At 41.9% G+C, this 72089-nt stretch overlaps 1 protein-coding gene across 1 annotated transcript; it reads right to left on the bottom strand.

Moving 5' to 3' along the window:
* Positions 1-16554: 16554 nt before the first annotated feature.
* On the bottom strand, positions 16555-55286 carry LOC109866290 (patched domain-containing protein 1). Its single transcript, XM_031800997.1, has 3 exons — positions 54462-55286; positions 51549-52029; positions 16555-27075 (listed from the first exon to the last, which is right to left on the bottom strand). The coding sequence occupies exons 1-3, from the start codon at positions 55059-55061 to the stop codon at positions 25394-25396; spliced, it is 2763 nt and encodes a 920-aa protein (XP_031656857.1). The 5' UTR covers positions 55062-55286; the 3' UTR covers positions 16555-25393.
* Between the last annotated feature and the right edge of the window lie 16803 nt (positions 55287-72089).

Below are 72089 nucleotides of genomic sequence, written 5' to 3'. Positions count from 1 at the left end.
GCCTGTTTAGCGCAGCCAGAGACTTTCTCCTCTCCTGCGCTGCCGGAGCCTCCTGTCTGCATGAAGCAGCCAGAGCTGTCAGTCTGCAAAGAGCTGCCAGTCTGCAGGGAGCTGTCAGTCTGCAGGGAGCTGTCAGCCTGCATGGAGCAGTCAGAGCTGCCAGTCTGCAAAGAGCTGCCAGTCTGCAGGGAGCTGTCAGTCTGCAAGGAGCTGTCAGTCTGCAAGGAACTGCCAGTCTGCAGGGTGCTGTCAGCCTGCATGGAGCAGTCAGAGCTGTCAGTCTGCAAAGAGCTTCCAGTCTGCAGGGAGCTGTCAGTCTGCAAGGAGCTGTCAGTCTGCAAGGAACTGCCAGTCTGCAGGGTGCTGTCAGCCTGCATGGAGCAGTCAGAGCTGTCAGTCTGCATGAAGCAGCCAGAGCTGTCAGTCTGCAAAGAACTGCCAGTCTGCAGGGAGCTGTCAGTCTGCAAGGAGCTGTCAGCCTGCATGGAGCAGTCAGAGCTGTCAGTCTGCAAGGAGCTGCCAGTCTGCAGGGTGCTGTCAGCCTGCATGGAGCAGTCAGAGTTGTCAGTCTGCATGAAGCAGCCACAGCTGCCAGTCTGCAAAGAGCTGCCAGTCTGCAAGGAGCTGCCAGCCTGCATGGAGCAGTCAGAGCTGTCAGTCTGCATAGAGCAGCTAGATCCGCCAGTCAGCCATGATCTTCTAGATCTTGCCAGTCAACCAGATTCTTCCAGATCAGCCTGTCAACCAGAATCTTCCAGATCTGCTAGTCAACCAGAATCTTCCAGATCTGCTAGTCAACCTGAATCTTCCAGATCCGCCAGCCAGCCAGGATCTACCGGAGCCTACTACCTACCTGAGCTTCATCTCAGTACTGGGCTTCCTCTCAGTACTGGGCTTCCTCTCAGTACTGGGCTTCCCCTCATTTCCGGGCTGTCCCTCAGTTCCGGGCTGCCCCTCAGTCCCGGGCTGCCCCTCAGTCCCGAGCTGCCCCTCAGTCCCGAGCTGCCCCTCAGTCCCGAGCTGCCCCTCAGTCCCGAGCTGCCTCAGTCCCGAGCTGCCCCTCAGTCCCGAGCTGCCCCTCAGTCCCGAGCTGCCCCTCAGTCCCGAGATGCCCCTTAGTCACGAGCTGCTCCTCAGTTCTGTGGGGTTCTGGGTGAGGACTATTAGGCCATGGTCGGCGGCGAGGGTGGATTATCCCAGGACGCGAAGGGGAGGAACTAGGACATTAATGAAGTGGGGTCCACGTCCCGAGCCGGAGCCGCCACCAATGACAGACGCCCACCCGGACCCTCCCTATGGTTTTGAGGTGCGTCCGGGAGTCCGCACCTTGGGGGGGGGGTTCTGTCACCCCTTGGTCTTAGTGTTTTGTGTTTTCGTTATATATTTTGGTCAGGCCAGGGTGTGACATGGGTTTACGTGTGGTGTTTCGCATTGGGGTTTTATAGGATTGGGATTGCTATGATTAGGGGTGTGTCTAGTTAGGTTTGGGCTGCCTGAGGCGGTTCTCGATCAGAGTCAGGTGTTTCTTGTTGTCTCTGATTGGGAACCGTATTTAGGTAGCCTGAGTTTCGCTTTGTATTTCGTGGGTGATTGTTCCTGTCTCTGTGTAGTTTCACCAGATAGGCTGTAATTAGGTTTCACGTTCCATTTGTTGTTTCTGTATTTATTAAGTTATTTCATGTATCGCCGTTTTCTTCATTAAAGATCATGAGTAACCACCACGCTGCATTTCGGTCCGACTCTCTTTCGAAAAACGAAGAACGCCGTTACAGTTCTGCCCACACATTTTCTATAGGATTGAGGTCAGGGCGTTATGATGGCCACTCCAATACCTTTACTTTCTTGTCCTTAAGCCATTTTGCCACAACTTTCGAAGTATGCTTGGGGTCATTGTCCATTTGGAAGATCATTTTGCGACCAAGCTTTAACTTCCTGACTGATATCTTGAGGGTTTTGCTTCAATATATCCACATAATTTTACTCCCTCATGATGCCATCTATTTTGTGAAGTGCACCAGTCCCTCCTGCAGCAAAGCACCCCCACAACATGATGCTGACACCCCTGTGTTTCATGGTTGGGATGGTGTTCTTCGGCTTGCAAGAGTCCCCCTTTTTCCTCCAAACATAACAATGGTCATTATGGCCAAACAGTTCTATTTTTGTTTCATCAGACCAGAGTACATTTCTCCAAAATTACAATCTCTGTCCCCATGTGCAGTTGCAAACCATAGTCTGGCTTTTTTTATGACGGTTTTGGAGCAGTGGCTTCTTTTTATGGATCAGCTTAATATGGCGGAAAGAATGTTGCTTCCATCAATGTAATTGTCTACATAATTTCCAATCCCCCATATATTTTGTGGGTAAATATATATATCCATACACGCATGCATACATATACACATATATACATACACATACCTATATAGATATACATACTTTTTAAAGAATATACCTTTATTATTCCCCTCAAACCCTACCATCCTTCCCCCAATTGGAGTAAACTAATAAACACTTTGGCTTTTACCTTCAATTTATACATCTTATATACATTTTACACACAGTCTACTTTACAATAGTTATTTTTTGTTTGTTCTTAGTCCTTCCTCTATTTCTGATGTCCATCCAGTTTGATTTCTATGTGTAACTGTGCTGTTTCACAGAAGTTCTGAACCTATATACATTTTACAGACCCCGTATGTTTTACATTGTTTATCTTGTTATTAGTCCCACCCTTCAGCTCCATTCAACCCCTCCCATCTGTCTCTCAACATCATCCATTTTGGATTTCTATTTGCCATATATTTTTCAACTGTGCTGTGATGCTTCACAAAAGTACTGAACCTTTCTATTCTCATAGCTTCTACAGATTGTAAATAAAAAATATAAACTTTTGCTAAAATAATTATTATATTATTGATTGATTGACTATGGCTTTTCAAATCACCCAGTATTGATATCTGCAGCGTTAGTTTTAGGCAAATGTTGCAATTCTTCAGCCATTCCTGGACCTGTGACCAAAAACGAGCTACATATGGACAATACCAAAATAAATGATCTAATGACTCTGCCTCCTCACAGTAGAATATGCAGAGCTGGGAAGATTGTATCCCCCATATATATAACATTATATTTATTAGTTGCAAGAATTTTGTATAATAATTTAAATTGAAACATTCAAAGTTTTGAATCCGGCTTTGTTTTGCGTATCAATTCATAAACCATGTGCCATGGAATGGGTACATCGAAAATCTCTTCCCAACTATTTTGCAATTTATATGGCACAGCTGTCAGTTTTTGGTCCTTAAATGAAATTGGTATATATTTTTATTTATCACACTTTTCTTTAACCATTTATGTTCTTTAATACATGGCCGACATACAAGTTCTTTACTTTTTCCCCTTCTACTTGCCTCTTCCATTTTTGTGGTAATGCTGCAATTAATTGGTTGTAATTTTGGGTAGAGCAGACATTTCCATATGTCTGTGTTAGCTGCATGTGTGACATAACTCCACCAGTCCTATTTATGATATCATTCACAAAAATTATACCTTTTATAAAAATGTATTTGAAAAAAATATTTTTTTATATCAATTAGTATTTTTGAATTTAACCACAATATTTGTTGTATTATTTGTTCTGTATTTTCAGGTGGATTAAACTGAAATTGAAACCAACTTTCTAAGGCTTGTTTAGAATATATATATTTTTGAGATTATTTCCTTTTCAAACAATCGAAAGTGGGCAGGTGTAATCTGAATAAAGGGAAAAGGGCCCTTCTTGAACATAGGATGAGACATTCATACCAATTTACTAGAGAACCAGTTTGGATTTAAGTATAACTTTTGTATGACTGATGCCTTTAGTGAGAGGTCTAATGCTTTAATATTTAATCATTTCTGCCCTCCGAATTCATATTCATTATATAAATAGGCCCTTTAAATTTTTATCTGGATTGCCGTTCCAAATAAAATTGAAGATTTTATGTTCTTTATAATTTATAAAGCAGATCATTAGGTGTAGGCAAAACCATAAGCAAATAGGTAAACTGTGTTATGAGTAAAGAGTTAATCAGGGTGATTTTTCCACAAATAGACAGGTATTGTCCTTTCCATGGGAGCAATATCTTATCTATTTTTGCTAACTTTCTATAAAAATGTATTGGAGTGAGAACATTTCTTTATTTTGGGATATGTATACCGAGTATGTCCACATCTCCGTCAGACCATTTCATTGGTAAACTACATGGTCATGTAAAATGTGATTTTTTTTTGTGATCCAATACGTAATATAATACATTTGGTTTTTGGTTTTAATCCAGAGAGGATAGCAAAAGTATCTAGATCCTCTATGAGGCCGTTTTAAAAGAAAACATGAATCATCATGACACCTTAGTTTTTAAGCCACAGATTTCTAATCCCTTAATATTATTGTTTGATCTAATCTTAACAACTAACATTTCGATGGCAATAATAAATAGATATGCCGATAGTGGACAACCTTGTTTTACTCCTCTAGATAGTTTAAAACTTTCTGAGATGTAGCCATTATTTACTATTTTACACCTAGGGTTACTATACATAACTTTAACCCATTTTATAAGAGATTCCCCAAAATTGAAATATTCTAGGCATTTATATATAAACTCCAGTTGTACTTTATCAAAAGACCTTTCAAAATCAGCTATGAAAACCAGGCCTGGTGTCCCCGATATTTCATAATATTCTATTGTTTCCAGTACTTGTCTTATATTATCTCCAATGTATCGTCCATGTAAAGAAAACTGTCTGATTAGGATGAATAATATCTGACAATACTTTTTTAATTCTATGCGCCAAGCATTTTGCTAGGATTTTTGCATCACAACACTGAAGTGTAAGAGGTCTCCAATTTTTTAAATGGACTGGACCAAATATCACTTGGGTCCTGTTTCAGTAATAATGATATCAGACCTTCTTGTTGTGTGTCTGATAATCTACCATTTATATAGGAGTAGTTAAAACATGCTTATAATGGTCCTTTGAGTATATAAAAAAAATGTGAATACTTCCACTGGTATATCATCCAGCCCTGGAGTTTTCCCATCCTTAAAGGCCAATTCCCTCAAGCAGTTCCTCCTCTGTAATTTGGCCTTCGCATTAGTCTTTCTGTACAGATGTTGATTTTACATTATTATTAGGAAAACATTCCATATAATTAGTTTCAGTTAGTGGAGATGGAGGAGACTGAAACGAAAACATTTTCTTAAAGTACTTTACTTCCTCTTTCAAAATATCATTTGGTGAATCATGTGACTCCATCATTCATTTGGTGAATCATGTGACTCCATCATTCATTTGGTGAATCATGTGACTCCATCATTCATTTGGTGAATCATGTGACTCCATCATTCATTTGGTGAATCATGTGACTCCATCATTCATTAGGTGAATCATGTGATTCCATCATTCATTAGGTGAATCATGTGACTCCATCATTCATTTGGTGAATCATGTGACTCCATCATTCATTTGGTGAATCATGTGACTCCATCGTTCATTTGGTGAATCATGTGACTCCATCATTCATTTGGTGAATCATGTGACTCCATCATTCATTTGGTGAATCATGTGACTCCATCATTCATTTGGTGAATCATGTGACTCCATCATTCATTAGGTGAATCATGTGACTCCATCATTCATTAGGTGAATCATGTGACTCCATCATTCATTTGGTGAATCATGTGACTCCATCATTCATTTGGTGAATCATGTGACTCCATCATTCATTTGGTGAATCATGTGACTCCATCATTCATTTGGTGAATCATGTGACTCCATCATTTATAACAAGTTTTAATACATTTTTTTTGTAACATTTCTATATTGAAGATTGAAAAAGAATTTGTTGCATTTTTCCCCATATTCCATCCAGTTCACTTTATTTTTATATTACACTGGATCTTTCTTGAATAAGTTCCTCCATTTCTTTTAGTTTTTCCTTTAACTTATTCTGTGCCTCTATAGTACCGTTTTTATTGCTATCTAACTGTACTGTTAGTCCTTCAATTTCCTTTGTTAATATGGACTATTTTGATCTAAATTGCTTTTGTTTTATAGATGAGTACTGAATTGCATGGCCTCTAAAGGCATACTTAAAAGTGTCCCATACAATATGGGGATCTGCTGTACCTATGTTATGTCTGAAAAAGGTCAGTTATAAATTCTTCCATCCTAGTTCTAAACAATTTATCATCTAGTAGGCTTTGATTAAATTTCCAATATCCTCGCCCACGTGGAAATTCTGTAGGAGTAATATATATGCCAATTATGTGATGATCCGACCGCATTCTGTCCCTTATCAACACTTTTTAAACTTTTGGTGCCAGAGAGAATGGCATAAAAAAGTAGTCAAGACGACTAGCTTGATTAAGCCTCCGCCATGTACTGTATATCTCACTAGGTCATGGTATTTAAGTCTCCATATATCCACTAATTCAAAATATATCCATGACATTCATGATTTCCTTAAGTGCCTGAGGGTGATAGTTTGTAGTGTGATTTCCTTCCCGGTCCATAGAGGTATTTAAGACCGTATTAAAATCTCCCACCATAATAATAGAGTCTAGTGTTGCTTGTAGAGTTGACAAATTCTTATATATATTTCTTATATATATTTTCAAAGAAGCTTGGATCATCATTATTCGGACCGTATAGGTTAATAAGCTATATCTGTTTATTGCAGTGGCTTCTTCATTGCTGAGCGGCCTTTCAGGTTATGTCGATATAGGACTCGTTTTACTGTGGATATAGATACTTTTGTACCTGTTTCCTCCAGCATCTTCACAAGGTCGTTTGCTATTGTTCTGGGATTGATTTGCACTTTTCGCACCAAAGTATGTTAATCTCTAGGAGACAGAATGCGTCTTCTTCCTGGGCGGTATGACGGCTGCATGGTCACATGGTGTTTGTACAGATGAACGTGGTACCTTCAGGCGTTTGGAAATTGCTCCCAAGGATGAACCAGACTTGCGGAGGTCTATAATTTTTCTTCTGAGGTCTTGGCTGATTTATTTAGATTTTCCCATGATGTCAAGCAAAGAGGCACTGAGTTTGAAGGTAGGCCTTGAAATACATCCACAGGTACACCTCCAATTGACTCAAATTATGTCAATTAGCCTATCAGAAGCTTCTAAAGCCATGATATCATTTTCTGGAATGTTCCAAGCTGTTTAAAGGCACAGTCAGCTTAGTGTATGTAAACTTCTGACCCACTGGAATTGTGATACAGTGAATTATAAGTGAAATAATATGTCTGTAAACAATTGTTGGAAAAATTACTTGTGTCATGCACAAAGTAGATGTCCTAACTGACCAGAACTATAGTTTGTTAACAAGAAATGTGTTGAGTGGTAGAAAAACAGGTTTTAATGACTCCAACCTAAGTGTAAGTAAACTTCCGACTTCAACTGTAAGCCACTCTTGCTTTGTCTTGACTGTGTGCTTAGGGCTGAATTACTGTTGGAAGGTGAACCTTCGCCCCAGTCTGAGGTCCTGAGTACTCTGGAGCAGGATTTCATCAAGGATCTTTCTGTACTTTGCTCTGTTCATCTTTCCCTCAATCCTGATTAGTCTCCCAGTCCCTGCAACTGAAAAACATTGCCACAGCATGATTCTGCCACCACCATGCTTCACCATAGGGATGGTGCCAGGTTTCCTCCAGACCCTTAACATTCAGGCCAAAGAGTTCAGTCTTGGTTTCATCAGACCAGAGAATCTCTTTTCCCATGGTCTGAGAGTCCTTTAGGTGCCTCCAAGCAGGCTGTCATGTGCCTTTTGCTGAGGAATCTGGCCACTCTACCATAAAGGCCTGATTGGTGGAGTGCTGCAGAGATGGTTTTCCTTCTGGAAGGTTCTCCTATCTCCACAGAGGAACTCTGGAGCTCTGTCAGAGTGACCATCGGGTTCTTGGTCAACTCCCTGACCAAGACCCTGCTCCCCGATTGCTCAGTTTGGCCGAGCGGCCATCTCTAGGAAGTATCTTGGTGGTTCCAAACTTCTTTCATTTAAGAATGATGAGGCTACTGTGTTCTTGGGGACCTTCAATGCTGCAGACATTTTTTGGTACCCTTCCCCAGATCTGTGCCTCGACACAATCCTGTCTCGGAGCTCTACGGACAATTTCTTTGACCTCATGGCTTGGTTTTTGCTCTGACATGCACTGTCAACTGTGGGACCTTATATAGACAGGTGTGTGCTTTTCCAAATCATGTCCAATCAATTGAATTTACCACAGGTGGATTCCAATGAAGTTGTAGAAACATCTCAAGGATGATTAATGGAAACAAGATGCACTTGAGCTCAATTTTGAGTGTCATAGCAAAGGGTCTGAATACTTATGTCAATAAGATATTTTTTGTTTTTTAATACATTTGCAAAAATATCTAAAAAGATGTTTTCACTTTGTCATTATGGGGTATTTAATCTGTTTTCGAATAAGACTGTAACGTAACAAAATTTGGAAAAAGGGAAGGGGTCTGAATACTTTCCTAATGCACTGTACATCTACTTTGCCCTATAATCAGATGGTCAACACAATCAATAGGGAGAAGATGAAATATTTTAATTTCATAATTTGCAAGGAAATCCAAGGAGACATAGTTTTTTGCATCATGCCCTTTAAATGCCATGCTTAAATGATATCTGATCATCTGAGGAGATTGTGGCATTAAAAGATAGGGTCTCCCCAAATTAAAACTCCTATAAGACAATTGTAATACTTGGCCTGCCACGGATGGAGACTGGGTCACTGTGCGTCCATTGGATATATTCTATCCACTCTCCTTTACTGCCACCAGCTGGTAACTGAGATGAACTACACCATATAAGTGGTTGGTGATGCAAGGTACGTTATTTTGTGTAGACATTCTACACATTTGAATTATATAGAAGGCAGTAGCTAGTATTAACTCCTAGTAGGGCTGTATGGTTGCTGTTTTTTAGATCCTTTTGTTTTGCAAAGCGTATTCCCTGAGGCTCACTGGTGATTTTATTCAGACATTTACCAAATGTTTCCCTTCGTACATCTGCCCTACTCTTCTGTGAACCTTGATGTGATAATCCTGTAAAAATATATATATATATTGTAAAAAAGTACACATTTAAATGATGAATCCTACTGTCTACATTGTCACCCATCATCAACAATCAAATACACTGCTCAAAAAAATAAAGGGAACACTTAAACAACACAATGTAACTCCAAGTCAATCACACTTCTGTGAAATCAAACTGTCCACTTAGCAAGCAACACTGATTGACAATAAATTCCACATGCTGTTGTGCAAATGGAATAGACAACAGGTGGAAATTATAGGCAATTAGCAAGACACTCCAATAAAGGAGTGGTTCTGCAGGTGGTGACCACAGACCACTTCTCAGTTCCTATGCTTCCTGGCTGAGGTTTTGGTCACTTTTGAATGCTGGCGGTGCTTTCACTCTAGTGGTAGCATGAGACGGAGTCTACAACCCACACAGTGGCTCAGGTAGTGCAGCTCATCCAGGATGGCACATCAATGCGAGCTGTGACAAGAAGGTTTGCTGTGTCTGTCAGCGTAGTGTCCAGAGCATGGAGGCGCTACCAGGAGACAGGCCAGTACATCAGGAGACGTGGAGGAGGCCGTAGGAGGGCAACAACCCAGCAGCAGGACCGCTACCTCCACCTTTGTGCAAGGAGGAGCAGGAGGAGCACTGCCAGAGCCCTGCAAAATGACCTCCAGCAGGCCACAAATGTGCATGTGTCTGCTCAAACGGTCAGAAACAGACTCCATGAAGGTGGTATGAGGGCCCGACGTCTACAGGGAGGGGTTGTGCTTACAGCCCAACACCGTGCAGGACGTTTGGCATTTGCCAGAGAACACCAAGATTGGCAAATTCGCCACTGGTGCCCGGTTCACACTGAGCACATGTGACAGACGTGACAGAGTCTGGAGACGCCGTGGAGAACGTTCTGCTGCCTGCAACATCCTCCAGCATGAGGATGGGTCAGTCATGGTGTGGGGTGGCATTTCTTTGGGGGGCCGCACAGCCCTCCAGGTGCTCGCCTGAGGTAGCCTGACTGCCATTAGGTACCGAGATGAGATCCTCAGACCCCTTGTGAGACCATATGCTGGTGCGGTTGGCCCTGGATTCTGCCTAATGCAAGGCAATGCTAGACCTCATGTGGCTGGAGTGTGTCAGCAGTTCCTGCAAGAGGAAGGCATTGATGCTATGGACTGGCCCGCCCGTTCCCCAGACCTGAATCCAATTGAGCACATCTGGGACATCATCTCTCGCTCCATCCACCAAAGCCACGTTGCACCACAGACTGTCCAGAAGTTGGCGGATGCTTTAGTCCAGGTTTGGGAGGAGATCCCTCAGGAGACCATCCGCCACCTCATCAGGAGCATGCCCAGGCGTTGTATGGAGGTCATACAGCCACGTGGAGGCCACACACACTACTGAGCCTCATTTTGACTTGTTTTAAGGACATTACATCAAAGTTGGATAAGCCTGTAGTGTGGTTTTCCACTTTAATTTTGAGTGTGTCTCCAAATCCAGACCTCCATGGGTTGCTAAATTTGATTTCCATTGATAATTTGTGTGTGATTTTGTTGTCAGCACATTCAACTATGTAAAGAAAAAAGTATTTAATAAGAATATTTCATTCATTCAGATCTAGGATGTGTTATTTCAGTTTTCCCTTTATTTGTTTGAGCAGTGTACATTTAACTTGTAAAGCTTTTACAAAGTAATTAGTCACAAATCAATTTAAACCCCAAAAACAAAGATTGCTTTGAGAGACTGACGATTAAATACGCTTTAAAGCCCTGTAGAGGGAGCCATCTTCCAAGGCTTTAAAAACAAAACAACCACTGTTTTTCACTCTGTCTGGATGAGATGCATTGCTCTTCCACCACAGGAGGTTAGAATGGAATCAAATACATCAAACACATGGTTTCCGTGTGTTTGATGCCATTCCATTTACTCCGTATTCCAGCTATTATTATGAGCTGTCCTCCCCTCAGCAGCCTTTACTGCATTCCATTTATTCTAAACTTTTTGATTGGATCATTAAATTCCGCATGGGGGTGTGGAAAAAAATATGTGTTAAATAAAAAAAAATCTATTGTGTTGTAGAAACAGTCCTAGTAGCAAGTGATTTCTACTAGGAATGGCTAGCTCCACCTTGGCAGCAGATACCTGCATCTGGAGATGGATTCATTCATTATCCATTTCCGTGAAAGGAGTTTGCATTTATTTTAGTGGAAGTAGGATGGATAGAGGTTACCCTTGCCTGGGCCCCGCTCTTATAATAAACTGTGTGAACTCAGTAGGGGACGGCTGTATGATAGGCAGCAGATAAAATCCAGGTCTTCCATCAATATTTAATTCCTTGAGAGACAGTGGAGCAGAAAGAGCGAGAGAGAGAGAGAGAGAGAGAGGGAGATGGTAAGTGAGAGAGGGGGTGAGAGAGAGAGAGAAGGGGCATAGCTTGACATAGCAACAGCACAAACACGAACAGCTGATGAGAGATACTAAATCTCCAGGCCACAGCACTCCCTGTCTCCCTCTGCCTCCCTTTGCCTTCGCCAAGCCAAATGGACTGTTTTCATAATCTGATGGGGTTTTATAATTAGTATAGATGAGATTCCCTCTAACGTAATAAATTTTGAATCAGACATGAGATTGTCATTGTTCTTTGCATGGCTAGACACGCCAGGGAGATATTTCCAGTTAGTCAGTTTCATTGGTGTAGCAGGGATCTGGAGGCCTAGCTGGTTCATTGGAATACAATAGGGAAAACCTGGGCGCTGGTGTTTGTGTGGAGATACTCAAATATTGGGTCCTGTCAGATGATTAAATGAATTTGTCAAGCCGTGATCCCCATGTTAATTCAAAGTAGAGTCGAATCCCATCATGTGCTTCAGCACGGCGAGGATTGATAAATGGATTGATAATTCCTTTGATTTGCGTTTCCACTGAATTCATAGTAAGAGTGTCAGAAATAATTTTGGAAACAAAGATACTGAATAAATATGATAAATATGACTGGCAGGTTTGAATGAATTCCACTCTGTTCCTTTGGAAATATATCATAAAAAGTATAGTGCCATTAAATACAAATTAATCTATGCCCTCATTGTAGCTACACAGGAGTAAAAAACACACACACAGTGAATGGGAGGCGAACTGAACTGTAGGAGTAGTGCTATGCATTGTGAATTGATTGAGGTTATAAATATTCTCCGCCTTAGGCAGTGCTAGTCCACATAGATAATCAATGTGGCTCTAACAGATGTCTCAGCCCTGCCTAAAAAAAAACAGCATAGACAGCATACATTTCAGGCTGTTCCATGCTGATCTTTGCTGTTCGATGTTGGTCAAGCTGGTCTGACCAGCATGTCTAACTGGTTCGTCTGGCCGACCAGTATAGTCTAGCTGTTTTTTCTGTCAGATCATCCCTTGTTGTTTTTTTGTGACAAGGAAAAGCTAAAGCGAAATCAGCATCAAGTCACATTTAATTTCTAGAGTGGATCCCACAATCTGCATTTAGAATGACCACTAAGGTTTGAAAGATGAATGAATGAGACTACCTAAACCATATAAAGTGGAACAACCATTTCAGTAATGGGCGCAATAAATCAAACTAACAGATTGGATTAGTTTAGAAAAATGTATGCTATCTTTGTGTAGCATAAAACAAATGAATTGTTTAATTAATCCAACCATGAACATTCAAAAACACAGATACTGCAACAAACAGTTCAAAAAATCTAATGACAGAGTGGTTTTGCAGACCGTCAAAATTCAGATTACTTGGGCATCAATCTCACTGGGGAGTTGAGTTCACTACCTCTCGGTTGCCAGTGACCTGAATTTCCTGCTATCTGTGGGTATGATAAAGATTGTTCAAATATTAGAACCAATAGACATTAGGGACAACCCTTTTGGGTGCCACATAGCAGCCTTTGATTTGTCACTGTAGGGGAACACTTTTGAGTTCCATTTAAAACCATCTCATGAAGAAGTTCCAGGTAGAACCAATGACACGTTCTAAAGTTAGACTTCCAGGATACTACTGCTTTTGGCACACACTGTTAAAAAGTACCTAGAATTTGACAGTACGTTACTGGCTACCGAGTTGTAGTAAAAATACAGTATTTTTACAGTTGACTTAAGGAGTTATTGTTGTAAAATAACTTGTTGTTTACCTTACTGCACTTTGAAACGTAGGTGGGCGGGGGAAATATGCTGGCAGGGGCTATTTAACATATTTGGGGGTATGGTTTAAACTATGATGTATTTGTGCCGACCGTTAGTGGAAGTGTTGTACCAGTTTAAGTGGTTCATTATTGTTCTCGAGAGGTGCACTGTTAAGTTAAGAGATTGCTGTGCATTTTCTAGTAACCTAGTGGCAGTTGGTCATTGGGAAGTTCATGTTTAATTTTCAGTAACTTACTGTCAGCTTACTGCGATTAGTTATTGATAAATTCACAGTAACTTACTGTGGCTGATCACCGTGATGTTCACTGCACTGATGGTGTGACAGGAAGGTCAGTTTGCTGCCAACCAAGAAGGTGAGGCTGGATCCCAAGTGTGCTCACCACAAAGAATACTTAGTTGTTACTTAATGTTTCAAGCTTTTCTGTAATCAGAAAACTACTGCTAGCTACTGGCAGCTAGTTGCAAGTGCATTTTACAATAACTTACTGACATCTGGTTGCCAATGCATTGCTAGCAGTTACTGTGAGTTTTACAATAACGCACTGACAGCTGGATGCCAATTAGGTAATACAAAATTCACAGCAACAACTTTTCATTAAATTACTGTGACATGCACAATAACATTTTAACAGTCCAGCTCTTTCATGTCACATGCGCTTACAACAATTGCAGAACTGCCCATGTTAAAAAAGAGGTGACAATCTTTGACAACATAATCATCAACCACTTAAACTGGTACAATACTTCCATTGACGGTTGGCACAAATACACATATATTAGATCACAACCACAAATATGCTAATGAGTCCCACAGGCAAATTGCCCCCACATACATTTCAAAGTGCAGCGATGACTGTACCTTATCTTTAAAATATTGGGTAGAAAATTTTACCATTTACCATGAAGCTTGTCATCAATTCTTACATAACCTACTTTTATTGCACATGGACTACTGCCCAGCCATATGGTAAAGTGCCACAAAGAGGGACATAGGCAAATTACAGTTGTCTCAGAACAGAGCAGCATGGCTGGCCCTTAAATGTTCATCGATTTGCTAGCATTTATAAAATGTATGTCAATCTCTCCAGGCTCAAAGTAGAGGAGAGATTGACTGCATCAGTACCTGTCTTTGTAAAAGGTATTGACATGTTGAAAGCACCGAGCTGTCTGTTGAAATGACTACCACACAGCTCAGACACCCATGCATACCCCACAAGACATGCCACCAGGGTTCTCTTCACAGTCCCCAAGTCCAGAACAGACTCTGGGAAATACCACATCAAGTAACTCAATGAAGCAGTAAAATCTGATTTAAAAAACAGATAAAACTATACCTTATGTGTCACGCCTTGGTCTTAGTATTTTGTGTTTTCTTTAATTATTTGTTCAGGCCAGGGTGTGACATGGGTTTGTGTGTTGTGTTTCGTATTGGGGTTTGTAGTATTTGGGATCGCGGCTGATTAGGGGTGTTGTATAGGCTTGGCTGCCTGAGGCGGTTCTCAATCAGCAGTCAGGTGCTTCTCGTTGCCTCTGATTGGGAACCGTATTTAGGTAGCCTGAGTTCGCTTTGTCTTTCGTGGGTGATTGTTCCTGTCTCTGTGTAGTGTTCACCAGATAGGCTGTATTAGGTTTCACGTTCCGTTTGTTGTTTTTGTATTTATTTAAGTTATTTCATGTATCGTCACTTTTTTTCATTAAAGACATGAGTAACCACCACGCTGCATTTCGGTCCGACTCTCTTTCTACAAACGAAGAACGCCATTACATTATGGACCAACGTGGACTTTGAAGACACACACACAGGCAAACACACGCACTATACACACGTACATTGTAATGTTGTAATATTGTGGTATTATAAATGTTGTATTGTAGTAATGTAGAGGTAGTGTCACGAAGTTGGCTCCTCTCCTTGTTCGAGCGGCGTTCGGCGGTCGACGTCGCCGGCTTTCTAGCCATCGCTGCTCCATTTTCCCATTGTTCCATTTGTTTTGTCTTGTTCCCTGCACACCTGGTTTTCATTCCCTAATCACACTGCATGTATTTTTTCCAGCCTCTGCCTTAATAAAGTCTGTTTTATTGGCCTCTGCCTTAATAAAGTCTGTTTTATTGGCCTCTGCCTTAATAAAGTCTGTATTATTGGCCTCTGCCTTAATAAAGTGTGCACCTGTTCACAACTCTCTGCTCTCCTGCACCTGACTTCTTCACCAGTAGCGCACACCGTGACAGGTAGAGTGGTGGATATTGATATTGTTTGAACCTCAGGAACTAATGGGGATCCTTAATAAACACAAATAAATACAAATACAAATCACATGACATCACATTCCCAGGATGGACAGACGAACGTAATGGTTTGGGCCACATATTGAAGAAACAAGGACACAGAGACTCTGGGGTTTCGTTTGAGTGTGTGTGTGCATGCTTGCTTTCGTGTGTGTGTGTGCATGAATATGTGCGTGCTTAGGTGCATGGGTGAGTTGTTCAGAAGAGCAGAGTTATTTTCTGATACAGCTCCAGTCTGAAACAGAGACTGATCTCCTAGTAAAGTGGAAATGTGTTCAGCTGAAATAATTTAAAAAATGTTTTGGGTGGCCTGTAATGTTATAAAAAGGCTGTAATTGTAATTGTGCTGAGAATCAGGGCCAATGACTTAATCCTTGTTTATACCTGGTACTAACATGGGTCCTTTGTCTTGCTCTTGTCTACATTCTGATTGTACCCATATTTCCCGAAATGTGTCTATGCATTGTATTAAAATGTGTCTGTTATCCATCTACTGTGTCTGCATTGTGACCAGATTTCCTGGTCCCTTCCTTTATGCAAATTATTTCATAGATATTCATTCAAAATATTATTTATTTATTTAATGTAAGACACATATGGATGTAATTAGTCAGCAGTGCCACCTGTCGCTGATTTTAGAGTGCAGAAAATTATGATTTAAATTGTTTCTCTGTCCAGATCTGTCTACACCTGTAAGATATAGAGACACAATGCATGTCTGACTACCTCCGGAGGTGGGCAGGTTGATCTGATCACAATCAGACCACAAAGTGTCTTTTGATTGTCTACACCTGACTAAAAATGTGGGCACAATCAGAATGTGGACAAGATCAGGACAAAGGACGCAAGTTAGAACCAGGTATAAATAGGGCTTAATGTGAGCAAGCGGGACCTTGTTGCCTGCTGTATAATATATGAAAACATAGTCGGCTAATACTAAATGAAGATTCATCAAATAATAAATGAAGATGAAACATTTTAACTTTAGTTAGGTTGAGAGTCAAGAATCACAGTCAGTTAAATAGACAAAGGTTTTAATTAAAATGTTTTGGTCATATAAAAATTTCACATATGCATTACTATTTATAGCTTCAACATAGCAGGCAGTAGAAAATAGTTTACAATGAAAATATGAATAGCATTCAAAAGCATACTTCTAATAAATTCACACTGAAACATTCCTTTACATAATCAATTCACTATGGTTTCATTTTTGTCTGGTCAATTCAATACAATTGAAATGTAAAGATGTTCCTGGAGTTGGATTACTAACATCAGCCAGACACCTGCATAGCTAAACTTTAGTCTCGAGAACGTCAGCTGAGATGTACCATACTGTCCTAGAGAACATTTATTATGGCGAATTCTGCATTTATGGAAGACTGTAGTTCATTTGGTGCTATGACCATTTGTAGTATTTTGTTTAAGTAGATATATCATTGAAGATACAACCGTACCGAATGTGGTCTTCGAGAGCAGGTGAATGAGCACGCTTGCAACAAAGGTTCAAAATCAACTCACTCTAAACACTGTCATCATCCAGCCATAGTACCAACCACAGTGAAACATAAATCAGAACATTGTCTGACCACAACAAGGCTCACTCATACTAAACAGTCAGTTCTCTGCCCAAAAACACAGTGTTCAGCTGGGTTGACATCCCCCGAGTAAAGAAAGTGGCAGAAGTGAGGGGGAAGAAATCACTGTAACTTGGTTGAAGAATTTTACCACCACTAGCATGTGATGGGAACAGTTAATTGAATTAGCCACTTGCGGGCAGCAGTAGCCACACCGGGCCCAAAGCAGCCCAAAAGACAGGCCGGTGTCGAGGGAAGGAGAGCCAGAAATGCAGCACACATAAGCGTCAGCAGAATCAAAAACAGCAGCCAAGAATATCCCTCTCAGCATACAGAACAGTAAAGACACAAACCAAATACATGACACAAAACACCCTTCATTTTACCAACTTTTCCTCTCAAGTAGTCTAAAAAAAGTATTGTGGAACTCTCCAACATGAGGAGTAAACGTTGTGGGTTGAGAGTCCTTCTGCTGTTGCAGCAATCAGACAGCTTGCAGTCATCTTCTGTAATGACTATCACAGTTTCCTTCCTGCGCTAGCTGCTAAAATCGTTTGAGATTAAAATGAGGGCTTACCTCTCCAGTTCTCTGAATCTTTTAAATATTCTCCTGCTGCCACAAGATAAGGAAGAAGAAGAGAGCGAGAGGATTGCTGTCAGCCCTGCCAGCTTGCTACCACAGCACTGGAGCCTAGAAAAGCCTATTCAGTCAGCCACTGAGGAGCTGGGTAGAGCATCAGAAATGATAGTTCTACATTTCAACACTAATGGCCTGGTCTGAGGGCTCCCTTGTCTATGCTACTGAGTGCGAAAGAACATTGTGGTAGTCACAGGGTCACTAGCCAGTATTCCTGTGGTATTGTTCACTTCACACCCCTGTGCATCCCTTCTCCCTCCATCATTCTCTCTACGCCGGGCCGAGTGTCTCTGAGCCATGGGAAGACCTAATGGGTGAATGACCACATTTGCATTTACATTACAGTACATGGATTACATTTGGGGTGATTACACATGGAGAAACGTTGTCCCTATAAACAATGGTTTAGACAAAATATGCTAAGTGATTTAGCTTAAACATGTGCACCAGTGGCGGTCAGTGCCGTTTAAAATGAGGGAGGACAATCTTTTTTAATGAGCACGGCCTTATTTCTATTACAGCATATTAGATGACTGCCATTCAAATTCCATTCATCCAGCTCATCGTAACATCAATAGGTTTAGGCTACTAAATGATACTCAAATTTTCCATATACCCATCATGAGGTTGATACTGTACAACCTAGCCTATGAATTAAAGTTTACAACGTAGGTGCACAGGTTGAGATAAATATTTGAGTATTCAAGGTGACAGACAGTGACACATTCAATGCTGCCTTGCACACTCTTGCCTGCATCTAGCTGATCTAGTGTGTAATCATTAGTCCAACAGTTGCAAACGAGAGTTTCTATTAGACAAATTCAGTTATGTTTATCCCCGTTCCCTTCCATGTGCTTCCAATTAAGAAATGTTTTCAACAGAATCGGTGGAATGAATACACTCCTGATAACCTCAAACAGTTCACTTTCACAGCAGCCACATACAAACACCATGATAATTTGCTCTTTGTACAATTCCTTCTCGTATCTACGGGCTCTCCTCATCTCACTTTTTCCCATGGCTTGTGGAATGCTAGCAGCTACACACAGCATACATTGTTGCCGCCATTTTAGCTAACGTCATAGTCAACATAGCTAGCTACTATAACTAACGCGTTAATAAACCCACTACAATAATGCAATACAATGTACAGCAAGCAGTTTAGCAGTTACACCGGCAGGCCCCAGTGGCAATAAATGTTTAAAACCTAAATCTTACCTTGATAATATATTCAATTTTATTTGGAACAGCAAGCCACACAAAACATCACACCTTCTCCTCCATGCTTCATGGTGGGAACCACACGTGGAGATCATCAGTTCACCTACTCTGCGTCTCACAAAGACATGGTGGTTGGAACAAAAAATCTCTAACTAGTACTCTTCAGACCAAAGGACAGATTTCCACTGGTCTAATGTCCATTGCTCGAGTTTCTTAGCCCAAGCAAGTCTCTTCTTATTATTGGTGTCCTTTAGTAGAGGTTTCTTTGCAGCAATTCGACCATGAAGGCCTGATTCACACACTCCTCTAAACAGTTGATGTTGAGATGTGTCTGTTACTTGAACTCTGTGAAGCTTTTATTTGGGCTGCAATTTCTGAGGCTGGTAAACTCTAGTTAACTTATCCTCTACAGCAGAGGTAACTTTGGGTCTTCATTTCCTGTGGCAGTCCCCATGACGCTTGATGGTTTTTGCGACTGCACTTGAAGAAACTTTCAAATTTCTTGAGATTTTCCGTATTGACTGACCTTCATGTCAGTCAATGATGGACTGTAATGATGGACTGTCATCTCTCATTGCTTATTTGAGCTGTTCTTGCCATAATATGGACTTGGTCTTTTACCAAATTAAATGCATTCCAGGTGACTACCTCATGAAGCTGGTTGAAGGAATGCCAAGAAGCTGTCATCAAGGCAAACGGTGGCTACTTATAAAATATAATTAGACTTGTTTAAAACCTTGTTTGGTTACTACATGATTACATATGTGTTACATTGATGTAAGCTACAATTTATCTGAAATATTAAATCTGATCTACCTTCCATTACTCTTGACTTGGAAGAGTTCCAGTGTTGGATAGCCATAGCCAGCTCTGTTCGAGTAGGCTAAACTAGCTAGCTGCATTCGCTAGCTAGGTAATTCAAAGTGAAAGAAAAATACTATGAAATGTAGCTAGCTAGACATCTCTCCCTCTCTCTCTCTCGCTTCTTCTTTATTTTTTAAGAAATTAATTTGTTCAAAACTGTTCAACTATTATCTTTCTCTCTCTTTGAGCCAAACACTCACTACATTGTATGTACTGCAGTGCTAGCTAGCTGTGGATTATGCTTTCACAACGAGATTAATTATCCGATCCTCTGATTGGGTCGACAACATGTCAGTTATTACTGCAAGAGCTCTGATGGGTTGGAGGACATCCTCTGGAAGTTAATTAGTGTGCTGTTGAGGCTACTGTAGACCTCCACTGCAAAACAGTTTATTTTAATCAATTATTTGGTGACGTGATATTATTTAGTATAGTTTTATCTAAAAGGTATAACTTTTTTAATGTTTCACAATTTATATTTTCATGAAATTCACTGAGGAGGATGGTCCTCCCCTTCCTCCTCTCAGGAGCCTACACTGATGTGCACTTAAACAACACTGTGATTACTCCTCATGCAGTGTCATCTGTTTTCACCATAAGCCTCATAGCAGCACAGGGGTTACAGTTGGTGTATGCAAAGCAAATAAAGTGTAATTTTAGGGATGAGGGGCTGTGTTAACTATAGTACACAAACACACATTGTTGTCATAACCACATCCTTACACTAGCTGCTTGATTCAGGGCCTACATTCTATGTATCCTATCAGCATATCTAACATAACATTCAACCTGGGTCACAATCAAACTCCAAATACCATGTATTGATTGATATACAGTCAGCTCAACCCACCACCAGTTTTCAACTCTGTCTGACAGGATCACAACAGCACCCACAAACCATTCACCAGAATCCAATCAGTTATTTTGCATAAAAGACACATAAAGCATTGAAAAGTAAAGCAATGCAACCAAACCATTCTGACAAATCAAAAGTAATTCCATTGTAGATGAATGGTGTGCATCTCTCCTGGACCCCACAGCCTTATGTAGAGCTTATGATGTGCACAAAGACATGTTATTTCAAGCTTATGATGACACGTACATAGCCTCAGACATTAGCATTTTCAAACCTAATCCAGACTCCAAATAAATCATCAAGTCATTCACCCAAGACTGTCTGTCTTTAACACTGAGCACTTTGTACTGTCTAAAAGATGGCTGACATAAATGTTCACTATGTTAGTAGCATTGTATTTAAACTGGCCAAGCACACACAAGTCGTTATGAGACAGTTCCCCTTTCAGTCTGTTGCTTATTCTAAGGGGAGAAATCCTACTGCAGTACTCAATTGTTGACATTGACATGTGGTGTAGAAATGCTGTATGAAATTGCAAATGTAAAAAAGGGGATGACTACCGTATTGATGAATGAGCAGAAAATACATTGGCTGGGTTCACAGGAGGTTGGTGGCACCTTAATTGGGGAGGACGAGCTTGCGGTAATGGCTAGAGCGGAATCAGTGGAATGGTATCAAATACATCAAACACATAGTTTGTTGCCATTCCATTTGCTCCATTCCAGCCAGTATTATTAACAGTCCTCCCCTCAGCAGCCTCCACTGTCAGGGTTACAACCAACCTAACAATACAGAATAAATGTGTTCTTGCTGTTATAACAGTAATGCAGCGTAGTCAACTACAGTTTATAATTGCATAATCTTATTGCACTGGGTTGTTGTATACCTGAACATGCAAACTTAACTATTCTTGTGTATGATCGAGGGGCAGACATTAGTTCACCTGCTGCTTGGGTTATTCTGACTTTCCTATGCATCTTTCAATATTCTAATTCAGTCATCAATGGTTGTTTCACACATCTTATTGCAGTGTTTTCCTGGCAAGTAGTATAAGCTAGAATCATGAGCCCAACTGCAGCAGGCTTGATGCCTATCCTTAGTATAACAAAGTGTGGTGAAATTTTAAAGTAGCCTGCGATCACCTGCTACTCAAGAACAGTGTTTGGGTTTTTATATTCACACATGGAGCATCAGACACCACAGTGATCAATACCAAACCTCAGATAATGACGTCTTCACGGATGTCCTCAATCAATGACCACGTTCTGTCCAAATACAAAACTCTAAATTACACCCTACCACACAATCAGAACCATAAGCAAGGGAGTTTGAAAATCGAGAGGATTTGGACACTGGACAGCCACGTACTGTATTTTGGATATTGAATACTTAATGATGACAAATTAAACATTGGTGGAGGTACTGACTTTCTCAGCTGAGCAGACAATGAAATTGTTAGACAAGTGATGATTGGTCGCACGTTTGAACACACAGTAGACTCAGAAAGACAGCATTAAACATAGCTTCATCAGAGATGACTTGTACACAGTAACCACAGCAAGCAGAGTATTTGAAAATATGAATCGACTATCCTGTATCATGAGAGACTTGCAAAAAAAGCAACGAAAGTTTTTGGAGGGTTAAGCATGTTCATGGATCATGTATAATCATATTGTAATCTGAATATTCATTAGAAGTTATGTACATATGGGTCATAACAGCACGGCAAGCCTTTAAGCTCAGTCTTAGACATGTTCAGCGTATAAAATGTAAATACTTTGTCGTTAATGTTTGTTATTTTGCAAATGATTCTGGTAGACTAACCAAGCCAGATAAAATTGTGGTGTAGTAAAAAGAGGCTGTAATATTTCCCTGTAATATAATGGCCAAGTAGTGAGGAATAGACAAACAAACAAACAGACAAAGAAGTCTCCCCATAGAAAACATGTAGGTCCACTGCAGTGTGCGATGGGTCGACCCATTCTGTATACTGTTGGCATCCCACAGTTTATTACTGGCCTACTGTGTTCAAACATTTTTTCCTTTATTGCTTTTTTATAATAAAACTTCAGCTTAAAAAAAATCTTATATTGTAGAGTTTTTTTCCTATTTTTCTTATAAAATCTTACAAAAAAAAAATCACATACAATTATATTACATGTCATAGTATGATTCTCTGGCTTTTGTCTTGTTGAACATAGAGGACATGTAGTTCTTTTTTTTTTGCACAAGATGTTATAGAATATGCATTGAAATAGGTTACTACAGAGTAGCAAAATGAGGATACACAGACTAAATGTACAAAAATGAAATACATGCATACCTACATTACAGTGCCATGCGTACAGTCATTTTGGGAAGTCAATGATTTCAATTGGCATTTTGTTCCCATTATATTACATGTTCATGCTTTCTTGCTATACATTCATGACATGGCTTTTACAAAATGCAGAGATACCAACAGCTGCAGGTGTTGTAGCTAGCCTATACCACTCACTAAACTATGCCTGGTTCAAAGGGACCAGATTCTCTCTGGCTATTTAGGTTTAAATGCTTATGATTAATCATCACCACAGACAAGAGATTTGAAAATGAAATTAGGGATTTACCTTGTCAACATTTTTAACATGAGAGATTCATTCTTTGCTAACTCTGAGACAAAGAATTTTGTAAGGAGGATGCTTATTTCATGATGGAGGACCCCTTTAATTGCATTTATTTCACTAACGCAGGAATGGGAAAGCCCATGTGCACTTAAAGGCTTTATCTTGATAACTAGCGAACTATCATACTGAAGTATAAACCACTCTTCTTTTCTTTACATTAATATGTACGCCTACAACATGATGCTTTCATGATGGTTAATTCTACTAACCATTTTTCTCATGGAAGCTTCTCTAACTTTTGGTCCAAACACACACAAATCTGCTTCAGCTGCCCTGCTAGCTTTATCTGTCCTTTCTGAGGAGTACCTCAACCCTTTCAAGCAACATGACTTTCAAATAAGAATAACCTAAGGACAGCCACATCCTTTTACATGAGAGGCACTCTGTCACATGCCACAAGCCACTCTAAGATAATGTGCCAGAGGTCAGTGATGACTATCTCCTGCAATCTGACCTTGAGAGTGTGCTTCTCAGCCCTTATAGAGATCTTATCCAGACGTTGCTAGTTAATGCGCTTGTTTTCCCCAGGGGGAGAGGGACTACATTTTGACCACTCTGGATCGTAGAGAGGCTACTGGAGGAGAACGTTGATATTCTCTGGAAAGTTCTAAAGTACATCAAGCATGGGACAATAAAAGCCATTGGAATATGAATACCAATGGTTGCTTAAACTAGAATAATTGTGATGTATGACATTGCTTGTGAGGTTAGATCCAATAAGACGTCTTTTACATCATGATTTAATTTGACAGAATGTCCACATTTACAAAACAAATCAAGAAGTGTTTTATCTGCAACCCAAAAGTAGTTTTTCTCTCTAATTATGTGGCACCATAGAATTTCAAGCAAAAAGAGCTAATATACAGCATCTCTGATTAAATGATGACCTAACATGTAGCCTGTCGTGTCTAACCCACCCAATCATTTATTTTGTTCATGACCCATAATCATGGGCCAATAGAACATGTGACACTGAAATGTGTTAAACACTAACCATGCCTCGTCAACCATGATGTTCAGATGACCCCATATCCGAGCCCAGTTAGTGTGGAAACACAACCTTCAACCTCTGCAGTACTCCATCCTTTGGGTTTTACTGCTTTAAAAGAGGCCCTTTCACACCTAGTTCATTCTGCTAGGATTTCTAGAACATGCATGACTCTATTAAATGACGTACCTTGCTGCAGTTCCACTGTAATTGTTGGCTAAGAACAGATGTGAAAACAGAAATAAAGCAGATATACTTGTCTTCCTGTAAAATGTACCTTGACAATTGTACTGTGCAAGATCATTTTTCATAATGGACACAGTGTATGCCATCTGCCCAGATCAGCTGTTCGCTTGGGTGTTCACCGAAAAGACAGAATGGAATGTACTGTTGGTATTCATTATCTCTGTGTACTCTCAAACCAATTCTAATGTATAGATCCTTCTGCCTGTCATTCATCAAACTAATCATACTATAAGGGTGGTCATATATGTCAGTGAATGGCCAGATTTACTATGACAAATGGTAGAAAACAATTTAGATAACTTTGACAACCATCCTGGAGGTAGACATGTCTCTCATTGTCATGCTAGCATGCTTTGCTCAAGGTACTGTAGATTTACAATTGCTAAAATAAGATGTATTATTCACATACACATAACACTGTAAGTGAATGTAGGCGTTTGTAGTTGCGTCCTGGCTGTGTGCATGTGTCTGCATGAACAGCAGAGGGAACCATGAGCAGACTGTGCAGATAATATACACTGTCCCATCCAGTTTGAAGGCGTAGCTGATCTATAGGTCTGATCTGGTCTGGTCTCTACTCTGGACAGCATGGCTGCTGGCTGTCTGGCTGGGTCATGGCTGCTAGCCTATCTCTCCCTCCTCCCTCTGAGGACCAGTCAGCTTTAACCTCTTGGGCCCTGTGAGGTGCTACACCGCATGGCCACCTTCAGTTTAGGAAAGGCTTCCAACACCTCATCCACCAATCACTGAAGACCGTCCCGCTGACGCTCAACGTTCGCCGCTCACCGCTCACAGACACACGGCCTCTCAGACGTTAGTCACATGATCAGGGTTCTCCCTGACTTCAATGCACTCTATCTCCTCCCTCTCCCTCACTCTCTCCCTCTCCATCATCTCCCGCTCCCTCTCTCTCTCTTTCCGTTTGGCCCGTTTCTTCTTCTTGTGCCTTTTTTTGGACGGGGGGAAAAACGTTAGAAACACAGGCAGGATAACAAAACAGTGCAGCACTGTGCAGCCTGCGGTGAGGAGGGAGCACTTGAACAGTGTGTAGGTCAGGTTGGAAGGCACAAACACCAACGGCAACATCCCAATGATGAAACAGCAGGCATTTTGCAAAATGGCCGCCCCGTGCTCCTCCAGCGAGATCTTAATGCACTGGGTCCTGGTGTGCTCCGTGGCCAGTACGAAGGTATACAGGTGGGGTGCACAGTGATCCATGGCAAAGTTGAGAGTATAAATAAGGCACAGTATAGAGATGCTGTCCATGTGTACATTCCAGAGGGTCATGAGGCCCAGGACCCCCAGCTCTACGGAGGTAACGGTCAGGATCAACCAGAAGTTCCCCAGAGGGTTGATGACCAGGAAGAAGGTGAGGATGAGGATGGTGAGCACACTGAAAGCCGAGGTGAGGATGGGCGACACTACGGAGGAGCTGTAACGGTCCATGAAGACGAAGGTGGGGTTGAAGACAATGAACTTGATGTTGTTGATGAGCGATAGTGGGCGGAGCCTCTCCAGCAGTTCCACCACCTCCTCCCGTGTCTTCTCCGTGGTCCGTGCCACCAGGTACATCCTGGACGCGATGATCTCCATTTCATCTCCATCTGTCTTGGACAGAATGATGTCCTCCATGAAGTGCTGATACTCCGGGCTGCGCAGGAAGGAGCCCTGCAGGATGGTGATGAAATCACTTTTGGTCGAGGCGCTCACATTCACCACCTTCAGATACTGAAAGTAGTTATCCATCCAGGAGATCTTGTTGAAGCCGTGGCTCAGCGTTGTGAGGTGCTCCTGCACCGTGGAGTTCCAGTACTCGATGGGCTCATAGATGTAGAAGCCGATCACAGGGCTGTAGTTACTGAAGTACTTCTGCTGGGTCGTGGCGTAGGACACACTGGGCGTGTTGCTGGCTAGGAGGTTGACGATGTTGGATCCATCACTGATTTGTAAACATCCCATGAAGGAGAAGGAGGCGTAGATCAGGTAGAGGATGACCACGAAGGGCTTGACGTAGGTGTTGGTGATCCACTCCGTGTAGTGCTCCCTCAGGAAGTGCTGGATGAAGTGGTTGTGGTAGGGCAAGACCTCGTGGTGAGTGACGTGGTCATGGCCGTCGCTCATCATGGTCTTGAACCAGGTGGGCTGGCGGTCCAGGTACTCCACTGAGGGGATCTTACAGCAGAACACACTGTGGTAGCGGTTCTGCTCCAGCTGACCAGCGAACACCAAGCAGGAACCATAGAAGGAGAACACGTAGAAGTAGTTGACCAGGACGGCTACGCACATGCTCTGGCAGAAGATCTTCACCGACTCAATGTTGGTGAAGGGGCTGGCACCCATGCCAAAGGTGATGATGTAGAGGGAACTGGTCATGGTATAGCACACCATCACGTCGGCGAAGGCGTCTGCCACACGCTCCTTGAAGGGAAGGCTCTCTCGAGTTCTTCTCCAGCCCGCCAGGAGCTCAAACACTCCTTTGGTTCCATGACCTGAAATGACAGGAACACATACTTTGTTAATGCCAGTGAATACACAGTATTCATGATCTGTGTATAAGTATGGTAACATTTTTTTATTAATTTAACACAACACATGCATTGTAAAAATTGTAAATGCATTGTCAAAATGAATTAATATCTGTGGGATTGTGAGCTATAAAAATAGACTTGAATAGACACACTCAGGGGCATATTCTCCATATTCACCCACACCCATATTACACACACATTACAAACACACCCAAATTACACACACACACACACACACACATATTTTGACATATTTCTGGCTGGGAGTTGCCTGCCATGAATGTGTTGGCTTTGAAACATTTGAATAAATTTAACGCTCCTCCATCTAAATATTTCAGTGGGAGTTGTGGATTTGGCTCGTCTGCATGCTGTGTCCACACTGTTTTAAAGATTTCCTGAAAAATCTGCCTGGTTGGTTCCTTGCTCTCGACGGCATCATAAATTTAGACTCATTTGACACAATGAAAAAAAGTTAATTAACTATAAAGGATTAGGCCAATATAATGAGTCAGGTGGATTTACTTGGCTTGCTTTTAGTTTTATTAAGCTGCGGTACAAGTCAATTAGTTAGTTCAGTTCATTTAGATGGTGTGTGGGAATTTCGCACTACAGTATATGCAGCAGTTTACTAACATTATTCAGTAAGGATGGTACCCATGATTTCCATTTTCTACATATCTGGCATTTCTGTGTATGATTGGAAAAGCCCTGGGTTACATTAATGTGATTTATGAGTCACAGGTGGGGAATGGATAATAACGTTGGGCCCATCTGGTAAAATATCCCCAGATAATATCTCCACTCCATTACCAAAGCCTTGGTCTGATGTCACCATCTTGATGTAAAACATAAAAACTTATTAAGGCAGACTGGGACAGGGTTTCCACTCACTTTGTGCAGACTAAGATGTATGTAAGAAAAAGGGGAATGAATTAGCCTCCACACACAGCCAATAACAAAGCTCCTGTCATTCCACGCCACCGAACCCCTGACAGGGCCATTATCATGAAACTCCACACTCGTAGAAAAAAAGGTGCTATCTAGAACCTAAAAAGGTTATTTGGCTGTCCCCATAAGACAACCCTTTGAAGAACCTTTTTTGGTTCCAGGTAGAACCCTTTTTGGTTCCAGGTAGAACCCTTTTGGTTCCAGGTAGAACCCTTTTGGGTTCCATGTAGGACCCTTTCCACAGAGATAAATACAGTATGTTATCACTCCCTTCAGATGCTGCTATAATGCTGCATTTGTTAGCTAAAGTAAGATGTGAAGCTGGCCATAAGCAGGGAGAGGATCTGGATAAAGAGGACTAGACGCCATGCGACGCAACGAGGCACTCTCGGCATGATACAGATGTGTCCCACGTGGCTTTATGAATCCCTGTTGCATATTCTAATCATGGCTGAGTGCTGGGCTGGCCAAGGTCAGCAGCACTGCTGGCTGCTTGATTCATACAAGTCTGCTGCTCTGCCTCCCTCTGACACTCCGCCTGCCTGCTCGCTGTGGAATACACAGTGGCTGCTGTGTGTGAAGGGAGCTAGCGGGAATACACTGTGGCTGCTGTGTGTGAAGGGAGCTAGCGGGAATACACTGTGGCTGCTGTGTGTGAAGGGAGCTAGCGGGAATACACTGTGGCTGCTGTGTGTGAAGGGAGCTAGCGGGAATACACTGTGGCTGCTGTGTGTGAAGGGAGCTAGCGGGAATACGCTGTGGCTGCTGTGTGTGAAGGGAGCTAGCGGGAATACACTGTGGCTGCTGTGTGTGAAGGGAGCTAGCGGGAATACGCTGTGGCTGCTGTGTGTGAAGGGAGCTAGCGGGAATACACTGTGGCTGCTGTGTATGAAGGGAGCTAGCGGGAATACACTGTGGCTGCTGTGTGTGAAGGGAGCTAGCGGGAATACACTGTGGCTGCTGTGTGTGAAGGGAGCTAGCGGGAATATGCTGTGGCTGCTGTGTGTGAAGGGAGCTAGCGGGAATACACTGTGGCTGCTGTGTGTGAAGGGAGCTAACGGGAATACTCTGTGGCTGCTGTGTGCGAAGGGAGCTAGCGGGAATACGCTGTGGCTGCTGTGTGTGAAGGGAGCTAGCGGGAATACGCTGTGGCTGCTGTGTGTGAAGGGAGCTAACGGGAATACACTGTGGCTGCTGTGTGTGAAGGGAGCTAACGGGAATACACTGTGGCTGCTGTGTGTGAAGGGAGCTAGCGGGAATACGCTGTGGATGCCTGTGATGCAGCAACACATGGGGGGGAAGCATCAGGGAGAGAGGAGGGGGAGGGAAGGAGATCCCCCCCCCCCCAGTAATGAAGATGCTTGATCTCTCTGAGGTATGGTGTTAACTGTCTTTACTGTTTGAGACAGAGAATGCAAGGCTATGGAAGCTGGTAACTCGAAAGATAATATATAATTATATAATTGAGCACATGGGCATAGCTCTTTCTTTGATCTAATCATTCTGTATAGGTAGAGTTATGAAACAAGTGAAGAACAAGACTGTAGTTTGGGGAATATGTTCAATCAATCTTTGCCTCTGGGCAAAAACTTGATCGTATTGATATAATACTGTTTAATGAATACACACTTGGAAGATTACAGTTTCACCTTGATTACTTTGAGGTCTACTTTTAAGAATTCTGCTACTTTAACAAGAAACCACTATGTAAAACAGGGAATGGAACAGAATTTAAATTAAGGGGTGAGAGCACTTTCAGAAACAACATATTCACGAGTGTGATACTCATTCAGGCAGAGCAACCTCAAACAGTTGAGGAGACACTCTCACATCCAATATGCACACAATGTCTGAAATGCAATGTCTGAAAGAATCCAAACTCCTCAATCAAACATGAGGTCTGAAAACAGGGCTGCTCAAAGCGTTCCTCTAGACAGAGAATGTTATGCTCAGAATGTTCCATTTGCAGTCCACTGGCCTTCCCAGCCATAAACCTTCATGCGCTGTAGATCCATACTGTTGGCAGCACATACACAATGGGCTGAGGTTAAGGCCTAGCATAGCTTCAACTCAAATCAATCTGCCAATAAAACAAAACCAGTGCCTCTTGATCCTTCACAATCTCATCTTAAAGATTGTCCTATCGCCATACGGACGGACAACCCTTAGCCAAACAGTCAAGACACATTGTAACCGACAGGACAGCCATGAGCAATAGGCTAGGGGGGCACACCTGCCGCACTCTCTCAGGAGGAGGGAAACGTTTTATGATGCTGTAAATTGTGTTCCTGACGGACGGAGGACAACACCTGGGGAATGATCTCAGACGCGGCATGCCATGAGGCAGTGGCCAACGGTGTCTCAAGAGGAGGCAGGCGGTGAGATGAAAGGTTGTGCTTCATGTCCACCGCAGCTCCCAGGTACAACGTTCCATTGAGCTTAAGAGGACAGTTTGTCAAAGGCCTCTGGTGGACCATTTCAGGCACAACACTGAGGAACTGAAACCCTTATTGGAAGTAGGGAGACCGCAACCCCGAGCCTGAGTCATTAAACTAAATTACAGCTCTAAAATTTCAGTGGCACACAGGCAGAAAACAGATCAATCTCAGATGAGGAAAGGGATTTATAAACCACATACATTTGTCACAGGTAATGTGACAGAGCAAATATTGGATTATTTTTTTTGTGTGTATCAAACTCGATAAAAAGACAGATGAGTAGTGTGTAATAGAGAAAGCGTCTTTGCGGAGTATAGCTTACCAATATCGAAGTAAACTAATGTCAAATGTAACATCTTGACAAAATTTCTAATAAAACTAGGTGTTTAGATAATAACCTCCTTTATAATATTATTTTTTTCATTATATTTCCCTCAGAACAACAAACTAGGCCTTGCTAGACTTTTGAGACATGTCTTTCGTTAGGCTTTCATTAGGCTACAGATTTCCCAGTCTACTCCAGAATATGCCTTTTTTCCAAACCCTGGCCTAGTTAGCAGACTTCGTTCTCTCTGTAGGTGAGCTAATCCCTCTGCAGTGGATTACAGATGCAATGAGTGAAGCCTACAGTACTGTATGAGTGATAGAAGGAAGCCATGAAGACAGACCTACAAACACAGCGGCAGCCTAGCTAGCCTACACATGGGCATCACACGTGTTGCCAGCAGCACAGTACAGCACATCCACATCCACCCACTGCCTGCCCTGAGGCATGGAGAGGGAATGCCCAGCCATCTGGAGAAACTCACCACTAACAGTCAGAAGTGGAGGGATGTGAAACACACAAACACACACACGGAGGAACTATCAGGCTACTCCTTAAACCTGCAGCATGTTGGAAAACATATGAAAGACATAAAAACCGAAAGGTTGCAAGATCAAATCCCCGAGCTGACAAGGTAACAATCCGTTGTTCTGCCCCTGAACAAGGCAGTTAACCCACTGTTCCCAGACCAGTTAACCCACTGTTCCTAGGCCAGTTAACCCACTGTTCCTAGACCAGTTAACCCACTATTCCTAGACCAGTTAACCCACTGTTCCCAGACCAGTTAACCCACTGTTCCTAGGCCAGTTAACCCACTGTTCCTAGACCAGTTAACCCACTATTCCTAGACCAGTTAACCCACTGTTCCTAGACCAGTTAACCGACTATTCCTAGACCAGTTAACCCACTATTCCTAGACCAGTTAACCCACTGTTCCTAGACCAGTTAATCCACTATTCCTAGACCAGTTAACCCACTGTTCCTAGACCAGTTAACCCACTGTTCATAGACCAGTTAACCCACTGTTCCTAGACCAGTTAACCCACTGTTCCTAGACCAGTTAACCCACTGTTCATAGACCAGTTAACCCACTGTTCCTAGACCAGTTAACCCACTGTTCCTAGACCAGTTAACCCACTGTTCCTAGACCAGTTAACCCACTATTCCTAGACCAGTTAACCCACTGTTCCTAGACCAGTTAACCCACTGTTCCTAGACCAGTTAACCCACTGTTCCTAGGCCAGTTAACCCACTGTTCCTAGGCCAGTTAACCCACTGTTCCCAGACCAGTTAACCCACTGTTCCTAGGCCGTCATTGAAAATAATAATTTGTTCTTAACTGACTTGCCTAGTAAAATAAATCAAATCTGCTGACTAACAGAGCCACCTTGGGTAAATAAAGATTTCACTGCACTTGGAACATCAATCATCTTCAAATTCCTTTTACAGATGTATGATATACTGTACAAACAGAATCAGAGACTAGTTTGTTTTGTGGCTCTTTTATTTTGATTGTGATTGTTGAGTGCACATCTAAAAACCCAAAAGTGGCAGAATTTGCTCTACTGTAAACTTCCAGTTTCAGCTGTGAATCTTGATATTTCCAACAGGAGTGTGATGTGTCTTTAGGAGTGTGTCCCTGTGTGGATGGGGAAGATAGAACTGAATGTTTGATTCTTCAGGAATTCTTGGGAAATCATAAATTACTGTTAAAGAGTTAAAATGCGGGACAAATAAAAGGAATTAATTTGAAGGATATAAATACTGTCCCCTGTACTGTATGTGTGTCTATAGTTTTGTTTAATGTTGTGTTAAAACACATTCCACATTCACAGATGTAACAGGTTTAAAAAAACACAATTAAAATATGTAATAATAATTATAATAATAAAAATACAATTAAAAAAAAAACACCAAATAAAAACATGTTTTTTTTGGTGTATATATATACAGTGGGGCAAAAAAGTATTTAGTCATCCACCAATTGTGCAAGTTCTCCCACTTAAAAAGATGAGAGAGGCCTGTAATTTTCATCATAGGTACACTTCAACTATGACAGACAAAATGAGTAAAAAAATCCAGAAAATCACATTGTAGGATTTTTAATGAATTTATTTGCAAATTATGGTGGAATATAAGTATTTGGTCAGTAACAAAAGTTTATCTCGATACTTTGTTATATACCCTTTGTTGGCAATGACAGAGGTCAAACGTTTTCTGTGAGTCTTCACAAGGTTTTCACACACTGTTGCTGGTATTTGGCCCATTTCTCCATGCATATCTCCTCTAGAGCAGTGATGTTTTGGTGCTGTTGCTGGGCAACACGGACTTTCAACTTTCAGCTCCATACATGCATATAGGTTCCACTTTTAGAGGTACATCTTCTACAGTTAGGAGACATCACTGATAGTCAACCAAGGTCCTTTTCCCAGATTATTTTCAAAGGAGTAAAGGAGGAGCCTCCTTTCTCAGAAAGGAGTCTATAGATATAAGATATTTTGCCTTTAATGGATTGTGCTGTGACAAGAAGGGTTTCAACTTCATTCAACTGAGTTCTAAACCTCCTCTTGGAAGTAAATGAGGAAATGACATGTCTAATTTGAAGATATTTTTTTTTAAGGGATCTTGGCACATTGAATTCACTGCAGAGCTCTTGAAAGGATTTCAGTATAGTGGTTTTCTGATGAAATAGGTCTGAAAAGGTCCTTATTCCTAGAGTATGCCAAAGATTAACGTTGGCATCCCTCAGGGCTTTTGGCAAGTCTGGGTTGCCTACTATAGGCGAGTGAGAACATATTTGTGAGGAAATGCCCAGGTATTTCTTACAGTCCCTCCACGCTAGTAGGGTGCTGTAAATCACAAAGGTTTTGGCTATGTTGCCCACTTCACCAAAGTTATTAATGAATATAATTTAGCTTAAGGGCAATGAACCACAGGATTGGGCTTCTATCTGAATCAATGTTGACTCTTGTCTGTTTGTGATCCATGTTAGCATGTTGCGGATTTGGGCAGACCAGTAGTACAGTTGAAGGGAAGGAAGGGCAAGACCACCCTTAGATTCAGGTTTCGATAGAGTGGAGAACTTGATCCTAGGTTTTTTATTGCCACATATAAATTTGGTGATGCTTTGGTTAGTTGTTTTGAAGAAGGAAACTGGGAGATAGCATGGGAGCATCTGAAATAAATAGTTCAGTCTAGGGAGGACGTTCATACGGATGACATTAATTCTTCCTACTAAGGTAATTGGGAGGGAGATCCAGGTTTGGAGATTGTTCTTGATTCGATCCAGGAGTGGAAGATAATTTTCCTTGAAAAGGCTATTCAGATCTGGTGTTATGAAGATCCCGAGGTATTGAAACCCCTGTGTTTTCCATTGGAAAGGACATAGTGTCTTCATAGAGCTGGTGAGTGTAATATTGAGAGGGCAGACAGTGGATTTGTTCAAATTGATCTTATAACCTGAAAACTTGCCATACTGAGCAATTGTGTCTAAAATGGGAGGGATTTCTCAGGATTGGATATGTAGAGCAAGACATCATCCGCGTAAAGCGAAATCTTGTGCTGCAGGCCGCCTGCAGAGACACCCATAATAGTTGGATTGCTCCTTATCAACACTGCCAGAGAATCCGCCCCCAACAAGTAGAGCAGGGGGGACAGCGAGCAGCCTTGTCTTGTGCCCCGTTCCAGAGGGAATCTGTCAGAGTTCAGTCCATTAGTAGCCACCATGGCATTTGGATGAGAGTATAGTGATTTAATCCATTTAATAAAATTTGGGCCCATATTGAACTTTTCTAACACTGAAAACAGAAAGCTCCACTCCATCCTGTCAAACGCCTTCTCAGCATCCAGTGAAGCCAGCAGGACAGGGGTCTTCTGTCCGTTTCCTTGATCATTAATATCAAAAAGATGGCGAATGTTATCAGAAGAGTATCTGTCTCTAATAAATCCAGTTTGGTCCGCTTTTAGAGTGTTTAGTCTTTTGGCGAGCAATTGGGTAATTATTTTGTAGTCGAAATCCAACAAGCTTATGGGCCGGAAGGACGAGCAGGATAGGGGGTCCTTGTCATTTTTGAGCAACACTGTAATGCATGTGTGTGCATTGAGTCTGGGAGAACTCAGTTTTTGCAAAACTCCTCTAGCATTGGCATGAAGATAGGGCTGAGCTGGGGCCAAAAAGCTTTGTAGAACTCTCTGGGGAATCCATCTGGGCCTGGGGACTTATTAGGTGGCATGGAGGTAATTGCCTCCAGGATCTCCTCAGGAGTGAAGGGGGAGTTGAGATCTTCTTGGTCTGTCTCTGATAGTTTAGGAAGCGAGATTCCCTCTAGGAAAGAGTGGAGTTCTGCCTCCGTGTGTTTTCTCTCAGAGGTATATAGTTTGCAGTAAAAATCATCAAAAATTAAATTGATCTTTTTTGGGTCATATGTGACCTCGTCCTCTGCTGTTCGGATAGCCATGATTGTACCCTCTGACCGCTCCTTTTTTAATTGGTAAGCAAGCAACCTACTGGGCCTATTGCTATACTCATGGTATTTCTGTTTAGTAAAGAAAACCTTCTTTTTTTATCTCCCGAGTGTAGTCCAAATTCAGTTTAGCTTTGGCTGCTTTAAGATGACTCCAGGAGGTGCTGTCTGAGGATAATTTATGTATTCTTTCACAGCATTCCATCTCCCTCTGAAGATCTAGCCTGTGTGCTTCCATTGCTTTTTTCTTAGAGGAAGCATATGCAATTAGATGACCTCTTAGTGTGGCTTTAGCAGTGTCCCACATTGTGGCCGGAGAAACAGGATAATCTTTGTTGTCTTGTGTGTAGTTGTCTATCCATGTAGTTACCAATGTATGGAACGCTTCGTTTGATAGCATGGAGGTGTTGAATTTCCAGCTCTTTGACCTCGGGATGTTTTTGCAGAGGTCCAAGCGGAGGTGGACAAAGTCGTGATCTGAAAGTGCTATGGGTTCGATTGTACATGTGGCTGAATTTATTAAACTCTTTGGATAAAAATGTAATCTATACGGGAGTAGGTGTTATGGGCATGAGAGTAGTTTGTATAGTCCATAGATGAGCTATTAGTCTCTCTCCAGATATCAGTCCCATCTCTTTAGTAAGAGAGTTCAACATCTTTGCAGATCTAGGATTTGTGGTGGGGACTTGAGATGATTTGTCTAGGGTTGGATTAAGGGTACAATTAAAATCTCCGGCCACCATGCCAAAGGAAACACAATGCTCATTAAACAGGGTTATCATTTTTGACATGAAAGCAGGAGTATCTGTGTTAGGGGCGTATATGTTTAATATAGTAATTGGTTGACCATACAGTGACCCAGTTATCAAAATAAATCTCCCCTCCGGATCAGATATGTTTTTGTCAATTATGAATGGAACATTCTTATGGATAAGTATGGCTGTGCCTCTACTGTTTGATTTGAAAGATGAGAAATACACCTGTCCCACCCAAGCTCTGCGGAGTTTGGCATGTTCGGCATCACAGAGGTGTGTCTCTTGTAATAGCGCGATGTCTGCTTTTTCCTTTTTTAGGGCACATAGTATCTTTTTCCGTTTTATTGCATGCCCTAGACCATGGCAGTTCCATGTCAATAGATTTAAGGTACTATTCATCGTCATCGAACAGTAATCGAACTTTAGTGCAAGTCATCGCTGGGTAAAAGTGGATAATAGTTACAGCTGCGTTCACATAAAAGGAAAATAAATGGTGTACATAAAATAACAACACTCCAGCCGAGTTCCCAAACAACTAGACACATCCCGTTGGATCTATTACACCCCCGCTCAATCTTAATTCTGTGTTCCGAAAAAAAGAAAAAAAAATGGGAACAGTTAGCAACGCACAACGTCTCCCTCTCCCCACCAAAGAAATGCCTCATCCTCTCCTCTCCGCCCCGCATTGAGTAAATGACAACGTAGCCACCGTCCAGACCACACTAAAAGAGGGAGAAAATAAAATCAATAGCCCAGCCTAAATATACCTCCCCCAGGGGACATAGGGAACCCAAAGTAATAATAGCAACAAAAGAAAAACAGGGAAATAAAAGTAGGCTGAAACATTAGTAGGCCTAGGTTAGGCTATAGAGCCCATCCCTCTCAGCTAAAGGAAAATAAATATAAATTGGACGGCTATAATGACATTTAGCGGGGCGGGTGGGTCTTTGGATATCGGCTATATGTTGTCTTACCTCCTTTAGTAATAGCATGAATTGCATTTAGTCTTATTGACCAGGATTGTCTTTCAAAAAACGTTTAGCCTCTTCGGGAGTTTTGAAGTGTCACAAGGCTCCTTGGTGAAGAATCCTGAGCTCGTTTGGGTATTTGAATCCCCTGAAGATGCCTCGGTCAATGGAGTGTTTCTTCACCTCGTCAAACTCTCGGCGCTTTCGGCGTATTCCAGCTGACAGGTCCTGGTGTAAAGGGAGTTCGGCGTATTCCAGCTGACAGGTCCTGGTGTAAAGGGAGTTCGGCGTATTCCAGCTGACAGGTCCTGGTGTAAAGGGAGTTTGGCGTATTCCAGCTGACAGGTCCTGGTGTAAAGGGAGTTCGGCGTATTTCAGCTGACAGGTCCTGGTGTAAAGGGAGTTCGGCGTATTCCAGCTGACAGGTCCTGGTGTAAAGGGAGTTCGGCGTATTCCAGCTGACAGGTCCTGGTGTAAAGGGAGTTCGGCGTATTCCAGCTGACAGGTCCTGGTGTAAAGGGAGTTCGGCGTATTCCAGCTGACAGGTCCTGGTGTAAAGGGAGTTCGGCGTATTCCAGCTGACAGGTCCTGGTGTAAAGGGAGTTCGGCGTATTCCAGCTGACAGGTCCTGGTGTAAAGGGAGTTCGGCGTATTCCAGCTGACAGGTCCTGGTGTAAAGGGAGTTCGGCGTATTCCAGCTGACAGGTCCTGGTGTAAAGGGAGTTCGGCGTATTCCAGCTGACAGGTCCTGGTGTAAAGGGAGTTCGGCGTATTCCAGCTGACAGATCCTGGTGTAAAGTGAGTTTGGCGTTTCCCACTGTGATGGTGTTGTTTTTCGCCGCCTGTTGGACTCGTTCCTTGTCGGTGAATCTCAGGAAACGTATGGTGATTGGGCGCGGTGGTTGTCTGGCTGCTGGTGGGGGCCTCAATGCCCGGTGAGGTAGCGGATCAGTGGCATGTTTCCCTCTTCTTTTTCGCCCAGATTTAATAGAAAACAATTATTCCCTCGCCCCCTGTTTTCCAGGTCCTCTGTTTTCTCTTCCAGATGCTCTATTTTCTTTTTAGCATATGCTATTGTTTCCATGGCATCTGTCAATAAGTTTTCCATGGATAAGATACGCCCCTCTGCCTCGTCCAGGCGCCCCGCGCTTATGGTTATCTTGTTGTTGATGTCAGGCAAAGCGTTTTCCAGGATTGTCACCTTGCCCCCCCCCCTATCGCACTGAGCTGAGAATGAATGGAATCTCATTTAGTGTTGAGTTCTGTACGTTGGGATCTCAACTCAGAAAGGATGTCTTCGACAGAGTGCGAGGTTGGCATTCGTTGGGCCTCGGGGGGGAGCGGGTCCTCTTGCTCCTGGCTAATGGCGCTAGCTTTTTCTGAAGCTAGCTGCTTCTTGGAGGCTTTTTCCGTCACTAATACTCGAGTCCGGGTAAAAATGTCACCTAGTATCGTCTTTTGTAGCCGCCGTGACCTTTTTTTTACTAAAGCTAAATGAGTTTGAACTTGGAGTGGAGGTAAGATTGGGAATTGGAAACTACTTGTGCGGAGCTCTTAGTTCATGCGGCCATCTCGTTCAAGGGTCACGTGATCCTCCGACCAGGTCTCTTTTGAAAAAGAAATGTTATCTCAATGAGAAAAACCCTGTATAAATAAAGGTTGAATAAAAAAATACATTGCCAGTAGGCTGTGCGGGTTGTCTAGTCTACACATGATGAGATTATTTGTTTTATTTTACCTTTATTTAACCAGGAAAAGCCCATTGAGACCCAGAGTCTCTTTTTCAAGGGAGACCTTGCCAAGAAGGCAGCAACCATCAACACATTACAGAATTAAAACATACAACAACATGATCCAGCCCAACAAAAGCATTTACACTCCTCTATAACAGAGTTTCCCATCAATATTTGAAATTAATTCAGTGGCACTAACATATCTAGATGAAGCATGGATTGTAGACTATTCCATGTGTCTGGGGAACAAGAAGAGAAGGCAGTCTTGCTTAATACTGTGAATGTCCTGGGGACTTGAAGTAGCAACCACCTAGCAGACCAGGTATGGTAACTGCTGGTGGTGAAGGAGACCAGACTACAGAGGTAAAGAGGGAGTTTACCCAAAAGGGCTTTGTAGATGAACACATAGCAATGTATCTTTCTGCACATATAAAGTGAGGTCCAACCTACCATTTGGTACATTGTACAATGCTGGGTGAGTGACTAGGCATTTGTAATAAAACGCAAGGATGCATGATAAACAGAGTCCATTCTCTGTAAGACAAAGGCGGTTGCATGCATATACAACACGTCAACATAATCAATTACAGAGAGAAAAGTGGCCTGAACAAGCTCCTTTCTAGCCATAAGTGGAAAGCAAGCCTTATTCCGAAAATAAAAACCAATTTTCAATTTAAGCTTCGTCACAAGATCATCCAAATGAACTTTAAAGTACAACTTGTCATCCAACCAAATACCTAGGTATTTGTAGGATGACCCTTTTTAAATGGACAAGCCACCAGATGTGACAATGCTAACCTTCTCTGGCTGAGTGCGAGGTCTGGTAAAGGTCATGAATTTAGTTTTTTGTATATTCAAGACCAGTTTGAGACCATAAAGGGAGGCCTGCAGTGACTGAAAAGCAGTCTGGAGCTCTTCAACAGCCTGAACCAGAGAAGGAGCACATGAATATATAAATGTATCATCTGCATATAGATGTTACTTTGCTGGTTGCATCCCATTTCCCAAATCATTAATAAAAATTGAGAACAACACAGGAGCTAAAATGGAACCCTGGGGCACACCTCTGTTAATCTCAAGAAAGCTAGACTTGGGATTGTCAGTATATACACATTGTGTTCTGTCAGAAAGATAGTTCCTAAACCAATTTACTGCCCCTTCACTGAGACCAATGTTTCTGAGTCTAGCTAGCAACAATTCATGGTCAACTGACTCAAAGGCCTTTGATAAATCCACAAACAGAGCAGCACAATGTTGCTTTTTATTGAGTGCTTTAAATGTCGTTTGCCACTGCCATAGCTGCAGTTGTGGTGATGTGCCCAGATCTAAAGCCAGACTGAACCCTGCTCAGTATGTTCTTTTCAATTAAGGCGTTTTTTTTAACTGTGAGCTCACTAGGGATTCATAGACTGACCAGGATAGGGAGTTTAGAGATGGGACAATAGTTATTAGCATCTGAGGGATCTCCACCCTTTAGCAGTGGGAGGGGTATGGAATTGGTCAAGAGACTCAAGTTGAAAATGTGAGCCACCACAGGTTCAGAAATAATACCAATAATACTCTTAAGAGGTAGGGGTCAAGGTTGTCTGGACCTGCAGATGTTTTTGTGTTTATTGCCTTTAGTGCTGTATAGACCTCAGTATAAGAAACAGGCTCAAAGTTAAAATGTTTCACATGAGGGCCTATATCATAGTTGACTGTAACAGCGCTTACATTAGAGGCCTGGGCCCCACCACTATCAACAACTGAACCAGCCAATATGAAGTGCCTACAATATGGGCTTTATCCTTCACTTCATTGGAATCCATCATTAAATGGTCAGGAAGGCCAGAGGAGACATTAGATCCTGACACTGATTTGATTAGCTTCCAGAACTTGGTAGGGTTGTTTAGGTTCTCTGTGACTGCATTTAAATAGTCATCTGATTGGGACTTCCTGATCAAACCTGTGCATTTGTTTCTTAGCACTCTGAAGGAGGCCCAGTCAACAGGAGCATTTGTATGTCTAACTTGAGCCCAAGAGATATTTCTCTTTCTAATTAATTCTGCCAAGTTATCTGAAAACCAGGGATTGTCCCTTCCACTGATTCTACATGGCTTCACAGGGGCATGCTTATTACAAATCGACACAAATTTTACGTAAAATAGTCCCAGGCAGTGTCAGGAATCAGGAATCAGACTTACTCTGTCATTATTATGGTACAGATCATGTAAGAACACTTGCTCATCATACTGTTTAAACTGTCTTTTAAAAATATAACGGGCTTTGGTAATTTTTGTATTTCTAACACAAGTAATTGCACAGTGATCACTGACATCATTACAGAATATCCCAGTCAATGTGTATATGTATGTGAGGGGTATTCGTTATAGTAATGTCCAATAGCGTTGATTTGTTCGGTTCTCTGGACAAGAGCGAGAATATTTTCATTTGTCAAACAGCAGTCAAGCAACAATCACCATGTCACCAGAATAAGATCCTCAACATTTATTGGAAGACAGCATCACGTTCATCACCTTGCACTTTCACCACCCTGTGAAGTTAATCATACATGATTCCATCTGTAGCCTAATTTTTTTTATACACAACATGACTTTACTCGCATAAAAACTATGGATGGAAAAAAGGTTAGTGTAATCAGTTAATTAGTTCTATGTTCATAGGAAGCAGGCTCAGTAAGATCAATAGAACTGCTTTATAACATGAAATACTGTATGGGACAGAATGGTTGGTTCTATGTCTATGCATATCTACATGTATCTGTCAAACATAGGTACATTATATATTCATTATTTCTCTGGATGGATCAAACCCATTTCATAGTTCTGTGACCCATATCCATATCACTCTAAATCAATTTCATTAAGGGTAATACATTATTATTACAAATGTGAGCTCACACAATAGCAAGTTCGCTCTGGTAAGGCCAGTTACAGTTGAAGTCGGAAGTTTATATACACCTTAGCCAAATACATTTAATCTCAGTTTTCACAATTCCTGACATTTAATCCTAGTAATAATTCCCTGTTTTAGGTCAGTTAGGATCATCACTTTATTTTAAGAATGTGAAATGTCAGAATAATAGTAGAGAGATTGATTCATTTCAGCTTTTATTTCTTTCATCACATTCCCAGTGGGTCAGAAGTTAACATTCACTCAATTAGTATTTGGTAGCATTGCCTTTAAATTGTTAAACTTGGGTCAAACATTTCGGGTAGCCTTCCACAAGCTTCCCACAATAAGTTGGGTGAATTTTGGCCCATTCCTCCTGACAGAGCTGGTGTAACTGATTCAGGTTTGTAGGCCTCGCCCAAAATATTTCAGTTCTGCTCACAAATTCTCTATAGGATTGAGGTCAGCAATATGTGATGGCCACTACAATACCTTGACTTCGTGGTCCTTAAGCCATTTCGCCACAACTTTGGATGTATGCTTGGGGTTTGTCACAACCGTCGAAAGAACTGGACCAAAGCGCAGTGTGGTGAGTGTACATATTTCTTTTATTTGAAATGACACCGACAAAACAATAAACAATACAAAACAACCGTGAAGCTTAAGGACTATGTGCCACAAACAAAGACAACTTCCCACACAGAAAGGAGGGAAAAGGGCTACCTAAGTATGGTTCCCAATCAGAGACAACGATAGACAGCTGTCCCTGATTGAGAACCATACCCGGCCAAAACAAAGAAATACAAAAACCTAGAAAATAGAACATAGAATTCCCACCCAAATCACACCCTGACCAAACCCAAAATAGAGACATAAAAACCTCTAAGGTCAGGGCGTGACAGGGTCATTGTCCATTTCGAAGACCCATTTGCTGCCAAGCTTTAACTTTCTGACTGAGGTCTTGAGATGTTGCTTCAATATATCCATATAATTGTCCTTCCTCATGATGCCATCTACCCCCACAACATGATACTGCCACACCCGTACTTCATGGTTGGGATGGTGTTCTTCGGCTTGCAAGCCACCCGCTTTTTCCTCTAAACGTAACGATGTCCATTATGCCCAAACAGTTCTATTTTTGTTTCATCAGACCATAGGATATTTCTCCAAAAAATACGATATTCATCCCCATGTTCAGTTGCAAACCGTAGTCTGGCTTTTTTATAGCGGTTTTGGAGCAGTGGCAGTTGCTGAGCGGCCTTTCAGGTTATAGGACTTGTTTTACTGTGGATATAGATACTTTTGTACCTGTTTCCTCCAGCATCTTCACAAGGTCCTTTGCTATTGTTCTGTGATTGATTTGCGCGTTTTCACCAAAGTACATTAATCTCTAGGAGACAGACCGCGTCTCCTTCCTGAGGGGTATGACGGCTGCGTGGTCCCATGGTGGTTATACTTGCGTACTATTGTTTGTACAGATGAACGTGGTACCTTCAGGCGTTTGGAAATTGCTCCCAAGGATGAACCAGACTTGTGGAGGTCTACAATTTTTTTCTGAGGTCTTGCTACACCCCCAACTGACTCAAATGATGTACATTATTCAATAGGAAGCTTCTAAAACCATGACATTATTTTCAGGAATTTTCCAAGCTGTTTAAAGGCACAGTCAACTTAGTGTATGTAAACTTCTGACCCACTGGAATTGTGATACAGTGAATTATAAGTGAAATAATCTGTCTGTAAACAATTGTTGAAAAAATGACTTGTGTCTTGTACGAAGTAGATGTCCTAACCAACTTGCCAAAACTATAGTTTGTTAACAAGAAATGTGTGGAGTGGTTGAAAAACGAGTTTTAATGACTTAAGTGTATGTAAACTTCCGACTTCAACTGTATGTTACTCCGGTAAAACTGGCAGGAGTCCCGTTGGCAGGGACAGATCCGGAAACATTCCTGGAACAGCAAATGCTTTCATTTGCATTTTGAAGGTTTATCTTCCTGGAACAAAACGAATTAGCACGAATTGCTATAACCTTCTGTTCATGATGGCTGCATTAGAAATACAAAGGAGGAGAAGAAATCCTCTTTACTCTGCAAGTCTGTATGTTTGTGTGCAGTTAGAACATATCTCAGTGTTGTGCAGGGTTATGACATTCCTGAGGCAGCACAAGGTATATTGGTTTCTAATGGATTTCATTTCAGTCATTTGATTCCAGTCATACACCAATCCAGAAAGACAGTTGATTTGTAAGAGTGAGTGAGTGTGAGTGAGAGAGTGTGTGCTTGTGCGTGCATGTGTGGCTTCCACCTGACAATTTCACAATAAAAACAAAGAAGCACCTTCAACATCCAACTATTGCCTATCAGCCCATAAAATGGCATTACAATAACCATGTCAATAGCCGGGACAATATCAGCCAAGCATCAACCCTGATTTAAAACTCTTGAGTAAAAATGTTGGTACATTGACCAATATTACACCGAAAAGATAATGCTACAAAACACTCAAAACACTTTCTCCAGTTATGGACACTTCGGTTTACTCTGTACTGCATAACAGAGTGTTTGCGTCACATAAATTCAAGAACAACTTATTGCATGCGGTTTTGCTGTAAGGTTTTATTGACACTTGCTTGCTCAGACGTCATACATGACTGCAGTTGGGGGAGAGTCTTTATGATTCCACTTCAGAAATGTTACCACATAAAGGAGCTATTCAGACATATCTGCAAGATAAAATAACCCTTGTGGGATTCAAGATGACTTGTTGGAAACATTCTCACAGTTATATCATTTTTGTTGTTGCTGATTAAATAGACTATAGACCTTACACCTTTACACAGTATTTGTCTAGACAATAATTGTATAAATTGGCGTCTAGACATAAATACATGGTGGCTGTTCTAGCTCTTATCATGAACTGGAGCGACCTGGCTTGGGAGGCCAATAGAAGGAAATACAGCCCTGGCAGGAACACATCTGTCAAGTCAAAGTACATTTCCTGCTGATTGTTCAATTAAAGATGGATTACCCTAACATACCACCACATTGATTCTCATCTATAGTGGCTTCCTCCCCAGTCGATACTCATCTGCTTATTTACCACAAGGCAGATCACTTAAAACAGCATCAAGCTAATTCTTACTGCTGTAATCTGGAGTAAATGGTAAGAAAATACAGAAAAGAGATGTTTGACAAAATGATCCTCTCTCTGAGTTCATTATGTCTTTATACAAGCATGAAACCAAAGACAAGAATGAATCTGGGCAAAACATAGGCCCAAGTATGGGCAAAAGTTCCGATATTTATTTTATTTTATTTCACCTTTATTTAACCAGGTAGGCTAGTTGAGAACACCTTTATTTAACCAGGTAGGCTAGTTGAGAACACCTTTATTTAACCAGGTAGGCTAGTTGAGAACACCTTTATTTAACCAGGTAGGCTAGTTGAGAACAAGTTCTCATTTACAACTGCGACCTGGCCAAGATAAAGCATAGCAGTGTGAACAGACAACAGAGTTACACATGGAGTAAACAATAAACAAGTCAATAACACAGTAGAAAAAAAAGAAAAAAGAAAAAAAAGAGTCTATATACATTGTGTGCAAAAGGCATGAGGAGGTAGGCGAATAATTACAATTTAGCAGATTAACACTGGAGTGATAAATGATCAGATGGTCATGTGCAGGTAGAGATATTGGTGTGCAAAAGAGAAGAAAAGTAAATAAATAAAAACAGTATGCGGATGAGGTAGGTAAATTGGGTGGGCTATTTACCGATGGACTATAGAGGAAAGTAGGCGTCATCTACCCGTCATCTACCTGTATTGAACTATTGGTTAAGGGCTTGTAAGTAAGTATTTCACGGTAAGGTCTACACATGTATTCGGCACATGTGACAAATACAGTTTCATTTGATTTGCACGGTGAGTGGTTCTTCTTTCTGCCTGGATGAACATGGAAATGCCATACTAGCTGCTGCATTGTCAAGAAATCTCCCTACGTCCTGCCCAACACGGCAATGGGATATTAAATAGTCGCTAGCTTAAAAAAACTTCTTCAGGCTAGGGCCTATTTTTTCTCAATTTCCGCCTGACTGACGTGCCCAAAGTAAACTGCCTGTTGCTCAGGCCCAGAAGCCAAGATATGCATATAATTGGTACCATTGGGAGGAAAACACTCTGAAGTTTGTATAAATGTTAAAATAATGTAGGAGATTATAACACAATAGATATGGTAGGAGAAAATCCAAAGAAAAACCAACCAAAATTTGTGTTTATTTTGAGAGCAAGGTCTTCCAATAGAACGTATAGGGAAATCATTAAATCTAGCTCCCAGTATGAAATTCCTATGGCTTCCACCAGATGTCAGTAGTCTTTGTTCAAGGTTTCAGGCTTGTTTCTTCCAAAATGAGGAAGAAATATGAGTTTTACTACAGGGATACAGACTTGGAAATGTGTGTATGCGCGCGCGACGAAGAGGACGCGCACCTGCTAATATCGCTTTCCTATTGAACATACTTGTTTCAGTATGCAATATTATAGTTTAATTACATTTTAGGGTATCCAAGCATTAAATAGAAACATATTTTGACTTGTTGAAACAAAATTTAGGGGTACATTCTCGTGTTGAACTAGTGGATTACTCAAATCAATGGCGCCAACTAAACAGACTTTTTGGGATATAAAGAAGGAATTTTATCTAGCAAAACGACACTACATGTTATAGCTGGGACCCTTTGGATGACAAATCAGAGGAAGATTTTCAAAAAGTAAGTGAATATTTAATCGCTATTTGTGAATTTATGAAACCTGTGCCAGTGGAAAAATATTTTGATGTGGGGCGCCATCCTTAATAAACAATTGCATGGCATGCTTTCGCTGTAAAGCCTACTGTAAATCAGACAGTGCAGTTCAATTAACACAAATTTGAACATTCAACTGATATAAGACACTTGTATGTACCTAAATGTTTAATATCCACCATTTGTATGATTATTTATTTGAATTGCGCATCCTCCAGCTTCACCGGAAGTTGTTCCGCTAGAGGGACCCCTAGCCTTTTGACATGTAATATGTCATGCTTGAGGACATTAGCGATAAGTATCTACATCAGAATGGCTTTAATGTCTCCCTGAATATTTTTCTCTCTCCTTGGAGCAGGAGCAGATCAATACATTTTGTTCAAAACTTACACTTTCCGATCCAATAAATTGACATCTTTCGGTCTGCTCTGCTCTGTGCATTAATTTGTGTGAATCTCTTTCTCTCTCTCTCTCTCTCTCTCTGGGTGTGGTTGTGTTTGTGAGAGAAAGAGTGAGAGAGCATGTCTGTGTGTGGTCTCTCTCACTGATTGCGGGGGACACTGTCATATGCCTTCCCGGAGCAACTTGAGCATGTTTGCCATGACCACACAGCCCCTGTCCTGTTTACAATTCTAAACAAGACAGGTGCTGCCTGCTAGTGTAATGGTGTATATTCGAGTGAGTAGTGCATACGTGAGTGTTAGTGCCAGTGTATGTGTGAGCATGTGTGCATGTGTGACAACCCACAGAAATGCTCTCTCACTCTTACTCTCCGAAATATGTCAATTTATTGGATCGGAAAGTGTATGTTTTGAACAAAATATATTGGACCACAATGGAAATAAGCTTTTAAGCTTCAGTTGTGTTATCATTGATGATTTTATTAAATCATATGTGGAGGCGTCACCGGCTGGAGCGCCCTGGAGGCAATGGGTCTACGTGCATCCATATGTGTGTGCATATAGCACACATTCCTCCCCAGTCTAAGGCCAATAACAGTAATGAGTTGGATCAATGAGCTGACGTAATGAGGAGGAGTTATCTGGACTGTCTCTGGTAGCGTGCCACACCCACCAAGTGTCTGTCTGTATCACACATACCCTATCTGGACTGTCTCTGGTAGCGTGCCATACCCACCAAGTGTCTGTCTGTATTACAAATACCCTATCTGGACTGTCTCTGGTAGCGTGCCATACCCACCAAGTGTCTGTCTGTATTACACATACCCTATCTGGACTGTCTCTGGTAGCGTGCCACACCCACCAAGTGTCTGTCTGTATCACACATACCCTATCTGGACTGTCTCTGGTAGCGTGCCATACCCACCAAGTGTCTGTCTGTATTACACATACCCTATCTGGACTGTCTCTGGTAGCGTGCCATACCCACCAAGTGTCTGTCTGTATCACACATACCCTATCTGGACTGTCTCTGGTAGCGTGCCACACCCACCAAGTGTCTGTCTGTATCACACATACGCTATCTGGACTGTCTCTGGTAGCGTGCCACACCCACCAAGTGTCTGTCTGTATCACACATACCCTATCTGAGGCCATTGACTCAAGGTTGGTGGCAGCAGCAGCACAGCACTGAATACGGATGACTTGTCTGTGACACAACAGTGGTGACAAATTGGCCCAAGAAGTGCAACAGCTGCCTGTGAACCTACATTATCATATTGCTTGGACTGCTCTTAGGAATCAATGTGTTATGTGGAATGAGTAAATGTGGTGGTTTCTTCTTCGGTGGTGTATCGACATTATCCACTCTTTCCATGGACTTTTTGATCATGAATGATAATAACCAACACACTACTAAATGAAAATCAAGCCTCAACCAGTTATACTACAGTGTTTACTTATTCCCTCTTCTCTGTAAATCCCACTTCCACTCATGCTTATTATTCAGTGTGCTCATTAGGTACCAAACACATCAGTTGTTTCACTTCCCACCACTTCCTTCTCCATTCTCATTGGTCCTGGTGGACAGGCTTTTGCCAACAAAATATATACATGTATCTTCAGTGTCGCCACTCGAAAATGTAAACGGTTCTAACTCGACCATACTGTATACTGTACATGGAACAACTGTCTCCATTGACATACACTAAAATAACATCATCCCCTCATCCTGACATTGATTCACTGTGGAGTTCTCTCAGGATGTTTCTCATATCTGCTTCAATCACTCTCTGATAGGACTGTTCCTGGACTCTAATCTGAGTACAACTCAAAGGTTCTAATCAAGCCCTAAAGAAGATTGTATTCCCTATCTGTCACGCCCTGATCTGTTTCACCTGTCCTTGTGATTGTCTCCACCCCCTCCAGGTGTCGCTTATTTTCCCCAGTGTATTTATCCCTGTTTCCTGTCTCTCTGTGCCAGTTCGTCTTGTATGTTTAGTCAAGTCAACCAGCGTGTTTTTCCCGTACTCCTTTTGCTATTCTCTTTTGATAGTCTTCCCGGTTTTGACCCTTGCCTGACTGAACTACTTTCCCGCCTGCCTGATCATCCTGCCCTGACCTTGATTCTGCCTGCCCTTCGGTACCTTTTGGACTCTGAACTGGTATTGACCCTTTTGCCTGTCCATGACCTTTCTCTTGACTTATTTGATTAAAAAATATTGTAAGACTCCAACCATCTGCCTCCTTTGTCTGCATCTGGGTCTCGCCTTGTGTCATGATACTATGGCCATAATCATAATAGCTGAGAAATTGTCACATCCATAATCATCATCATCCTACGCTCATGACAATAATATTAATGAACGTGTCATCAGCGTTCCAGTCCATCACCGGCCGGCTGGGTCTCAGAGGACCAGTGTTCGCCACATTGTGTGAAGCCTGTAACCAGCCGTGTCCAGTGTCACTATTCGTCTTAGCCTGTGGAATAAAATCAATTCCTCCAGAATTATGTTTTCCAGACAGGAAAATGCAAACTCTGTAAATCAGAAAGGACTTCCTGTAGAGCATTCACTGTGATTGATCTGACTGTGGACTAGATTTAGGAGGCATGGTTTAGATACAAGTACTAGGTGTAGGCTTTTACCAGTTCTTCAAGAGTAGTGTTCAGTAGTCACGAAACAGGAGAAATTACTTTGAAATGGAGTAAGACTCCCACAAAGGCCACCGTGCCCGCCTGCAGAACCATTCTGCTAAGCATACACACAGCGTCAACACTTTTTAATTTTGTCCTTTAAAACAATTTGTTTACAATGATTTATGTTTTAGTAGTGCGAGCTAAATCTTTCTAGGACAAAGAATAACACATGTTGTGAAACAGAGGATTCAGAAGAACTGCAGAAAGTAAGTACTTATTTTACAGCAAAGTGAATAGTGTGTGAGTTACAGTACAGTAGGTAAGGTGAATGTCCACAGCTCATTTGGTGCAGAGAGAACAACAGGCAGTGCCCTGCCAGTGGTGACATGTACGTTTCATGAGTCCTGGCACAAAGCCCTCTCTCCTCCCTCTTTTCCTCCAGTTAACAACTATCTACCCAGGGAGACGAGAACTGACAAGCTCAGCAATACAGTAATTGGCTTCACTAAGATGACATCCCAGGTAGACATAGTTGGTAAAAGACATGAAACGGTGCACTGTGTTAAGACATCTTACAGTTGTCCACTGACGTGTGGTGAGAGTCGACTGCCCTCATGGGGGTTGGCCCAGTCCAAAAAGACTATCGTTGATTGGTTATGTACGATTTGTCAGATGATTTAACATTACATAACTAAAATATCATTTGGACTTTGAGTCTGGCGATAATCACGTTGCATTCATTTCGAGGATAACGACAAAACAAATGTTGGACAAGGATGGAGTCAAGTATAGTCTTTGTTTACTTTGTGAGAAACTACAGTGTCATCCCTGGTGGTGGGTGGTGGAAATCTTCAGTCTCGGAGGACCTGTCACGTGTATTTAGTGATTTAAAGCAGCAATTAGCAGTTGAAACAATAACAAAGCGCTCTCTGTTTCCGTAAAAGCTGAGGGATGGGGCTGGAGAAATGTAACTACTCTCAAATTCATAGACTGAAATATGGATGCAAGGACTGACCATCCACGATATCAACATTAGTTTTAATCATGTTTTAAAGCTGCATAGTGTTTGTTTAAATTTACATTGTTAACTAACATTGGAGTAAAACAAGCTTATATTTTGAGTTCTGATGGGGTACAACAGGTGAACTAAGCTCATGAGACATGAATAAGTTATTTTCTTCATGAATAAATGGGGACATATCATTCATTTATAATTACAAAAAATGGCTGTAGCAACTGCAGATTGCCTCTTTAATTAAGTTCTTCCCTGGTGAGACACAACCTGCAGGTCACCCAGATGCCTCTGCCTCCTGTTCCTGCTTCTTACTTAAACTTTATTTACGTCAGAGTAGTTTAGTCTCCAGGGATTGACTGACTTCTGAACCTTTCAGACTGGGAAAATAGGTTACTGCATATGGCAGAAAACCACATATACACAGGAGATCGCCTTGTGATACTGTGGCTTAGAATGGTTTGAGTAAAAACTCTGCCGGGAAACTTGTATTACCCTCCACAGACAATGGGACAATTAAGACGGAGATGTTTGTAGATGCTGGCACTTTCATAAAGAGTTTATCGATTTAGATAATATACATGTTATAAGTAGCCTGCAATTTGTGATTGTTAAGATTATCATAACTCAGTTCAAAGTTTTCATACAAACAATAAATAGTCAGGCTTTTTTATTGCAGCCATTAGATGCTGTACAGTAGTGCTTTGTAACGTACGTAATACAATGCATTTTAATTGTGATTTCATAGTTGATTAAAACATTTATCTGATGATTATTTGGGAAATATCAAGCATTGTTGTACTGATGTTAGATACACTCACATATATGCAGGACAGGCACACACAAACACACACACATATACACACACATACACTTATACACATACACACACACACACACACACAAACACAATTCAACACACTCCCACCAAAACAAACTGAAAACAATCAGTGGAGGAAGGGGTGGCCCTCTTTGAGGAAGCCCTCAGCAGCCAATTACCCTAATCTTTTCCCCAATCAGCAACATGGCTGCCCCTGATAAGACTAAGCAGCTCCAGACTCACCCATGGAAAAGAAGGGGATCCCCAGCAGCGTGGAGTTAAACTTCCCGTCGGAGATGAAGAAGATGCCAGCTGCAGTCACGTTGGCGATGGCTATTGTGAGCACACCCAGTAGACCCAGGAAGGGCTTCCCCCTCAGGCAGTCCCTCATGGAGCTGGAGATGGTGGCTGCCAGCAGGAGGAGCACCATGCTGACCAACACCTCCCCTTTAGCCAGTACTCCCGTCTGGTGGAAGTCCCTCCACAGGCTGAAGGAGGTGAGAGACTGGATGTGCAGGTCCTCGCTGAGCGTGGACAGGCGCGTGATGAGGGCGCAGAAGGCGTTCTCCCACTTCTCTGCGATGACGTCCTGAACCACGGGGCCATGATTGCGGAGGTAGTAGGTGATCTGGACGGCACGGGCAAACTTCACCTGCTGGTCTCGGCTGTTGGGCGAGAAGGCCACTCCACCCAGCTGGTGGCCGATGAAAGAGACACGACCGTCCTGGGATATGGAGCACAGCAGACAGGATACTATCAGACACACTGACAGATGAATCTCAAGTCCCTACAGAGCATAGCTGGTGATACGCTGTTTGGTTTCTGTTACCTGAAATAACAACAGTCGGTTATGATTTTGGATTATGATTATCTTGTGAATGATTTAAACACTGTGACCCATCAATCAACCATTACATAATGCATGAATTCCCTGCAGGAGAGATGACACATTGAATACATTTTACGGTAAAATAAATAATGTGTAATATCATATTTACTAAGCAATAGTAAAATTGCACTATGATAAACTATTCCCATCATTTATACTATAGTAAATTGTGTATCTGGGAATCATGCCTGAAAAAGTCTGGTTAGTACAGCTACTACAGAATCAGAGCACATGCACTGTACTGTATGATTCCTAAAACACGGTTGAATAAGACATACGTTAAACCAATCACTGGCTGCCGAGTTGTTTTTAGAAAGGCATATTTTGTCCTATCAGTTCAGCACGCCGCTAGTATAGGGATGCCGTGATATTCATTCCCCCAGAAGGTGACTGATATGTGGAGATGAAATACAGGACACCACTTAACTGTCCTCCAGAGAAGATGGATCTCCTAGACAAGTGGGGGAACAGTTAACTTGTCAGCCAATTGTGGAATTATGCAAATTTAATAGAGCATTGTTTGTTCATTTCGGACAAGGGCCCTAGCTGGTCTGATTTGATCACTATTTGTAATCTGCAGCCTACTGTACTGTACAGACAATCCTGGATCTCTTCAATACAATACTTGATGTCGATTGTACAACTCTAACGTTGGAAAATGAATGATTCCATGGGGTATTGTAATTAAATACCACTTGCACTGTCAGCAGAACAGGGAATTTCCTGTTATTATTGCCATTCATTCCCTATCATGATCATGTAGATGGAGAAATCAGTAAGAACTTCTCAAAACAGTGGACCTGAACATTTATAGCCAACCCCACACCACAAAGACTCCTCTAACAAGCAGACGACATGAAAGTCTGACATACCAACCAGAGATGTAAACGTTCATAGTGCAGTGCCATGGCTTGGTTTAGCATCAGACTAGTAAGCACATGAATAAAGCCCCCAGCTGACATCACAGCACTGAATGAAGAGCAACAAATGTGTCAAGACATTCAGCTCAGACAGACGGGGAGTATCAATGATGCAGACGATAACCAGACAACGCATGGAAGTATCTGCCACAGAGGGGTGGAAAAGAAGGTCAGTATATGGTCAGTATATTCCAACCTTAAAACGGAAGCCTTTTACCCAGATGAGGTGAAAGGGGTTGGTGGCAACGGGAGGACAAGGGCCAGAGACATATGGGGAAACAGGCAACTAGCTGCAATAGTAATGCGTGGAGACCGTGGCCTTGGATGCAGAGGAATGAACGGTAGTAGGATGTGCTGTCTAGAAGTGATTTAGGGACAGCCCAGTATGAATTAACAGTGCAGGCCCAAGTGCATTACACAGCTAGGCCTGGTGCAGGAGAATTAGCTAGCTCACACTAGAAATGCTCATATTGGAGGAGACACAGTAGCTAGACATGTGCCTTGCAATTTAAGATGCTCTGTGTAGCAAAGGCATTATTTTGTACAGTACAGTTTTCCACTCTGTGACTAGGCTACTCATGTTACCCAGCATAATAGTCTCACTCAAGGTAGATTATTACCTAAGGCTCTATCTACACTCATTAATCTAATGGGCTCACTGTGCCATGTTACTAGCAACAGATCTGGTCACCTGTTGTAAAATTAGGCTACCTGTTGTAACTGTGTAACAGCTGATTTATATATAAACCTCATTTATAACCTGCTGTTTAAAATGACATGGGCATAGGTAGCCTAGCAGCCTAGCAATACATCTGCAGAGGGCTGCAATCACAGCATACACTTAGGAGGCATAACAATATTTTAAAGGGGAAGACGGGATGCAGGCCCTTACTAGTCTATCAGCTATGTCATTATATATGTGCAGGAGACACTGCATCAGAATAGGAAGGGGGATATTCCCTGTATACTGGAGCAGTGCAGGGCTGTGCCGCCAATTCACAACCTGCAGCTAACAATTAGCCTACACACCGGCAATTCAATCAATCTATTCTGAGTGTTTCCTTGCCTTGACTGCCTGATATGAAGACATCAGTAACCTACATAATAGGCTTAGTGAATACAACTATTGCGTTCATTGAGAAATTATTGCAGGTTTCAGACAGTGGGTTATGGTCTCATTACAGAAACATTGTCCCACTGCTAATCCAAGTAATTCGTTCGTTTTTTTAATAACACAGCGTGTCAGTCACGTTCTCTGACACTCAAATCGGTAATTGATGCTTGCGGCCAAACAAACATTGTAGCCTATCATTTTACTATAATAAAACATAATTCTCGCCTTCTTACCTTTAAGGTTGTATTTGGATAGCTCACGGGCACCTTCGAGAAAGTATAATTCGACAGAATAGCTAAACGGATATCTTCGAATATCGTAATTATATCATCCAAGATGCATCGCTTATCCTGATGGCTCAGGACACAGAGATGAGCGAAAGTGTAATTGAATCCCTTGTAATTAACACTCAAATCCAACACCTGCTTGTGAACCTGCAGGACCTGGTCGGCTAGCTCCAATATATTTCCCCCAGACTTGGCCAGTAGAATCAGTCTGCCATATCTGCCGGGGGTGTGCAGGTCGGAATACAGCTTGTTTTTAGACTGGTCGATGGGGAAAAGGCTGTTCGCAAGACTCCGCTCTACTTTAGCAAAGCTGTGGGTCGGGGCAACCAGTATCTCGAGGTCCGTTTCGGGCTTGAATCTGCTCAGGACTGTAGATCCGAAAATGATGGTTAAGACTGCGGGAACGGTGAGGAAAAAAACCGGATGCCTACTAACAAATAAGCCCAGCCAGTAGAAAGAAGCTTTGAGCCCTCTGTGTATCATTTGCCGCAGCATCCTCCTCCAGATCCAGCTTGCAGATGCCCCGTTTCTTCCTATGAAGCACATGTGACATGAGACTCCGTTGCCCAGTTTAGTTCATCTGTATGATAATACACTACACCTGGGAAAAGAGCACTGCAGCAATTTCCAACAAGACTGTCAGATATTGCTCATCTCTCGTTGCTTTTTGTTGTTGTTGTTTAATCTCAAGCCATTCCTCCCACTTATTAACCTCAGATCCGTGACTAGTCCTATTGCTCCTGCTGCAATAGCAGCAACCTGCGGCTGTCTGATGTGCTTGCATACCTAGTTCTAACTATACTATTGGTGCCGCCTACTTGACTGTAACCATGTGCTGGTTGAAGGGGGAAGACGGAGAAATGCTGATGGTGGGTTATTTTAGGAACACGCGCAATAGCCATAAGAGTCGTGAAATATTCACTGGTGGCACAATGGCCACATGCACTTCCTGAAATCACTCCCAATACCCCATGAATGAGAACCATGCTGTTGCGCTTAACGCTAAATAGCTAGTAGCCTAGGCTATGCTAGGTGTATTTTATACATGGGTGTATTTGATCAATCACATAGTCTTGCTCATATTTAATACTAGCTAATGAATTATCCTCGTGAGAGGGGGAGACAGCATGTCCTTCAAAGCCTTTCAAAGTCATGGGGAGTTTGCTGAGGAAGTTATTTTTTCACCTCAGGAAGTTTATATTTACATTTTAGTCATTTAGCAGACGCTCTTATCCAGAGCGATTTATAGGAGCAAAGTAAAGTAAAGACAACGCTGGATTGCCTCTCAGTACAACACTTGTTTACACCTGCCACACAATCTGGAACAATACTGTCAATGATACCATCGGGTTACAGCAGGCTACCTATTGCTCACTTTTTATCTGTTGGGATTCATTTGGCAGTAAATAAACAAACAAGCAATTCAGCACTATTGAGGCGATTCAGCGACATAATCGGAATTCCTATTTTCAGCACCAGGACAGCGTGGACAGCGACAGTCACTTGACACTGTGGAGTCCCTGGCCAGGATACATGGAAAGAGGCCTATACAGGGAGGGAGACGCCTAGAATAACCTGGAAGCCACCCCTATGAACCCTGCATCCTTGCATGACGCTAGATGCAACTACCTCCACTAGGCTACATAAAATCAAAAGACACATTGACAAAACTGTTGCCTAATTTAGTCATGTTTGTTCCCTTGTGCACTGTGAAGTGTGCCCTCTGCTTGGAGAACGGATTCACTATTGCTCTCCTCAGTGATTGACCATACCACTTGCCTTTAAATATGTGCCAAGTGTTTTCTTTAAAAATCCACCAGGTCTGTGGGATGGTCACATGCACACTGCTGTTATTATGAGTAAAAGGAAAACATCTCAAGACAAGTGGATGAAGTGGAAGCTTAATCGCTGAAACCACCCTGGTTGCTGCAATATGATCAAATATGCAATGTAATACCTATAGGCTAATGTTAACTAACTCTCCCTTCACTCAATGCCAGTCACACCACGTCATAAAACACTAATGAATTGAGTTTGTGACGCTTTCTGATGAATGGTGTTGTGAAAGAGTGTAACACAATCCTCCAGCCTGCGTTGCTTCACACTAATGACTTTTCATTCAGCTCACTTATAAGAGAAATTATCTAATTATGGTGATGCATTCTCCAAAGTGCACATAAAAACAACCACGGCATTGAAAGTGCAGCAAGACATCCATCATGGCAATGAAGTCATATATGGCATACCTCAAATAAATAATCATAATAACGTCATGGAGGAAATTAAGTCACCAACAAAGCTAGTAAAGGAAGTTCTCCAATTACTCTAGAAAGAAAGAAACCATATCGTAGTACAGTAGGTTTTGCTGCATGCGGATCTGCATTGGATGAAGAGCTTGGTTTGAGAGCTTCAAGTTCCTCGGTGTCCACTAAGGATCTATCATGGTCCACACACACCAATACAGTCATGACAATGCCTCTTCCCTCTCAGGAGGTTGAAAAGATTTCTCATGGGCGCTCAGAACCTCAGATCTTCAAAAAGTTCTACATCTGCACCATTGACGAGCATATTGACTGGCTACGTCACCACTTGGTATGGACACTGCTTGACATCCAAGGCTACAGGGGGTAGTGCGTAGAGTCCAGTACATAAGTGGGGCCGAGCTCCCTACCATCCAGGACCTCAATACCAGGCAGTGTCAGAGGAAGGCCCTGATAATTGTCAAAGACTCCAGCCACCCAAGTCATGGACTTTTCTCTCTTCACGGCAAGCGGTACTGATGCACCATGCCAAAAGTATGCGGACACCTGCTCTTCAAACATCTCATTCCAAAATCATGGGCATTAATATGGAGTTGGTCCCCCCTTAACTGCTATAACAGCCTCCATTCTTCTGGGAAGGCTGTCCACTAGATGTTTGAATATTGCTGAAGGGACTTGCATCCAATCAGCCACAAGAGCATTAGTGAGGTCAGGCACTGATGTTGGGTGATTAGGCCTGGCTCGCAGTCAGCTTTCCAATTCATCCCAAAGGTGTTTGATGGGGTTGAGGTCAGGGCTCTGTGCAGGCCAGTCAAGTTAAACCACAACGATCTCAACAAACCCTTTCTGTATGGAACTCGCTTTGTGCATGGGGTCATTGTCATGCAAAAACAAGAAAGGGCCTTCCCCAAACTGTTGCCACGAAGTTGGAAGCACAGAATCATCTAGAATGTCATTGTATGCTGTAGCATTAAAATGTTCTGTCACTGGAACTATGGGGCCTAACCCAAACCATGAAAAACAGCCCCAGATCATTATTCCTCCTCCACCAAACTCTACATTTGGCACGATGCATTGGGGCAGGTAGCGTTCTCCTGGCATCCGCCAAACCTAGATTAGTCCGTTGGACTGCCAGATGGTGAAGTGTAATTCATCACTCCAGAGAACGAGTTTCCGCTGCTCAAGAGTCCAATGGTGGCGAGCTTTACACCAGTCCAGCCGAAGCTTGGCATTGTGCATGGTGATCTTAGGCTTGTGTGTGGCTGCTCGGTCATGGAAACCCATTTCATAAAGCTCCCGACAAACAGTTATTGTGCTGACATTGCATACAGAGGCAGTTTGGAAGTCGTTACAACCGAGGACAGACGATTTTTAAGTGCTACGTGCTTCAGCACTCTGTGGTCCCGTTCTGTGAGCTTGTGTGGCCGACCACTTCACGGCTGAGCCATTGTTGCTCCAAGACGTTTCCACTTCACAATAACAGCACTTACAGTTGCCAGCTCTAGCAGGGCAGAAATTTAACGAACTGATTTGTTGTGAAGGTGACATTCTATGACAGTGCCACGTTGAAAGTCACTGAGCTCTTCAGTAAGGCCATTCTACTGCCAATGATTGTCTGTAGAGATTGCATGGCTGTTTGCTCTATTTTATACACCAGTAGGCAACGGTTGCGGATGAAATAGCTTAATCCACTAATTTGAAGGGGTGTCCACATACTTTTGTATTTATTGTGTATCTACCTCAATTACCTTGTACCCCTACACATCGACTCAGCACAGGTATTCTGTGTCATGACTGGCCTGTGAGGATCAGAATGGGTCAGATCAGCTTGGCAATGGCTGACAGTAACCAGACATTCTCTCACCAACAGGAGAGGGGAGGAGGGAACTGGTGTGTGGGTTTTAACACCTCCACACTCTGTTGTAAATTAAGGTAGAAGAAGAATGCCATATTGGTTTTTATTTTGTGATGCCATTAAAAATGGTATGGACGAAATACGGTAACTTGGAAAGTTTCCATCCAATACATTGTGCATGTAATATGAAAAATGATGTAAGTATTATTGTTAAGATAGGGACATGATTTTAGGAACCATAAGAGAAAATAGAAAAACATAACTTTGTGCATAGTAAGTAGCCGTGAGGTCAGAAGAGCGTTTCAGCCTGATGGAACCGTCCTTTTTGACCAGAGTGCTTAAAAGGACTGGCTGAGAGTTAATATTTCAGACCATGAAAGACGAGGAATTGCAGCCCACGTCTAAAGTGGTTTAAACACTGAATTTCAGAGACCAGGAAACGTGAGGCAGGAGCTACACGTTTGAAGTGGTTTGAACTTTGAACCTCAACATGAGGTGAAGAAATAAACTCTCCTTCCTTTAGACCAGAAAGACGGCGAGCTGCAGCTCATGTCCATTGTGGTCCGAATCCTGAATACCAACACAAGGGGGAAAACAAACTCCCCTCTCAGACAATCACTGAGACAGCTGATTAACTGTCATTAGTCAAATATCTAGAAAAGCTCATCTAAGTGAGACTATCCTACTACGCTCATCACATAGTGGGAACCGTCGACACGGCTGGCTAGCTATCTTCCAGAGTGAACAACAGTAGAAGACGGGAAAGGGGTGACACCTTCGGACAATCAGAGCCATACAATCTTGCCGCTGAAAGGCCAACAACCTTCTTAAGGAGGGCTGGTTCCCAACAGAGATGAACAGAAAACAAAGGCATTCACACGTAAATACATTCATGATTTCTTATTCCAAATGGGTGGCGGTTTGTGTGCAAACTATTTGACTACTATGAGGATAGTTCTGAAATGTATAAACGGTAAGTGTCTTTCTCTCTCTCTCTCTCTCTCTCTCTCTCATGTCGTTGTGTAAAAAGTCGCCATCTTGTAAACGTCCGCTAGGGACCTTTGTGTCATGTATAAAGTGTGCATGTTATCCTGTTATTATTTAGTTAGCTAGTAAATAAATAATGAAACCAATTTGTGTAGTACTGAATCACAGGTAAGGCTGGTGTTTTTGCAGATCCAAGAAGGTTACGACTGTTCAGAATGATGATATGATAAGAGGTAATGATTAATAAGATGACTATTTATCGATGTAATAGATATATACCTTATAGAATTGAATTCAGGAGACTTTAACTCTTTAAACAACCTCTTCTGTGGTGCCCCAAATTCCTAATGGGTTAATTGTTACATAATTCATTTAATCGGGTAACAATTCAAATAAGAATATGTTCATAACTGACATGCTGTTACGGTTTTCTTCGGGTGAAAGAGAGTCGGACCAAAAAGCAGCGTGGTAATTTTGATACATGTTTAATAATGATGAAAACGAATAATACAAAAACAACAAACGGAACGTGAAAACCTATACAGCCTATCTGGTAAAACTAGCACAGAGACAGGAACAATCACCACGAAACACTCAAAGAATATGGCTGCCTTAAATATGGTTCCCAATCAGAGACAACGATAATCACCTGCCTCTGATTGAGAACCGCCTCAGGCAACCATAGACTTTACTAGAAAACCCCACTAAGCCACAATCCCAAAACCTACGAAAAACCCCAATACAAAAACACACCACAAAATAAAAAATAAATGTCACACCCTGTGGCCTGGCCAAATAACACTTGCCTAGTTAAATAAAGGTTAAATAAATAAAAAACATTTAAAAACATAGTTATTGGATTAAATAAATAACAGTCATCAGATTAGTTTTTCTCAATTGCTAAAACACAATTTCTGAAACCTTGCTCCATTTCCTGAAAACATTAAACACAAAACCTCATCTTCAAGCACTATTTACATAACCTCTGACTCCTCTTGGAAAATGAAACATTCGCCTCAAAACAGTTTGAGGCGAATGTTCAAAATCAAACACTGCTCTCAAATCATAAACAAAGTGATCAAAATGACATACACTCTCAAGCAGTCAGTAAACAATACACCGAAAAATAGAAAACACATTGTTCGAAACATACAATTCTCAGGGAGAAGTACATTTTTAATCTAAAAAAATATTCATATTTTTCCCTCATTGTCTTTTGATGAACGAAAACATGTTCTATCATAGTAGCTCAAAATTGATCAGAAATTACTACTCTGCTTTGCTCTTTGCAATTTTATTTTTTGTTCTTCCTCCTCCTTGTACCCCTCCTCTTCCTCCTCCTTGTACCCCTATTTTTTCTGCATCTCACAAACTTGTCCATTGTCTCTGTGATACTGTAATTATTGTTCTTTGTTGATATGAACCTGCAACCAGTCAAAATCTATTGAGCAGTCAGTACTGTTAATAAATGGAAAGCACAATGTTCAGGGCCATACAATCTGTCCATTGTACAGTATACAGCCTACAATGCACTGTACTACAGTATCCATTCTCAGACTTTCTCCTTCCCACCTTCAACAACCTGTTTGCTCTCTGAACTGGCTTATATTGGTTGTGTCGCATCATTTGAAACAGGTTAAATCAGTTTTGAGTGGTTGTGTTCAATCAATGACATATGTTCTCTATTTGTATTTGATTGTTGCCACTTGTGTTTACCAGTATGGATGACATGTGCATTAGAGTGCAGAATGTGTTTACCAGTATGGATGACATGTGCATTAGAGTGCAGAGTGTGTTTTGAGAAGGATAATGTGTTTAGAGTTTTGCTGAAAAGTCTAAGTGAGATCTGCAAATTGTGTTTTACCATGTGAAATAGTTTAAGGTATTGACAACAGACTGCATAATTAGCTAAATGAGTCCAGGCAACTGAGAACTTTGTACAGCCAATGGGTTTTAGTGTTTTAGCAATGGAGAAAAACTGTAATGAAAGTCAAGTCACAACATTTGTGTGTATTGCCAAGTCATCGTTATTACTTTATTTACTTTTCTATTATTTCTCTATTGTCTTTCTCTCTGCATTGTTGGGGAGGGTCCCTCACTGTTCGTCGACATCTGCTGTTTACAAAGCATGTGACAAATAAAACTTGATTTGAATGACCGCAAGCCTTGCATAAGTTATGCGTTTCTTAAGTACACTGCATTCAGATGACAGTCAAGCCAACCAATGTAGTTGTAAACATGCAGTTATTATAGTACATCTTATTTACTTATTTAACAATGCTCAGTTTTCCTTCCATAAACTTTCTATAGAGTGTTATTTAGTTTCATCTGTGGAGTTTTGAATGATATCACACTGACATGCTGATATCCCCAGTGACTGCTGGTTTTGATTTGAAACATGGCAATGATTTTTTCGGTTTTATATTTCTTGTTGGGAACCAGCATTGGGGTTTAATTTGTTCCTCAGCTGTCCATGTTGAAATTGTTTTTACGTAACCCATTACAGCACCCTGGGCCTATCAGGTCTTGTGTGTATGTGGTGTGTATTATTTAAATGTAGACTCTTTATGAAAGTTATTTTCTGCCTCAGTGATCGTCTTCCATCCTTGTGATGGCTTGTAATCCTGCAAACTGCTCTCACATTGCCTCTCACAACTAATCACCACTATTCATCAACACCCCCAGACACACAGAAAGAGAAAGAAAGAAAGAGAGAGTGTATACACATTTACCCACTGAATTACGGATTGCTCTCCTTTGTTGTGGAGTTCTATGAAAGATGACAGTCACTGTCAAGAGGGTGGTTGGCCTTAAAAAGCATACTGTACAGTACGTCACAACGGTTTGTGTTGATATATGCGTGTGCACTTGTTCAAACACAAATCTCCATGTGGTCTGCAGCATGACAAACAGAGGTAATGCTTTGACATTTAAAACCTCTAATACCTTAAGCTGTGACTGCAGCACATCCTGTTTGAACAGTGATAAAGGTCAAGCTATGTTTCAAATGCATCATCATATCCTTTATGCTTATAGTAATGCTTTATTTTCAGCACATAAATGCAATACACATCTGTCAAAATGTTCCCTTGAATTATGCTATAATATTCTAATGTTACAAAACAAACATTTCTTTAGGCCATATGATTTCAAATATTATATTGCAAGGAGCTTAGCCAGAAGAATATAATACAAGGAATTACAGATCTGTTATTCATATTTTGAAATAGATTCAAGGGGATCAGTAAACTGTCAGTGAATTCCAGGAGGACTTGAGCAACTGAGCCTTTTATTATGCTCAAATGATCTATTTCTGTCTCTACCTGACTACTAAAGGCCTACTGTCTACCTAAGTATAATACATATTAAAGGACGTAGCTTTGTCATTTGATTCATGTTCTAATTTCACCATCTCTGTTCTAATCATTATTTATAAAAATAAATAAAAATTAAATCTAAATTTAGCCGGCAGCTAGTATTTTTTGAAGTAGTAAATAAACAGAGCATCTTAGGAGCAATTCTTCCCTCTCTCCATGTGAAGGTGACTTAGCAGAAATCTACACTCCTTGTCCCTAATGAGGTTACAATGGAGAATGTCACTGATTAATTCAGCTTGTCCTTGCCTATTCCCCACAGACGAACCAAATGAGTACTGTATTCTACATTACTTAGTTAGCTAATTTAACCTAAATTGAGAGTCATTAAGTCTCAATCAGCTCAAAGTTTTCCTCAGTAACCCCACCAGTAAGGCAACAATTATGCTACCCTATGGAGGATTCCTGGTTTCAAACTCACTACTGCAGATATTGCCTGAGATATGTGTGTTGTGTTACTCCAGTTAAACTTGGTTGTTGTTTTATTCACGACTGTCCATGGAAATACACTGTACATCCATTCATTAATCCTTAGTAATGGAAACATACGTGCATATGCATATGTTGGATGTACAGTACATGCTGCTTTTCTTTAAAAGGTAGTGCAAAATATTCTTCTGTGTATCTCGGGAAGCACAAGACATCATCAATTCCCCAAAGAATAATAGTACATGCACGTTGCCTAAGAGAAAGAGATGGGTTGAGTCTTGGTAGAGAGAGATGGAGAGACCACGGTGAGAAAGACATTTAGAGGTTGTGATAGGGTTGAGAGAGACAGAGGAACAGAGTAGAGGATTGGGCAGGAGGAGGACGTGGTTCAGGGCAGGGTGCTCCATGAGTTAGGGATCCCTTCTCTGTTTATTTTTAGTTCACCTTTATTTAACTAGGCAAGTCAGTTAAGAACACACTCTTATTTACAATGATGACCTACCTCTGTGCAGGGATGCAGGGATGTTGGGTGGAACACCGAATGTAGCACTGGTGCCAGGTGCTGCACTCTGGAGGTGCTCTGCCTCAGAAACACGGCCCAGAAGGACTTTTACATTCTTAAATCACATAGCCACAGACAGAATCCACAATCACTACTGTCAGACCATCAATCCATTTTCTACCACTCCAATCTGCCCATGTCCATGGCAACAAATTGGCAGTAGGCCTGAGCTACTGTAGTAGGGTAAAAACCTGGGCGATAACAGTATATTGGATTTTCCATAGTGCTGAACGTCAGTATAGGGGTATTAAAGACTATCTTATGCAACATCCATAAGCTGGGTATATGATATAGACATCTATAGATATCGACTGGTAACTCACTATGCTACCTATAGTTGACATCAGCTGAGAATTTGCATTTGTGATTGTTATTGTTTATGTGGGTGGTGGAATGCTTTTAATTGTTATGTATATATTCAGATTCTCTGTACTGTAGCAAAATTATACTTCATTTTCATAGTACAGAATTGTACATCTATTGACATTATTAATGCAATAATACAATATCAAACAGATTGCTATATTGCTATGCTTTTTTCTACGTATGAATACAGAAGTATTGACATGTCTTCTGGTTAGGAGCACACCACCCACATGAGCTGACACTAATGTGTATAGATCACCACTGGGCCAGCCATAACATCCCAGCTAAGATGAATGAGCCTCTTTGATTAAGACGGGCTTTTAAACAGAGCTTCCTCTTGAAGGGACCCACATAGACTGCTGCTGTCAATACACCCATATCATATAAATACGAAACCTTATGCATTATTTAATATCTACTTGCGTAATGCAATTTTAAAGATGTCCCATGTGAGGTGGGATCACATCCACGAGCTGGAGATATTGGAAAAGTGTACTCAAAGTGCACGCTATAGGCAATTTTTTTTACATCTATTTGAATCTTGACTGTCGGTGATCAACAACTCTCATTTGAAAGCGAGTCAACATTGCAGAGCCATATATATTCAGCAATCACATGTATAATGGCCTAATGTACTCTAGTTTGATTTGCGGCAACTTACGAACGAGGCCTATGACGGGTGTATGGCGATTTGAAATGATGGGTGTTTTGCTCCAACGTGACACGCTTTTATACACATAGGGTAATTCATAACACCACTTGGGTGGCCAAGTGTTACACTGCACTTATAGCTTCTGGTAAACATCATACTAGCTCACAACAGTAGGGAGAGAGAGATGGGGGAGAGAGAAGAAGAAGAAGAAGAAAGAGAGGGAGGTACAGGTCTCTCATTATTGATCCTATCTGTTGATCAATTAATCACAAACAACAGCCGTTCAATGGAACATCGGCCAGAGAAGGACAGTGTCTGTTGCCGTTGTTTCTAGCCAGTGTTATCAACAGGCTTTTATACATACGGTATGTACCTTGTCTTGTGCTGACTCCCACCTCTGATTCCCAGTCAGAGCAACCTTGAGTCATGGATGGACTTTGCACACGGTCAGAGGAACAGGAAGCCGACGTCTTCATCGAGCACACGATCGTGAACCCTCCTGTAAAGAAGGGGAGACAGGCCAAGCCCCGGTCCACACTGGCTCTGCTATACTGTAGTACTATTCTGCAATAGGTAGTACTATGCTGCTGTGATTGTAATGCAATATCTCTTAACCACTTCCCATGAATAACAAGGAGCAGGGTGGGGGGTTGTGGGGGTAAAAAAAAACGTATTAATAATTTCACTTGTCACAGTGGATTCTACGCCACCAAGCTGACATAGCTTTTCTGGATTACAACCTCCTTCCCTCTCAGTACTCAGCCACATGTAGAAAGTTGAGTGGTCGCAATTAATTGGCTAGGGGTTTCTCCCTTGCTTTCTCCTCCCGATGAGTATTGCAGTCGCGTGACTGGTGTAATGGGCCATCCGTCATCTCCTGGCCCCTCCCTTCCCGTGAGCTTGCTACCCCAAGCCCAGGTCTCCATCCCAAATGGCATTTGATTGCCTTCATAGCACACTACTTTGGACCAGAGCCGAATACAGGGGATAGGGTGCCATTTGGGGTAAATCCCAGTTCTAGGTGACTCATCTGGCTGGCTAAGGTAGATGATGAAGCTGAAACAATCAGTGTAGATGAAGGTCAAATGTGTCCTTTAGGTGTAAGAGCTATGGAGAGGTATTGAGTGATTTGATGGCAAATAACCAGCACTCCCTCGAGCCAAGACGAACCAGCTGGCTCACACTAAAATATTATACAAATGTTGTAAAGGAGACTGGCCATTTTTATATCTCCTCTGACCCAAGAAGGTGCTTTTTCTTTCAACGGTTCATTATGAAAATGACTTGATTATTTTGGTTGGTGCTGTGAGACTCTCTGATCTCTCTCTGGAGGAGGGGGGCTTTCGCATTCATAATGCTGTCACAGAACGAGAGGTGGAGGGGTTGAAGGGGCGATGGCAGCAAAGGACGAAATCAATCAAATATCAACAGAAGAGATCTTCATCGCAGCTCCAGTCCCCCAATGAAAAGAATACTGCTCATAATAGTAGTAGCGGCATTGAGTACTGTACACACACAGAAAGATACATGTACCCCTGACTGCAGTGTGCAGTTCAGGGCCGGGCTCAATGTGGGCGGAGGTTTGACAGTCATGCACTGAATACAAACACACACGTTCGTGCAGGGCACACGTTGAATACGAACGTATTTCGTTTTTGAGGATCATAAAAATTATATAAAGTGGTACCAGCACATTAACACATTAACACTTTTGCCTCATGCTATATTTGAGACAAGCTACTTGTAACGTTTGTCGTCGGAAGGAGACCAAGGTGCAGCATGGTAAGTGTTCATGATTCTTTGTTTACTCAGAACACCAAACACAACAACAAAAGAATAACGAACGTCACGTTCTGCAGGCTTCACAGAGCTAACAAAAAACAAGATCCAACAAACACCAAAAGGAGAATGACAACTTATATGTGATCCCCAATCAGACACAACGATAAACAGCTGCCTCTGATTGGGAACCACACTCTGCAAAAAAACAAATAGAAAACATAGAAATAAAGAAACTAGAATGCCCACCCTAGTCACACCCTGGCCTAACCAAAATAGAGAATAAAACCTCTCTATGGCCAGGGCGTGCCACTACTGACATTGTTGCAGCGAACAACAGGCTTGTTATGTATGTCATGTACTGTTAAAATTGTGTTATAACTTTATAATTATATTATTTCATTGAGCATATATATACAGTTACTACCTACCCTGATTTATAATGCAATTTACTTTCCTCATGAGAATGGAGACAGACTATACCACATAGACATACTGACAAGGTGAATGTGCTTTCTACATGCAGTTAAACCAGCTCCAGTAAAGAGATTAGAGACTCTGCTGACTTCTACATCAGCTTTACTAAACAACATAACATAACACATAACGCAGTCTCTCTGTGGACTGTTTAAGGGCCTCTGGGTGCTCTTGAGGGGCCACTGGCCACTGTTTAAGGGCCTCTGGGTGCTTTTGAGGGACCACTGGATGCTGATGGTATGTCAGGTGTTCAGAAACCGTGCTCTGTTGTTTATTGTTGCCGTGCAAAAGCAACAAGGAAAGGGTGTCGGAATTCTGCAAATGAAGCCACAGTCTATGATTGTGAACTCTGAAAGAGAGGAATAACAGTGAAGTAACAAGTTATAAAATTGAATGAAATACACTGATGTAACTGAAAAACAACAGGGCAAATCAAAAAATGTGAACGTCAAATATATTCAAAAAACTAAGAAAGAAATAAACTCAGCAAAAAAAAGATACGTCCTCTCGCTGTCAACTGCGTTTATTTTCTGAAACTTAACGTGTAAATATGTGCATGAACATCAAAAGATTCAACAACTGCGACATAAACTGAACAAGTTTCACAGACACGTGACTAACAGAAATGGAATAATGTGTCCCTGAACAAAGGGGGGGGGGGGGGGTCAAAATCAAAAGGAACAGTCAGTATCTGGTGTGGCCACCAGCTATATTAAGTACTGCAGTGCATCTCCTCCTCATGGACTGCACCAGATTTGCAAGATCTTGCTGTGGGATGTTACCCACCTCTTCCACCAAGGCACCTGCAAGTTCCCTGACATTTTTGGGAGGAATGGCCCTAGCCCTCACCCTCTGATCCAACAGGTCCCAGACGTGCTCAATGGCATTGAGATCCAGGCTCTTCACTGGCCATGGCAGAACACTGACATTCCTGTCTTGCAGGGAATCCTGCACAGAACGAGCAGTATGGCTGGTGGCATTGTCATGCTGGAGGGTCATGTCAGGATGAGCCTGCAGGAAGGGTACCACATGAGGGAGGAGGATGTCTTCCCTGTATTGCACAGCGTTGAGATTGCCTTCAAAGACAACAAGCATAGTCCGATGATGCTGTGACACACCACCCCAGACCATGATGGACTCTCCACCTCCAAATCGATATCGCTCCAGAGTACAGGCCTCGGTGTAACGCTCATTCTTCTACGATAAATGCAAATCTGATGGTGACCCCTGGTGAGACAAAACCGCAACTCGTCAGTGAAGAGCACTTTTTGCCAGTCCTGTCTGGTCCAGCAATGGTGGGTTTGTGCCCATAGACAACATTGTTGCCAGTGGCCTACAAGGCCTACAAGCCCTCAGTCCAGTCTCTCTTAGCCTATTGCGGACAGTCTGAGCACTGATGGAGGGATTGTGCGTTCCTGGTGTAACTCGGGCAGTTGTTGTCGCCATCCTGTACCTGTCCCGCAGGTGTACCGATGTACCCATCCTGTGCAGGTGTTGTTACATGTGGCCTGCCACTGCGTGGATGATCAGCTGTCCGTCCGGTCTCCCTGTAGCGCTGTCTTAGCCGTCTCACTGTATGGACATTGCAATTTATTGCCCTGGCCACATCTGCAGTCCTCATGCCTCCTTGCAGCATGCCTAAGGCACGTTCACGCAGATGAGCAGGGATGCTGGGCATCTTTCTTTTGGTGTTTTTCCAGAGTCAGTAGAAAGGCCTCTTTAGTGTCCTAAGTTTTCATAACTGTGACCTTAATTGCCTACCGTCTGTAAACTTGTTAGAGTCTTAACGACCGTTCCACAGGAGCATGTTCATTAATTGTTTATGGTTCATTGAACAAGCATGGGAAACTGTGTTTAAACCCTTTACAATGAAGTTCTGTGAAGTTATTTGGATTTTTACGAATTATCTTTGAAAGACAGGGTCATGTGCCTCACTGAAGCATGACCTTTGATGTGGTTGTTGTCCATATATTGTTCAGCCTTATATGGGCAGTGAGGAAGTTGACTGGTGAGGCATTTTTTACATTTTGGGTCTCTCGTCCTCCAATAACACACTGATGTGTCTCTATACATCAAAGAAAATAATCATAGACATAAAAGGCATGATAATTAGAAAGGCATAAAATAAGCAATAGGCATTTCATTTCATTATATACTATGTGTAGGCTGTGTAGACTCGCTATGTGTAACTTAGGGAACGGCCGTCAGGATCAACGATACACATTTAGAGGGGACAAGGAGGCAAGGAGATGAGACTGAGAGAAAATGTTATTTGCATTCTAAAAGGAGACCTTTTATTTGTTTGCTGCAGATGATATCGTTTCTGTGTCCTTTTTATGCATATTCTATTCGGAGGCAAGACATTCCTTGTCAAATCAAAATCAAATCAAATGTATTTATATAGCCCTTCTTATATCAGCTGATATTATCAAAGTGCTGTACAGAAACCCAGCCTAAAACACCAAACAGCAAGCAATGCAGGTGTAGAAGCAAGGTGCCTAGAAAGGCCAAAGCCTAGGAAGAAACCTAGAGAGGAACCAGGCTATGAGGGGTGGCCAGTCCTCTTCTGGCTGTGCCAGGTGGAGATTATAACAGAATGTGTGTGTACAATGCTCCTACCGTCCTGTGAATACCCTATGTTCTTTGCACTGCAGAGGAATTTCTATATAATCAAACTATTTTCATGTCCATTCCATTGTGTGGCCATTACTTCAGTTGCAGACATGCATCTTATAACGTGATATCCACTTAGTGATCTGCACTGGGTTACTCCACACAGTAGCTGAATTAGAAGGTCAAGATCTGGCCTGTGTGGGAATTTTGAGAGACACTAAACTTGATTTCTTCTGTTATCATTGGTCAATATATCTGGAAGGCCTCTTTTTTTATTACACACCGAGAGTTGTTTTTGAGATTAAATGAATAAAATCCATAGATAACATTTGAGTTGTTCCAAGCAGTATATAGATTAGGACCATAATGACCATGCGTATGTGAGGAAGGTTTGTGCTAGTCTGACATCATCATCATATCTCTCTTACACGCACGCACACGCACACGCACACACACACACACACACATACTAGAGGTCTTCACTGATCCACCTGTACCCGAATACCCGAGACCTGATCTGGGACCCGAGCGTGTCCGGATCCAAAATTATAAATAATATCACAGGTCTGGGTCGGATTTGATATGATTGTCAAGGGTTTCGAACGTATGTGACTGCTACAGTAGAGAAAGAGAGAAATGCTGCTGTTTGCACTTGCTTTACACTAGAGTGGAGCGTGGCGCATGTAGCTTGTTGTTGGCCAATCATGAGTCATCAAAACTGCAATGCACTGCAGCCTTAGGTAGCCTAGCTAGCTAACGTTAGATAGCTTAACGCCTCCTAGGTATGGCAAGTTGGCTTGGTTGGTTGGTGTCTTTCGTCTCTCGCTCCCTCCTCCCTGTGTGAGTGGCACCTCTTCCTTCCTCTCGCTTTTTCACCTGGTTAATAAAGTAGCTTAATTTTTCTTCTTCTGCTGCTTCCCTCACTCGGATTGGATTGGACCTGGTCTGGATCCAACCAGATCTATACGGAACGGGTCTGTCCCTCGGGTCCGTACAGAACGGGTCTCTATATTTAAAAAATATATTTCTGCATATTGGGTCCAGGTGGGAAAGACTCATGTCCATTTTGGAACGGGTCCAGAAAACACACGCACGCACGCACACACACACACACACACACTCACACACACACACACACACACACACACACACACACACACACACACACACACACACACACACACACACACACACACACACACACACACACGACAACAACCACATTGCAGAAGCGACAAAGGGGAAAACAAGGGGAAAACTTCATTAGTGGAAACTTTCTAATGAACAGAACTACATTTTGATCAAATTAGAAACATGGGAGTGTAATAATGGGAGTGTAATAATGGGAGTGTAATAATGGGAGTGTAATAATGGGAGTGTAATAATGGGAGTGAATTGGGAATGAATTATCTTTGATCTCCCACATGAAGTTATTTCTCTGTACAGTGGTAAATAGGGCATGCACTGTCTCTCCCCAAGAACACATTCAAATTGATAGAACACTCAAATAGACATTTCTAAACTTTACTGTACATAATGGTCGACTTATGGACATAAGATCAATTCAAAAACACTGCAAAAAAGTTTTCGAAAAACTCCCTCATATATTATGTGAATACTGTTTCTATGCTTTCATAGAGGTTAAAGAAACAAAAATACTAATCAAATAAAATATATTTTCATTTACTTTTGGACTGAATAGTTGAATCTAATAAAAGAAACCCGTTTTCTATTGCATTTCTTCCCCCTCAATGCGATCACTACACAAAGTTTACTGACCTTCCGGTAGAATATATTTCCATTGATTTGTCATTCACAGGGCTCAAACAGAGGTCCACTTGAGCCTGTAACCTAGTAACATGCTGCGAGGTATGCACTAGAACGTCTGTATAACGTGACAGCGGTACACAACAACCAGAGAACCATGAATATACTGCACGTCTTCTCGATGTGGATTCATTCATTATGTAAGGCAGCTAGGCAAAGCAACAAAAAAAAAACTAACTGGTAGGAAGTGAATATAATCCAACACCAGCAGGAGTCTGAACTGTAAATAAAACATCAAAAGGTAGAAAGAACAGGGAGAATATATGCTGTATGTCTTAACTATTAAACGGGATAGAATCTAGTCGAATCAGATTCAATGCATGGACTCTGGTCTGATACAGACCCACCTAAAATAGGTTTCTGCAGCAATTCAAGCATCAGCCACTTATATT

This window comes from Oncorhynchus kisutch, linkage group LG21 (genome assembly GCF_002021735.2).
Source record: "Oncorhynchus kisutch isolate 150728-3 linkage group LG21, Okis_V2, whole genome shotgun sequence".
In the NCBI taxonomy this organism is placed as follows: domain Eukaryota; kingdom Metazoa; phylum Chordata; class Actinopteri; order Salmoniformes; family Salmonidae; genus Oncorhynchus; species Oncorhynchus kisutch.
This window is presented reverse-complemented; position numbering and strand designations above follow the sequence as displayed.

What these genes read in the sequence shown, in the direction of transcription:
- LOC109866290 (XM_031800997.1), bottom strand. Translation starts at nt 55,061, where the DNA reads ATGTGCTTCATAGGAAGAAACGGGGCATCTGCAAGCTGGATCTGGAGG. An exon ending in ATCCAAATACAACCTTAAAG is followed by an intron (nt 52,030 to 54,461) that starts GTAAGAAGGCGA and finishes TCCATATCCCAG; the next exon opens with GACGGTCGTGTCTCTTTCAT. An exon ending in GATCCCCTTCTTTTCCATGG is followed by an intron (nt 27,076 to 51,548) that starts GTGAGTCTGGAG and finishes CTGTCATTTCAG; the next exon opens with GTCATGGAACCAAAGGAGTG.